We start from the raw sequence: 72,089 nt of genomic DNA, 5'->3' as shown, positions 1-72,089 counted from the left end.
ACTAACAGCAGATCTCTCGGCAGAAACTCTCCAAGCCAGAAGAGAGTGGGGGCCAATATTCAACATTCTTAAAGAAAAGAATTTTCAACCCAGAATTTCATATCCAGCCAAACTAAGTTTCATAAGTGAAGGAGAAATAAAATCCTTTACAGATAAGCAAATGCTTAGAGATTTTGTCACCACTAGGCCTGCCTTACAAGAGACCCTGAAGGAAGCACTCAACATGGAAAGGAACAACCGGTAGCAGCCATTGAAAAAACATGCCAAAATGTAAAGACCATCGAGGCTAGGAAGAAACTGCATCAACTAACGAGCAAAATAACCAGTTAATATCATAATGGAAGGATCAAGTTCACACATAACAATATTAACCTTAAATGTAAATGGACTAAAGGCTCCAATTAAAAGACATAGACTGGCAAACTGGATAAAGAGTCAAGACCCATCAGTCTGCTGTATTCAGGAGACCCATCTCACACACAGAGACATACATAGGCTCAAAATAAAGGGATGGAGGAAGATTTACCAAGCAAATGGAGAACAAAAAAAAGCGGGGGTTGCAATACTAGTCTCTGATAAAACAGACTTTAAACCATCAAAGATCAAAAGAGACAAAGAAGGCCATTACATAATGGTAAAGGGATCAATTCAACAGGAAGAGCTAACTATCCTAAATATATATGCACCCAATACAGGAGCACCCAGATTCATCAAGCAAGTCCTTAGAGACTTACAAAGAGACTTAGACTCCCATACAATAATAATGGGAGACTTCAACACTCCACTGTCAACATTAGACAGATCAACGAGACAGAAAGTTAACAAGGATATCCAGGAATTGAACTCAGCTCTGCAGCAAGCAGACCTAATAGACATCTATAGAACTCTCCACCTCAAATCAACAGAATATACATTCTTCTCAGCACCACATCGTACTTACTCCAAAATTGACCAAATAATTGGAAGTAAAGCACTCCTCAGCAAATGTACAAGCACAGAAATTATAACAAACTGTCTCTCAGACCACAGTGCAATCAAACTAGAACTCAGGACTAAGAAACTCAATCAAAACCGCTCAACTACATGGAAACTGAACAACCTGCTCCTGAATGACTACTGGGTACATAACGAAATGAAGGCAGAAATAAAGATGTTCTTTGAAACCAATGAGAACAAAGATACAACATACCAGAATCTCTGGGACACATTTAAAGCAGTGTGTAGAGGGAAATTTATAGCACTAAATGCCCACAAGGGAAAGCAGGAAAGATCTAAAATTGACACTCTAACATCACAATTAAAAGAACTAGAGAAGCAAGAGCAAACACATTCGAAAGCTAGCAGAAGGCAAGAAATAACTAAGATCAGAGCAGAACTGAAGGAGATAGAGACACAAAAAACCCTCCGAAAAAGCAATGAATCCAGGAGTTGGTTTTTTGAAAAGATCAACAAAATTGACAGACCACTAGCAAGACTAATAAAGAAGAAAAGAGAGAAGAATCAAATTGACGCAATGAAAAATGATAAAGGGGATATCACCACCGACCCCACAGAAATACAAACTACCATCAGAGAATACTATAAACACCTCTACGCAAATAAACTGGAAAATCTAGAAGAAATGGATAATTTCCTGGACAATTACACTCTCCCAAGAGTAAACCAGGAAGAAGTTGAATCCCTGAATAGACCAATAGCAGGCTCTGAAATTGAGGCAATAATTAATAGCCTACCAACCAAAAAAAGTCCAAGACCAGATGGATTCACAGCTGAATTCTACCAGAGGTACAAGGAGGAGCTGGTACCATTCCTTCTGAAACTATTCCAATCAATAGAAAAAGAGGGAATCCTCCCTAACTCATTTTATGAGGCCAACATCATCCTGATACCAAAGCCTGGCAGAGACGCAACAAAAAAAGAGAATTTTAGACCAATATCCCTGATGAACATTGATGCAAAAATCCTCAATAAAATACTGGCAAACCGGATTCAGCAACACATCAAAAAGCTTATCCACCATGATCAAGTGGGCTTCATCCTGGAATGCAAGGCTGGTTCAACATTCGCAAATCAATAAACATAATCCAGCATATAAACAGAAGCAAAGACAAGAACCACATGATTATCTCAATAGATGCAGAAAAGGCTTTTGACAAAATTCAACAGCCCTTCATGCTAAAAACGCTCAATAAATTCGGTATTGATGGAACGTACCTCAAAATAATAAGAGCTATTTAGGACAAACCCACAGCCAATATCATACTGAATGGGCAAAAACTGGAAAAATTCCCTTTGAAAACTGGCACAAGACAGGGATGCCCTCTCTCACCACTCCTATTCAACATAGTGTTGGAAGTTCTGGCTAGGGCAATGAGGCAAGAGAAAGAAATCAAGGGTATTCAGTTAGGAAAAGAAGAAATCAAATTGTCCCTCTTTGCAGATGACATAATTGTATATTTAGAAAACCCCATTGTCTCAGCCCAAAATCTCCTTAAGCTGATAAGCAACATCAGCAAAGTCTCAGGATACAAAATTAATGTGCAAAAATCACAAGCATTCTTATACATCAGTAGCAGACAAACAGAGAGCCAAATCAGGAATGAACTTCCATTCACAATTGCTTCAAAGAGAATAAAATACCTAGGAATCCAACTCACAAGGGATGTAAAGGACCTCTTCAAGGAGGACTACAAACCACTGCTCAGTGAAATAAAAGAGGACACAAACAAATGGAAGAACATACCATGCTCATGGATAGGAAGAATCAATATCGTGAAAATGGCCATACTACCCAAGGTTATTTATAGATTCAATGCCATCCCCATCAAGCTACCAATGAGTTTCTTCACAGAATTGGAAAAAACTGCTTTAAAGTTCATATGGAACCAAAAAAGAGCCCGCATCTCCAAGACAATCCTAAGTCAAAAGAACAAAGCTGGAGGCATCACGCTACCAGACTTCAAACTATACTACAAGGCTACAGTAACCAAAACAGCATGGTACTGGTACCAAAACAGAGATATAGACCAATGGAACAGAACAGAGTCCTCAGAAATAATACCACACATCTACAGCCATCTGATCTTTGACAAACCTGAGAGAAACAAGAAATGGGGAAAGGATTCCCTATTTAATAAATGGTGCTGCGAAAATTGGCTAGCCATAAGTAGAAAGCTGAAACTGGATCCTTTCCTTACTCCTTATACGAAAATTAATTCAAGATGGATTAGAGACTTAAATGTTAGACCTAATGCCATAAAAATCCTAGAGGAAAACCTAGGTAGTACCATTCAGGACATAGGCATGGGCAAAGACTTCATGTCTAAAACACCAAAAGCAACAGCAGCAAAAGCCAAAATTGACAAATGGGATCTAATTAAACTAAAGAGCTTCTGCACAGCAAAAGAAACTACCATCAGAGTGAACAGGCAACCTACAGAATGGGAGAAAATTTTTGCAATATACTCATCTGACAAAGGGCTAATATCCAGAACCTACAAAGAACTCAAACAAATTTACAAGAAAAAAACAAACAACCCCATCAAAAAGTGGGCAAAAGATATGAACAGACATTTCTCAAAAGAAGACATTCATACAGCCAACAGACACATGCAAAAATGCTCATCATCACTGGCCATCAGAGAAATGCAAATCAAAACCACAATGAGATACCATCTCACACCAGTTAGAATGGCAATCATTAAAAAGTCAGGAAACAACAGGTGCTGGAGAGGATGTGGAGAAATAGGAACACTTTTACACTGTTGGTGGGATTGTAAACTAGTTCAACCATTATGGAAAACAGTATGGCGATTCCTCAAGGATCTAGAACTAGATGTACCATATGACCCAGCCATCCCATTACTCGGTATATACCCAAAGGATTATAAATTATGCTGCTATAAAGACACATGCACACCTATGTTTATTGCGGCACTATTCACAATAGCAAAGACTTGGAATCAACCCAAATGTCCATCAGTGACAGATTGGATTAAGAAAATGTGGCACATATACACCATGGAATACTATGCAGCCATAAAAAAGGATGAGTTTGTGTCCTTTGTAGGGACATGGATGCAGCTGGAAACCATCATTGTCAGCAAACTATCACAAGAACAGAAAACCAAACACCGCATGTTCTCACTCATAGGTGGGAACTGAACAATGAGATCACTTGGACTCAGGAAGGGGAACATCACACACCGGGGCCTATCACGGGGAGGGGGGAGGGGGGAGGGATTGCATTGGGAGTTATACCTGATGTAAATGACGAGGTGATGGGTGCAGCACACCAACATGGCACAAGTATACATATGTAACAAACCTGCACATTATGCACATGTACCCTACAACTTAAAGTATAATAATAATAAATAAATTTAATAAAAAAAAAGAAATATCTGAAACAGGGTAATTTATAAAGAAAAGAGGTTTAATTGCTCAATGTTCTGCAGGCTGTACAGGAAGCATGGCTGTGGAGGCTTCAGGAAACTTACAATCATTGGCAGAAGGTGGAGGGGAAACAGGCATGTCTTTCATGACTAGAGCAGGAGGAAGACAGAGAGGAGGGAGGCACTGCACACTTTTATTTTTATTTTTTTTTATTTTTTTCCAACATAGATAAATATTTATTAGGTGAACATGTTAAGCAATGATATTGAAAGGACATGTAGGCATCCTTTTGCTTTATTTCAGGTTTTGGGTGATTTTAGTAATTTTTATTTATTTATTATTATTATTATACTTTAAGTTCTGGGGTACATGTGCATAACGTGCAGATTTTTTACATATGTATACTTGTGCCATGTTGCTGTGCTGCACCCATCAACTCGTCAGCACCCAACAACTCGTCATTTACATCAGGTATAACTCCCAATGCAATCCCTCCCCCCTCCCCCCTCCCCATGATAGGCCCCAGTGTGTGATGTCCCCCTTCCCGAGTCCAAGTGATCTCATTGTTCAGTTCCCACCCATGAGTGAGAACATGCGGTGTTTGGTTTTCTGTTCTTGTGATAGTTTGCTAAGAATGATGGTTTCCAGCTGCATCCATGTCCCTACAAAGGACACAAACTCATCCTTTTTTATGGCTGCATAGTATTCCATGGTGTATATGTGCCACATTTTCTTAATCCAATCTGTCACTGATGGACATTTGGGTTGATTCCAAGTCTTTGCTATTGTGAATAGTGCTGCAATGAGCATATGTGTGCATGTGTCTTTACAGCAGCATGATTTATAATCCTTTGGGTATATACCCAGTAATGGGATGGCTGGGTCATATGGTACATCTAGATCTAGATCCTTGAGGAATCGCCATACTGTTTTCCATAATGGTTGAACTAGTTTACAATCCCACCAACAGTGTAAAAGTGTTCCTATTTCTCCACATCCTCTCCAGCACCTGTTGTTTCCTGACTTTTTAATGATTGCCATTCTAACTGGTGTGAGATGGTATCTCATTGTGGTTTTGATTTGCATTTCTCTGATGGCCAGTGATGATGAGCATTTTTGCATGTGTCTGTTGGCTGTATGAATGTCTTCTTTTGAGAAATGTCTGTTCATATCTTTTGCCCACTTTTTGGTGGGGTTGTTTGTTTTTTTCTTGTAAATTTGTTTGAGTTCTTTGTAGGTTCTGGATATTAGCCCTTTGTCAGATGAGTAGACTGCAAAAATTTTCTCCCATTCTGTAGGTTGCCTGTTCATTCTGATGGTAGTTTCTTTTGCTGTGCAGAAGCTCTTTAGTTTAATTAGATCCCATTTGTCAATTTTGGCTTTTGCTGCCATTGCTTTTGGTGTTTTAGACATGAAGTCTTTGCCCATGCCTATGTCCTGAATGGTACTACCTAGGTTTTCCTCTAGGGTTTTTATGGCATTAGGTCTAACATTTAAGTCTCTAATCCATCTTGAATTAGTCTTCATATAAGGAGTAAGGAAAGGATCCAGTTTCAGCTTTCTACTTATGCCCAGCCAATTTTCGCAGCACCATTTATTAAATAGGGAATCCTTTCCCCATTTCTTGTTTCTCTCAGGTTTGTCAAAGATCAGATGGCTGTAGATGTGTGGTATTATTTCTGAGGACTCTGTTCTGTTCCATTGGTCTATATCTCTGTTTTGGTACCAGTACCATGCTGTTTTGGTTACTGTAGCCTTGTAGTATAGTTTGAAGTCTGGTAGCGTGATGCCTCCAGCTTTGTTCTTTTGACTTAGGATTGTCTTGGAGATGCGGGCTCTTTTTTGGTTCCATATGAACTTTAAAGCAGTTTTTTCCAATTCTGTGAAGAAACTCATTGGTAGCTTGATGGGGATGGCATTGAATCTATAAATAACCTTGGGTAGTATGGCCATTTTCACGATATTGATTCTTCCTATCCATGAGCATGGTATGTTCTTCCATTTGTTTGTGTCCTCTTTTATTTCACTGAGCAGTGGTTTGTAGTCCTCCTTGAAGAGGTCCTTTACATCCCTTGTGAGTTGGATTCCTAGGTATTTTATTCTCTTTGAAGCAATTGTGAATGGAAGTTCATTCCTGATTTGGCTCTCTGTTTGTCTGCTACTGATGTATAAGAATGCTTGTGATTTTTGCACATTAATTTTGTATCCTGAGACTTTGCTGATGTTGCTTATCAGCTTAAGGAGATTTTGGGCTGAGACAATGGGGTTTTCTAAATATACAATTATGTCATCTGCAAAGAGGGACAATTTGACTTCTTCTTTTCCTAACTGAATACCCTTGATTTCTATCTCTTGCCTGATTGCCCTAGCCAGAACTTCCAACACTATGTTGAATAGGAGTGGTGAGAGAGGGCATCCCTGTCTTGTGCCAGTTTTCAAAGGGAATTTTTCCAGTTTTTGCCCATTCAGTATGATATTGGCTGTGGGTTTGTCCTAAATAGCTCTTATTATTTTGAGGTACGTTCCATCAATACCGAATTTATTGAGCGTTTTTAGCATGAAGGGCTGTTGAATTTTGTCAAAAGCCTTTTCTGTATCTATTGAGATAATCATGTAGTTCTTGTCTTTGCTTCTGTTTATATGCTGGATTATGTTTATTGATTTGCGAATGTTGAACCAGCCTTGCATTCCAGGATGAAGCCCACTTGATCATGGTGGATAAGCTTTTTGATGTGCTGCTGAATCCGGTTTGCCAGTATTTTATTGAGGATTTTTGCATCAATGTTCATCAGGGATATTGGTCTAAAATTCTCTTTTTTTGTTGCGTCTCTGCCAGGCTTTGGTATCAGGATGATGTTGGCCTCATAAAATGAGTTAGGGAGGATTCCCTCTTTTTCTATTGATTGGAATAGTTTCAGAAGGAATGGTACCAGCTCCTCCTTGTACCTCTGGTAGAATTCAGCTGTGAATCCATCTGGTCCTGGACTTTTTTTTGGTTGGTAGGCTATTAATTATTGCCTCAATTTCAGAGCCTGCTATTGGTCTATTCAGAGATTCAACTTCTTCCTGGTTTAGTCTTGGAAGAGTATAAGTGTCCAGAAAATTATCCATTTCTTCTAGATTTTCTAGTTTATTTGTGTAGAGGTGTTTATAGTATTCTCTGATGGTAGTTTGTATTTCTGTGGGGTCGGTGGTGATATCCCCTTTATCATTTTTTATTGCGTCGATTTGATTCTTCTCTCTTTTCTTCTGTATTAGTCTTGCTAGTGATCTGTCAATTTTGTTGATCTTTTCAAAAAACCAACTCCTGGATTCATTGCTTTTTCGGAGGGTTTTTTGTGTCTCTATCTCCTTCAGTTCTGCTCTGATCTTAGTTATTTCTTGCCTTCTGCTAGCTTTCGAATGTGTTTGCTCTTGCTTCTCTAGTTCTTTTAATTGTGATGTTAGAGTGTCAATTTTAGATCTTTCCTGCTTTCCCTTGTGGGCATTTAGTGCTATAAATTTCCCTCTACACACTGCTTTAAATGTGTCCCAGAGATTCTGGTATGTTGTATCTTTGTTCTCATTGGTTTCAAAGAACATCTTTATTTCTGCCTTCATTTCGTTATGTACCCAGTAGTCATTCGGGTGCAAGTTGTTCAGTCTCCATGTAGTTGAGCGGTTTTGATTGAGTTTCTTAATCCTGAGTTCTAGTTTGATTGCACTGTGGTCTGAGAGACAGTTTGTTATAATTTCTGTTCTTGTACATTTGCTGAGGAGTGCTTTAGTTCCAATTATTTGGTCAATTTTGGAATAAGTGTGATGTGGTGCTGAGAAGAATGTATATTCTGTTGATTTGGGGTGGAGAGTTCTATAGATGTCTATTAGGTCTGCTTGCTGCAGAGCTGAGTTCAATTCCTGGATATCCTTGTTAACTTTCTGTCTCGTTGATCTGTCTAATGTTGACAGTGGAGTGTTGAAGTCTCCCATTATTATTGTATGGGAGTCTAAGTCTCTTTGTAAGTCTCTAAGGACTTGCTTGATGAATCTGGGTGCTCCTGTATTGGGTGCATATATATTTAGGATAGTTAGCTCTTCCTGTTGAATTGATCCCTTTACCATTATGTAATGGCCTTCTTTGTCTCTTTTGATCTTTGATGGTTTAAAGTCTGTTTTATCAGAGACTAGTATTGCAACCCCTGCTTTCTTTTGTTCTCCATTTGCTTGGTAAATCTTCCTCCATCCCTTTATTTTGAGCCTAGTATGTCTCTGCGTGTGAGATGGGTCTCCTGAATACAGCAGACTGATGGGTCTTGACTCTTTATCCAGTTTGCCAGTCTATGTCTTTTAATTGGAGCATTTAGTCCATTTACATTTAAGGTTAATATTGTTATGTGTGAACTTGATCCTGCCATTATGATATTAACTGGTTATTTTGCTCGTTAGTTGATGCAGTTTCTTCCTAGCCTCGATGGTCTTTACATTTTGGCATGTTTTTTCAATGGCTGCTACCGGTTGTTCCTTTCCATGTTGAGTGCTTCCTTCAGGGTCTCTTGTAAGGCAGGCCTAGTGGTGACAAAATCTCTAAGCATTTGCTTATCTGTAAAGGATTTTATTTCTCCTTCACTTATGAAACTTAGTTTGGCTGGATATGAAATTCTGGGTTGAAAATTCTTTTCTTTAAGAATGTTGAATATTGGCCCCCACTCTCTTCTGGCTTGGAGAGTTTCTGCCGAGAGATCTGCTGTTAGTCTGATGGGCTTCCCTTTGTGGGTAACCCGACCTTTCTCTCTGGCTGCCCTTAAGATTTTTCCTTCATTTCAACTTTGGTGAATCTGGCAATCATGTGTCTTGGAGTTGCTCATCTCGAGGAATATCTTTGTGGTGTTCTCTGTATTTCCTGGATTTGAATGTTGGCCTGCCCTACTAGGTTGGGGAATTTCTCCTGGATGATATCCTGAAGAGTGTTTTCCAACTTGGTTCCATTTTCCCCCTCACTCTCAGGCACCCCAATCAGACATAGATTTGGTCTTTTTACATAATCCCATACTTCTTGCAGGCTTTGTTCATTTCTTTTTCTTCTTTTTTCTTTTGGTGTCTCTTTTCACTTCATTTTTTTCATTTGATCCTCAATCGCTGATACTCTTTCTTTCAGTTGATCGAGTCGGTTACTGAAGCTTGTGCATTTGTCACGTATTTCTCGTGTCATGGTTTTCATCTCTTTCATTTCGTTTATGACCTTCTCTGCGTTAATTACTCTAGCCATCAATTCTTCCACTTTTTTTTCAAGATTTTTAGTTTCTTTGCACTGGGTACGTAATTCCTCCTTTAGCTCTGAGAAATTTGATGGACTGAAGCCTTCTTCTCTCATCTCATCAAAGTCATTATCCGTCAAGCTTTGATCCATTGCTGGCGATGAGCTGCGCTCCTTTGCCGGGGGAGATGCGCTCTTATTTTGTGAATTTCCAGCTTTTCTGCCCTGCTTTTCCCCCATCTTTGTGGTTTTATCTGCCTCTGGTCTTTGATGATGGTGACGTACTGATGGGGTTTTGGTGTAGGTGTCCTTCCTGTTTGATAGTTTTCCTTCTAACAGTCAGGACCCTCAGCTGTAGGTCTGTTGGAGATTGCTTGAGGTCCACTCCAGACCCTGTTTGCCTGGGTGTCAGCAGCAGATGCTGCAGAAGATAGATTATTGCTGAACAGCGAGTGTACCTGTCTGATTCTTGCTTTGGAGGCTTCCTCCAGGGGTGTACTCCACCCTGTGAGGTGTGGGGTGTCAGACTGCCCTAGTGGGGGATGTCCCAGTTAGGCTACTCAGGGGTCAGGGACCCGCTTGAGCAGGGAGTCTGTCCCTTCTCAGATCTCAACCTCCGTGTTGGGAGATCCACTGCTCTCTTCAAAGCTGTCAGACAGAGTCGTTTGCGTCTGCAGAGGTTTCTGCTGCTTTTGTTGTTATCTGTGCCCTGTCCACAGAGGTGGAGTCTACAGAGACAGGCAAGTTTCCTTGAGCTGCTGTGAGCTCCACCCAGTTCGAGCTTCCCAGCGGCTTTGTTTACCTACTTAAGCCTCAGCAATGGCAGGCGCCCCTCCCCCAGCCTCTCTGCTGCCTTGTGATTAGATCGCAGACTGCTGTGCTAGCAATGAGGGACGCTCCGTGGGCATGGGACCCTCCTGGCGAGTTGTGGGATATAATCTCCTGGTGTGTCTGTTTGCTTAAAGTGCAGTATTGGGGTGGGAGTTACCCGATTTTCCAGGTGTTGTGTGTCTCAGTTCCCCTGGCTAGGAAAAGGGATTCCCTTTCCCCTTGCGCTTCCCAGGTGAGGCGATGCCTCGCCCTGCTTCAGCTCTCACTGGTTGGGCTGCAGCAGCTGACCAGCACCGATCATCCGGCACTCCCTAGTGAGATGAACCCAGTACCTCAGTTGAAAATGCAGAAATCACTGGTCTTCTGTGTCGCTGGCGCTGGGAGTTGGAGACTGGAGCTGTTCCTATTCGGCCATCTTGTTCCACCCCTGCACACTTTAAAATAAACAGAAAACATAATAACTCACTCACTATCATGAGAACAGCACCAAATGGGAAATCTGCTCCCATGATCCAGTCACTTCCCACCCAACCCCACCTCCAACATTAGAGATTACAATTTGACATGAGATTTGAGTAGGGACACAGACTCAAACCATATCAGAACATTTGGCAGAATTCTCCAGTGAAACCAGCTAAGCCTGGATATTTATTTTATGGGAGGTTTATAATTATGAATTCAACATTCCTAATTGTTTATAGGAGTATTCAGGTCATTTATTTTATACTGGAGGAGTTGTGCTACTTTGTAGTTTTTGAATAATTTGTGCATTTTATCTATGTTGTCAAGCTTACATATATAGAGTTGTGTTCATAGTGTTTATTATTCTTTTGATGTCTGCAGCATCTATAGTTATCTTTTCACTTCTGATATGGTTGACTATCTCTAATCCAAAAATTCAAAATCCAAAATGCGTTAAAATCTGAAAAATTTTGAGTACTGACTTGACACTCAAAGGAAATGTTTGTTGGAACATTTTGGATTTCGCATTTTCAGATTGAGGATGTTGAACTATAAGTTCTGAACTTACAGTTCAGTTGAACTATAACACTTCTGGTCCTAAGGATTTTGAATCAGGGATACTTAACCAGTGCTGGTATATTGGAACGTCTTCTTTCTTTTTAAGTTTTGCTAGAAGTTAACCAATTCTATTTTCTTTTGCAAAGAACAAGCTTTTACTTTCATTGAAGTTCTGTGCTGTTTTTCTGCGTTCAAACCCACTGATTCTTGCTCTTGCTTTTGTTTCCTTCCTTCTACTTGCTTTGGGTTTATTTTGATTTTATTAAGATGAGAATTTAGTTATTGATTTATGACTTTTTCTTTTTTCTAATGTAAGCATGTAATGCTATAAATTTTAGTCTTGGAACTGCATAATTGCATCCCATAAATTTTGATATGTTGCATTTTAATTTTCATTTTCAATGTAATTTTTATTTCCCTTCTTTTAGTTTTCCTTTGAGAGAATCTTTATTTCTCCTTTATTACTTAGGAATATTTTGGGCAAGTATAGAATTTGGGGTGAACAGTTTTTTTTCTTATGTCACTTGAATAATATTTTCCCTCTCCCTTGGGCCTCCATGCTTTAAGATTTAAAAAAAATCTACTGTAGGTCGGGTGTGGTGGCTCATGCCTATAATCCCAGCACTTTGGGAGGTTGAGGTGGGTGGATCACGTGGTCAGGAGATCGAGACATCCTGGCTAACACAGTGAAACTCTGTCTCTACTAAAAATACAAAAAATTAGCTGGGCGTTGTTGTGGGTGCCTGTAGTCCCAGCTACTCAGGAGGCTGAGGCAGGAGAATGGCATGAACCTGGGAGGTGGAGATCACATTGAGCCAAGATCGTGCCACTGCACTCCAGCCTGGGCGACAGAGCGAGACTCCATCTCAAACAAACAAACAAAACAAAACAAAACAAAAAAAACTACTGTAATTTAAATTATCTTTCCCATGTAGGCAATGTGCTGTCTTTCTCTTGTTGCTTTCAGGATTCTTTCTTTGTCTTCAGGTTTTAGAAGTTTGATTGTGGTGTATCTTTGAGTGAATTTCTTTGAATCTTTCAGGTTTGGAATTCATTTAGCTTCTTGAATCTCTAAATTTATAGGTTATTTTGGCCACATTTGTTAATTTGGTATTGTTTTTTGAAAACATTTTTAGTTCCATGATCCCACTCTTCTTCTAGGACTTTGATGACATGCTAACTCTTTTGTTATAGTCATACATGTAAATGAGGCTCTGCTAATTTTTTCAGTTTCCTCATTGTTGTTCAGATTGAGTAATTTCTATTGCTCTATATTTAAGTTTATTGATTTATTTTCTTTTGTCCTCTACATTCTGCCATTGTGCCTGTTCACTGAACTTTTATTTCAGTTGCTGCATTGTTTAGTTCTAAAATTTCCTTTTGATTCTTCCTTTTACTTCTGTCTTCATTACGATATTTGTATTTCTTTGCCAAAAATTCTATATTTTCCTGTGTTTCAAGCTAGTTTTTAATTGCTAATTGCAGCACTTTTCATAATGATTGTATTAAAATTTTTGAAAGATAATTCTAACAATTGTATCATCTTGGTGTTGGTGTTTTGTTGATTGTCTTCTCATTCACCTCGAGTTGCTTTTGGTTCTTGGTGTAATGAATGACTTTTGATTGAAATATAGACATTTGGGTATTATAAGACTATGAAATTTGTTTAAATAACATTTATTAGCAGGCTTCCTCTGACATCTCTCCAGTGGATGAGGAGATGGGGGCACTGCCATGTAATTACCAATTAGGGATGGAAAACCATGTTCTCCACTTGACCTTTTTTGACACCTAGGCTGGGGGAAGGGCTCTTTTTTATTGCTGGGCAGAAATGGAGTTCAGATTCCCCACATTGTCTCCACAGACATGAAGGGACAGGGGACTTGTTACTGCCCATCAGGGATGCAAACCCTAGCTCCCAACTCAGCCTTTATTTATACCACCTGACAAGGGAGGTGGGGATGCCACATAACAACACAGTAAGGGCAGAAGTCTAGTCTCCCTGCTTAGCCTTGGTTAATGTGAGTGGAAGTGGAGCCACAGTTTTTCTGTGTTTGGCTGGAGTAGGCATTTTATTCCTGAAAGTTTTCTGTCTTGATAGGTTTTCCCTTTCCTGGTTCTTTGGCTAGAAAGAATTGGCTTTTCTTTGGCCTTTGTTTTTTTTCTGTCTGCGCTAATGAGCAGTTCCAGGTTGCTGACTTTACAAATACCTAATTTTGGGATATACGAGACAATAAGAAACTCATTGTCATGTTATTCCTTCAGTCCCATAGTCTCTGGTTGTTCTGCCTTCTTCTCTGTACCTTTCAGAGTCTTCTTATATTTGCTTTATATATAATGCCTAGGCCTTTTAGTTATACTTAGTAGGAATAGGGTAAAGCATGTCTACTCCATCTTCCTGGAAAATAGAAGCCTTATTCTCATAGACTTTTGGGGTTCAAGGAAATTGAAATAAGAGCTAGATCCCCGGGAATAAATCAGGCCAAATCCCATGATTGGGACTTGCTGAGCATTAGGTAGACAGAGTCATTCATTCATTCATTCATCCACAAATGTGTGGGCACTTGCTCTGTTCCAGGAACTGCTTGGAAACTGCAAATATAGAAGTAAACAAAGCAGTTAAAGTTCCTGTGTTGGAGACCCACATTCTACAGAGCAGACTGAAAAACATCCACGATACATAAGCAAAAATATGTTTTATTAGATATGTTATTAAATGCTGATAACAAGATATGAATCAGGGAAAAAGGATATAAAGTGTTAGATGGGGGCTGGGAATTCCCAGCAAAGCAGCCAGGACAGACCTCATTCAGAAGGGAATTTTTGAATAGAGACTTGAGGGAAGTAAAGCAACCAGCATTTCAGGCATGAAGAACGCTGAATGCAAAGGCCCGAGGCAGATGTATGTCTGGCAGGTTCAAGGAAGGATCAGGCAGGAGATGAGAACAGGGAATTCAGTGAGTGAGCCGGAAAGCCATCAGCAACCTGACAGCAGGGGTGAGTCTTAATCTAACTGTCATAAATGGTTATTCTGGCTGCTGCGTTGAGAGCAGACTGAGTAGAGGTAAGGGCAGGAATGAGAAGAGCAATTTGGAGACTTGTTAAATAACACACTATGGCAGGGGCCATGAGTGGTCAGAGTCTGGATATGTTTTGGAGATGGAGCCAATAGGATTTACTGAGGCTGGATGCAGGGTGAGAGAGGAAGCTGGGAGCCATGGGTAACACCAACGGTTGTGGCCTGAGCATGGGGCTGACGGGTGGTGTGTTAGGAATGTGGACCTGCCATGAGTGTGGACATGCCACATCATGATGCTGTTAACCTTCCCACAGGGAGATCCAGCCCACTGTGGACACAGGTCCGAGTTGGGAACTAGTCTGAGAATCAGCATAGGTGACCTTAAAAAAGCATGACCTGTGTGCTGACCCTGGAGGCAGGTGTAGATGGAATGTGGTTTCACACAGGGGCATTTGGGAGGAACCCACACTGGTGAAAGTCCCAGTTCATGAGATTCTGGAACCTTCCCTGATGGATATGGGGTCCTTGAACTCCCTGTTATCATGGGAGGCAGCCTGGCAGCGCTTCTCTCAGGGCTTAGCTTTTCCTGACAGAATCCTTTGCCTTTGTACATGTCCCTTCATACCCTCCAAAGTGTTTCCTCTGCCCACACCCCCTGCTCACCCCCATGCCAGCAAGTTTGTGTGGTCGGGATGCTGGTTGGGACCAGGGCAGCTGTCACAGCATGGCACTGCAGCCCAGAAAGCCTGATCGAAGTTTGCAGGACAGTTTATAAACTCCTCAAGGATTGCTTACGTGCCCAGAGCAAATTCCATCTGCCTGTTTTCTTACACATGTGTTCACCCCCTTGTTGGCTTCCCCAAGTCCAAATAAGAGGATCAATAATTTCGTTTTACAGTGGACTACTTAGTCTGATTCTGTTTGGGAATTTTCATGTTTTGAGAAATGAACCTTCCTGTTAAAGAGATTTAGCATGCACTCAGACCACAGAAAGCCCCACATGGAAAAAACCAAGGCAACATACCATAAGTTTTGTTTCCAAGGCCTCCAGGACCCCAGCATAAGCAGCGGAGTCAAGTAAGCCAGCTTTTCTGCCATCTCAGTTAGACCTGGTGATGTCTTCCAGACAGTATGAGTTTAACATTTCACAAGTTGTGACTCAAATAAAATTTGCACCCACAGCCTCTGCTGGCCCCATGCCTGGCACTCACTTAGTGAAGGACTTTTGATAAATCTTCAGCCTGTGAGCCTTAGCTACAGGGGAGGGAGCAGAGCAGGTGTTCTGAGGGACCCTCCCGCTGAGGAGGGAGGCCCTGATGCCAGGCTTGTGCCAGTGGGTGTGGCCATTCCTTATGCCCCCGTTGAACCCGTGCAGACTGCAGCTGCCCCTGAGCAGCATTTCCTGGCCTGCCCATCTTGACCCTTCTACCATTCTTTTTTTTTCTTTTTTTTTTTTTTTTTGAGACGGAGTCTCGCTCTGTCACCCAGGCTGGAGTTCAGTGGCCGGATCTCAGCTCACTGCAAGCTCTGCCTCCCGGGTTCACGCCATTCTCCTGCCTCAGCCTCCCGAGTAGCTGGGACTACAGGCGCCTGCCACCTCGCCTGGCTAGTTTTTTGTATTTTTTAGTAGAGACGGGGTTTCACCGTGTTAGCCAGGATGGTCTCGATCTCCTGACCTCGTGATCCGCCCATCTCGGCCTCCCAAAGTGCTGGGATTACAGGCTTGAGCCACCGCGCCCGGCCGACCCTTCTACCATTCTATGTCTTCTCTCACTCCCCTGTGAAAGGCTCAAACAAGCAGGTCAATTCATACGCATCCAAGAAAATGCCCCCCAATGCGTGGGGCAGGGTCAGCACTCCTTCAAGGGCAAGGGGAAGGAGCCTTAGCTTTGCTGTATTTCTCCCCACTGATGCTTCACCCAAAGTTCCCCCTTGGACATCATGCTCCAATTACACAGCAGGACAGGGGCTGGAAGCAGAGTTCTAGAATGGGCTCTTCCTGCAGGAGGGGCAGGTTCCTGGCGGGACACCAGCTGCAGGGTCCAGGAGGATGCGGGTGGATGGGAGAGGGTAGAGCTGGAGGTAGCCTCTTGTCTTTCCTGGCCACTGAAGTCAAATTCGTGAAGTGCTTTTTGAATTCAAAAATGGCTTACAAGTGTTCACTGCTTTGAATTTCTGGTAGCCTATGGTAGCCGTGTGTGTGTGTGTGTGTGCACACGCATGTGCTGGGCAGGTGGGTGAGGAGTGAGGGGAAACACCAAACACCTCACAATTGCAGTCCCCTCCTACTTCACCTTTGTATTTCCCACAATCTTCAGAGCAATCAGAAGGGGAAGCATTACTCCAATACTATAGCAGAGGAAACTGAGTCACAACAAACAAAACTTTTAAGCCAAGGGGCCAGTCCTAGGTGCTGACCACTTGAGAGGTCGGCAGGGCTCTTTCTCCTTGGCTGATCTGCCAGTCTTGGGTCGTGACCCTGGGACCTGTGTGGGACAGGCAGAAGACACATGCTTTATTGATTTCTCAACAGGCTTTCTGGTCTATGCAGAGGGTAGAGCCTGCAGAGGTCCCTGACAGTACACAGGAAACCTGGATGGAGAGAAGGGCAGGCTTCTCAGGGAGGTCTCCAAGCCAAGAAGCGAGGCAGGGCGGCCTGGAGGCTGGGGCAGTGTTCCCAGTTCCCAGGCTCAGAGTGCCAGGCCAGGCCATGCTTTTCTCAGGCTGCCCAGTCTAGAAAAATGACTTCGGCAATCTCGTCCTTATCATTCACAGAGTGGGCACAAGGGCTGCTTATCTCATTGGAATGTGGCAAAGAATACTGAATTGAGATAATCACAAGACATGCAGTCAGGTTTATAAAGTGCATGTAGAACAATACAGAAATAAATGCAGAAATGCAAGTCCTTTCTTCAGGAAGTTTGTCATTTTCGTGGACTAAGAAAAAACTTAGTAGACACTGGGACAATGAACCACCCTGTGTTGCCTTCATTTACAAACCTTTCTCCAGAGGTTTGCAGACCAAGGAGTTTCACAAACCTGTCTGGTAACTGCAATATATTTGCAGTTAAATGTCCCAGCAAAGTGCATTGTATTTTTCCCCCTTTATGTAAAAGTTGTGCTCAAATTTTAATTCCCTTTGACCTGTGGGCCATTTGATCCCTTCTGGCTTTAATTACTTCTATCCTTGATTAATCCCTTGGTGTTCTTCGCCTTCTGTGCTGTCACTGGTAGAACATGCTGCAAAGTGCAAATGCCTTTGGTATGTTTACGAATTTAACTGATCCCAAATGTGGAGGAGAAACCTCCTGGAATTTAGATCTGGAATTTTCATTTGATGATTAGAATTTCACAGGTGTTTTCTTTTTTTTTCTGTCTTGAATGAAGGCTTTGGGAACACGTTTTGTCATTTTATTTTTTTGTAATTAGATTTTGTAATCTCTATCTCCTATGTTCCCATCAACAAACATATATCTTGCTTACAAATAACACAAGCCACAAGTATAATCTGCTTTTTCTTCTCCTGAGGTTTTTAGTTAATATCTGTGACTTTCAATCCTGCATTGCTTGAAGCAGCAGCAGGCAGCCTATGGCTTTCCTGTACCCTGAGTCCTGTCTCCCTGCGGATGGTGGAGCCCAGGGAGAATAGGCTAAGGGGGTGAGGACCTGCGAGTGAAATTTAGATTCCATACTCAGTCTGTGTTTGATTCTGGGCAAGCATTTCAAGTATATCAATATTTATCATCTCTCAAACAGAATGAAGCTGTTTATGTTAAAACACTTAAAAAGTGAAAAGCACTGTATTTAAAAGGGGGATTTGTACACATGTTCATATATGTACATGCACGGCTTTGAGAACACAAAAGTAGCATGCAGGTATGGTTTTTATGAGTGATAATGACGGAGATAGGTATTCAAATTCTTTGCATTTACCAAGACACTCTCTGTTTTTCTATGTTCCCCTCCCTTCCTCCCTCTCTCCCTGGCTTCTTCCCCTCCTCCTTTCTCTAGCTGTTGCTCTCACTACACACACACACACACACACACACACACACACACACACACACACACACACACTCATTCTCTCTGTCTCTCTCTCTTTGTTACACACACACCTGTGGAAAATTGGAAAATTGATATCAGAAGTTAAATTATCAATTGTTTTAGAGGTTAAATTTATTACTGTCTACAGGTGCTACGCTTTAGGGAATTTGATTTAATAAAAACATCTGTTTCTGGGCCAGGCGCGGTGGCTCATACCTGTAATCCCAGCACTTTGGGAAGCCGAGGGGGGCGGATCACGAGGTCAGAAGATCTAAACCATCCTGGCTAACACAGTGAAACCCCGTCTCTACTAAAAATACAAAAAATTAGCCAGGTGTGGTGGTGGGTACCTGCGGTCCCAGCTACTCTGGAGGCTGAGGCAAGAGAATGGCATGAAGCCAGGAGGCGGAGCTTGCAGTGAGCCGAGATCGTGCTACTGCACTCCAGCCTGGGCAACAGGGCAAGACTCTGTCTCAAAAAAACAAATAAATAAATAAATAATCTGTTTCATTTACATACTTAAGAGTGAATTCATGTGAAAATGATGTATCAATGTCATATCTCTTAGTGACTAAGAATTGCACTACATCCATTAATTTTTTCATAATTTTATTCCTTAAATAATGTTACTATTGTTTATTACAGATTATTTCTGTAAGCAAACTTTCAAATCCATATCCTTTCATATCCACTTGTCAAAATACAAAATAGGTGGCTCTTTTTTGGCCTGTTATGTTTTTGGTGGTTGTTGATATGTGTGATTTACAATCAACAAAATGGAGAGGTCTAAATTTTTCAGTGTATATGAATCCCAGCAGTTTTCTTTCTTTCTTTTTTTTTTTTTTAATAGATTCCATAGAGTTTTCTATGTACATAATTGTTTTCTATAAAAAAAGATAGTTTCACTTACTTTAAAAAAATCTTTGGTCCTTCCTTTCTTTTTCTTGCCTTATTGCCCTTGCTAGAACTTCCAGTAGAATAACATAGAATAGAAGAGGGGAGAGTGGAAAGACTTATCTTGCTTCAGATCTTAGGGAGAAAGTGTTCTATTTTTCATTACAAAATCTGATGTTAGGTGTAGGTTTTTTGTAGATGCCCTTTATGTGATTAAAAGAGTTCCTTTTTATTTCTAGTTTGCCAAAAGAGTTCATTATGAATGGACACTAGCTGCATATCTATTTTGAATTATTGCCTCTTGTTTTTTGATCATGGGATGGCCTCAGCTCGCAATGCACCAGGTGTCCATTTCATTCATGTAGATTTGCCTTTGATTAGGCCCTAGTCCTTCTCCTTCATTGGTATCAGCAGAGTCTAAGAAAAACCCTAAGGGTTTTTTTTTTTTTTTTTTCATGACATGAAGATAACTATCAACTCTGTGAAACTAGATATCAGACATTTTTTTTTTGTATTATACTTTAAGTTCTAGGGTACATGTGCATAACGTGCCGGTTTGTTACATATGTATACATGAGCCATGTTGGTGTGCTGCACCCATTAACTTGTCATTTACATTAGGTATATCTTCTAATGCTATCTCTCCCCCCACTCCCTCCCCACAATAGGACCTGCTGTCTGATGTTCCCCACCCTGTGTCCAAGTGATCTCATTGTTCAATTCCCACCTATGAGTGAGAACATGTGGTATTTGGTTTTCTGTTCTTGCAATAGTTTGCTGAGAATGATGGTTTCCAGCTGCATCCATGTCCCAACAAAGGACGCGAACTCATCCTTTTTTATGACGGCATAGTATTCCATGGTGTATATGTGCCACATTTTCTTAATCCAGTCTGTCACTGACGGACATTTGGGTTGATTCCAAGTCTTTGCTATTGTGAATAGTGCCACAATAAACATATGTATGCATGTGTCTTTATAGCAGCATGATTTATAATCATTTGGGTATATCCCCAGTAATGGGATGGCTGGGTCATATGGTATTTCTAGTTCTACATCCTTGAGGAATCGCCATACTGTCTTCCACAATGGTTGAACTAGTTTACAGTCCCACCAACAGTGTAAAAGTGTTCCTATTTCTCCACATCCTCTCCAGCACCTGTTGTTTCCTGATTTTTTAGTGATTGCCATTCTAACTGGTGTGAGATGGTATCTCATTGTGGTTTTGATTTGCATTTCTCTGATGACCAGTGATGATGAGCATTTTTTCATGTGTCTGTTGGCTGTATGAATGTTTTCTTTTGAGAAGTGTCTGTTCATATCCTTTGCCCACTTTTTGATGGGGTTGTTTGTTTTTCTCTTGTAAATTTGATTGAGTTCTTTATAGGTTCTGGATATTAGCCCTTTGTCAGATGAGTATATTGCAAAAATTTTCTCCCATTCTGTAGGTTGCCTGTTCATTCTGATGGTAGTTTCTTTTGCTGTGCAGAAGCTCTTTAGTTTAATTAGATCTCATTTGTCAATTTTGGCTTTTGTTGCCGTTGCTTTTGGTGTTTTAGACATGAAGTGCTTGCCCATGCCTATGTCCTGAATGGTATTACCTCCATTTTCTTCTAGGGTTTTTATGGTTTTAGGTCTAACACTTAAGTCTCTAATCCATCTTGAATTAATTTTCATATAAGAAGTAAGAAAAGGATCCAGTTTCAGCTTTCTACTCATGGCTAGCCAATTTTCCCAGCACCATTTATGAAATAGGGAATCCTTTCCCCATTTCTTGTTTTTGTCGGTTTTGTCAAAGATCAGATGACTGTAGATGTGTGGTATTATTTCTGAGGGCTCTATTCTGTTGCATTGGTCTATATCTCTGTTTTGGTACCAGTACCATACTGTTTTGGTTACTGTAGCCTTGTAGTTTGAAGTCAGGTAGCGTGATGCCTCCAGCTTTGTTCTTTTGACTTAGGATTGTCTTGACAATGCAGATTCTTTTTTGGTTCCATATGAATTTTAAAGAAGTTTTTCCCAATTCTGTGAAGAAAGTCATTGGTAGCTTAATGGGGATGGCATTGAATCTATAAATTACTTTGGGCAGTATGGCCATTTTCACAGTATTGATTCTTCTTATCCATGAGCATGGTATGTTCTTCCATTTGTTTGTGTCCTCTTTTATTTCACTGAGCAGTGGTTTGTAGTTCTCCTTGAAGAGGTCCTTTACATCCCTTGTAAGTTGGATTCCTAGGCATTTTATTCTCTTTGAAGCTATTGTGAATGGGAGTTCATTCATAATTTGGCTCTCTGTCTGTTACTGGTGTATAAGAATGCTTGTGATTTTTGCACATTGATTTTGTATCCTGAGACTTTGGTGAAGTTGCTTATCAGCTTAAGGAGATTTTGGGCTGAGGCAATGGGGTTTTCTAAATATACAATCATGTCATCTGCAAACAGGGACAATTTGACTTCTTCTTTTCCTAACTGAATACCCTTGATTTCTTTCTCTTGCCTGATTGCCCTAGCCAGAACTTCCAACACTATGTTGAATAGGAGTGGTGAGAGAGGGCATCCCTGTCTTGTACCAGTTTTCAAAGGGAATGTTTCCAGTTTTTGCCCATTCAGTATGATATTGTCTGTGGGTTTGTCATAAATAGCTCTTATTATTTTGAGATACATTCCATCAACACCGAATTTATTGAGCGTTTTTAGCATGAAGGGCTGTTGAATTTTGTCAAAAGCCTTTTCTGCATCTATTGAGATAATCATGTGGTTTTTGTCTTTGGTTCTGTTTATATGCTGGATTAGGTTTATTGATTTGCGAATGTTGAACCATCCTTGCATCCCAGGGATGAAGCCCACTTGATCATGGTGGATAAGCTTTTTGATGTGCTGCTGGATTCAGTTTGCCAGTATTTTATTGAGGATTTTTGCATCAATGTTCATCAGGGATATTGGTCTAAAATTCTCTCTTTTCCTGTATCTCTGTCAGGCTTTGATATCAGGATGATGTTGGCCTGGTAAAATGAGTTACGGAGGATTCCCTCTTTTTCTATTGATTGGAATAGTTTCAGAGGGAATGGTACCAACTCCTCCTTGTACCTCAGGTAGAATTTGGCTGTGAATCTGTTTGTTCCTGGACTTTTTTTGGTTGGTAGGCTATTAATTATTGCCTCAATTTCAGAGGCTACTATTGGTCTATTCAGGGATTCAACTTCTTCCTGGTTTAGTCTTGGGAGAGTGTAAGTGTCCAGGAAAGTATCCATTTCTTCTAGGTTTTCTAGTTTATTTACATAGAGGTGTTTATAGTATTCTCTGATGGTAGTTTGTATTTCTGTGGGGTCGGTGGTGATATCCCCTTTATCATTTTTTACTGCGTCTATTTGATTTTTCTCTCTTTTCTTCTTTATTAGTCTTGCTAGCGGTCTATCAATTTTGTTGATCTTTTCAAAAAACCAGGGCCTGGATTCACTGATTTTTTGGAGGGTTTTTTGTGTCTCTATCTTCTTCAGTTCTGCTCTGATCTTAGTCATTTCTTGCCTTCTGCTAGCTTTTGAATGTGTTTGCCCTTGCTTCTCTAGTTCTTTTAATTGTGATGGTAGAGTGTCAATTTTAGATCTTTCCTGCTTTCTCTTGTGGGCCTTTAGTGCTATAAATTTCCCTCTACACACTGCTTTAAACATGTCCCAGAGATTCTGGTATGTTGTGTCTTTGTACTCATTGGTTTCAAAGAACATCTTTATTTCTGCCTTCATTTTGTTATGTACCCAGTAGTCATTCAGGAGCAGGTTGTTCAGTTTCCATGTAGTTGAGTGGATTTGATTGAGTTTCTTACTCCTGAGTTCTAGTTTAATTGGACTGTGGTCTGAGAGACAGTTTGTTATAATTTCTGTTGTTTGACATTTGCTGAGGAGTGCTTTACTTCCAACCATGTGGTCAATTTTGGAATAAGTGCAATGTGGTGCTGAGAAGAATGTTTATTCTGTTGATTTGGGGTGGAGAATTCTGTGGATGTCTATTAGGTACACTTGGTGCAGAGTTGAGTTCAATTCCTGGATATCCTTGTTAACTTTCTGTATTGTTGATCTATCTAATGTTGACAGTGGAGTGTTAAAGTCTCCCATTATTATTATATGGGAGTCTAAGTCTCTTTGTAAGTCTCTAAGGACTTGCTTTATGAATCTGGGTGCTCCTGTATTGGGTGCATATATATTTAGGATAGTTAGCTCTTCCTGATGAGTTGATCCCTTTACCATTATGTAATGGCCTTCTTTGTCTCCTTTGATCTTTGATGGTTTAAAGTCTGTTTTATCAGAGACTAGGATTGCAACCACTGCTTTTTTTTTGTTTTCCATTTTCTTGGTAGATCTTTCTCCATCCCTTTATTTTGAGCCTGTGTGTGTCTCTGCATGTGAGATGGGTCTCCTGAATACAGCAGACTGATGGGTCTTGACTCGTTATCCAATTTGCCAGTCTGTGTCTTTTAATTGGACCATTTAGTCCATTTACATTTACGGTTAATATTGTTATGTGTAAACTTGATCCTGTCATTAGCTGGTTATTTTGCTCGCTAGTTGATGCAGTTTCTTCCTAGCATCAATAGACTTTACATTTTGACATGCTTTTGCAATGGCTGGTATCTGTTGTTCCTTTCCATGTTTAGTGCTTCCTTCAGGATCTCTTGTAGGGCAGGTCTGATGGTGACAAAATCTCTAAGCATTTTCTTGTCTGTAAAGGATTTTATTTCTCCTTCACTTATGAAACTTCGTTTGACTGGATATGAAGTTCTTGGTTGAAAATTCTTTTCTTTAAAATGCTGAATATTGGCCCCCACTCTTTTCTTGCTTGGAGAGTTTCTGCCGAGAGAACTGCTGTTAGTCTGATGGGCTTCCCTTTGAGGGTAACCCGACCTTTCTCTCTGGCTGCCCCTTAACATTTTTTCCTTCATTTCAACTTTGGTGAATCTGGCAATTACGTGTCTTGGAGTTGCTCTTCTCGAGGAGTATCTTTGTGGCGTTCTCTGTATTTCCTGCATTTGAATGTTGGCCTGCCTTATTAGGTTGGGGAAGTTCTCCTGGATGATATCCTGCAGAGTGTTTTCCAACTTGGTTCCATTTTCCCCCTCACTTTCGGGCACACCAATCAGACATAGATTTGGTCTTTTCACATAATCTCATACTTCTTGGTGGCTTTGTTCATTTCTTTTTACTAGTTTTTCTCCATACTTCTCTTCTCGCTTCATTTCATTCATTTGATATTCAATCGCTGATACTCTTTCTTCCAGTTGATCGAGTAGGTTACTGAAGCTTGTGCATTTGTCATGTAGTTCTAGTGTTATGGTTTTCATCTCTATCAGTTCGTTTAAGGTCTTCTCTGCATTGATTATTCTAGTTATTCATTCTTCCATTCTTTTTTCAAGGTTTTTAGTTTCTTTGCGCTGATTATGTAGTTCCTCCTTTAGCTCTGAGAAGTTTGATAGACTGAAGCCTTCTTCTCTCAATTCGTCAAAGTCATTCTTCTTCCAGCTTTGTTCTGGTGCTGGCGATGAGCTGCGTTCCTTTGGAGGGGGAGATGTGTTCTGATTTTTTGAATTTCCAGCGTTTCTGCACTGCTCTTTCCCCATCTTTGTGGTTTTATCTTCCTTTGGTCTTTGATGATGGTGATGTACTGATGGGGTTTTTGTGTGGGTGTCTTTTCTGTTTGTTAGTTTTCCTTCTAACACTCAGGACCCTCAGCTGTAGGTCTGTTGGAGTTTGCTTGAGGTCCACTCCAGACCCTGTTTGCCTGGGTATCAGCAGCGGAGGCTGCAGAAGACAGAAAATTGCTGAACAGCGAGTGTTGCTGTCTGATTCTTGCTCTGGAAGCTTCATCTCAGGGGTGTACCCCGCCGTGTGAGGTATGAGGTGTCAGTCTGCACATAGTGGGGGATGTGTCCCAGTTAGGCTACTCAGGGGTCAGGGACCCACTTGAATAGGCAGTCTGTCCATTCTCAGATCTCAACCTCTGTACTGGAAGATCCACTGCTCTCTTCAATGGTATCAGACAGGGGCATTTACCTCTGCTGAGGTTTCTGCTGTTTTTTGTTTAGCCATGCCCTGTCCCCAGAGGAGGATTCTGCAGAGGCAGGCTGGCCTCCTTGAGCTGTGGTGGGCTCCACCCAATTTGAGCTTCCCAGTGGCTTTGTTTATCCACTTAAGCCTCAGCAATGGTGGGTGCCCCTCCCCAAGCCTCGCTGCCTTGCAGTTAGATCTCAGACTGCTGTGCTAGCAATGAGGGAGGCTCCGTGGGTGTGGGACCCTCTGGGCCAGGTGTGGAATATAATCTCCTAGTGTGCCATTTGCTGAGACCCTTGGTGAAACGCAGTATTAAGGTGGGAGTTACCCGATTTTCCAGGTGTTGTGTGTCTCAGTTTCCCTTGGCTAGAAAATGGGATTCCCTTCCCCCTTGCCCTTCCCAGGTGAGGCGATGCCTAGCCCTGCTTCAGCTCTCGCTGGTCGGGCTGCAGCAGCCAACCAGCACCAATTGTCCAGCACTCCCCAGTGAGATGAACCTGGTACCTCAGTTGAAAATGAAGAAATCACCCATCTTCTGTGTCACTCACGCTGGGAGCTGGAGGCTGGAGCAGTTCCTATTTGGCCATCTTAAGCGCACCCCCTGTCAGACTTTATAATGTTTATTGTACAACTTTGTATGATCTAAAAGTTCTTTCACACATCCAATTTTAAATCATTATTTCACAAGGCTATCATTGGGATTTCATCAAATATCATCCCATAATGTTTTAGGATGATAATGAACCAAACCACATTACCTGAACCAAAAGGTAGTAATTGAGTTTAAAATAAAGGAAACTAGTTCATCATACCTATTGTCCAGGAGTGTAGGCTGGGTCTTTGGGATAACCATTCTTTTTTTCTGAGTGTTAAGAAGCAGTTGACATATTAGAATCTTACTATAGAATCCATTTTAGGGTCCTACATTTTTACTTTTTGAATGTATATGTAAACAAAAGAACTTAAATGAAAACCCTCTGATTTTAAATTTGTAAAAAAGACCAGCAGGAACTTATGATGTATTTTTTTTTTCTAAAAAGAAGTTACATTTTCTAACTATTCACTGAAAACATTAAGAGGCAATGACTGTCCCATCATAATTAGCACTTTGGGAACCCAATTTGTTAATTTTAAATTCTATTTCCCACTAAAAAAAAATTCAGGGCTTCTTGCAGAAATGGTTGATTCCAGGTTTGAAACAGAAAATGTTAAAGATAAGCTTTTATGTGCCTTTAACCTGAAGGACTCCTGGCCTGAGATGGAATGATTTGACACCCAAAGTAATAATGCTGCAATGGATTGAAATAGAATACATGGATTTAACATTTTTATGAGTTCTAATTATAGTAAACAAACAAACAAAAAAAAGCAAAACCATTATTGGTCATGTTTCAATACTGCTATATAATCAATTCATTATTTTGAAAATTTATAATTAAAAGAAAAAATTAAACATTTATCCTGAATTTCCTATATAAACTATGGCCAAATAATTGCTTCTTTATAGAAGACACTGGCATTAGCCAGTAGAAGAAATGAGATCCACAGAAAATCACATATTTGTAACCCTTCATAAGATAATGGGTTTAGGCAATGGTCTAATGGCTGTAGAAATCTCTAAGTGAAATTTTAGTGGAGAGTCATCTGATAGATGGATAAGGCTACCAACACCTGAACCCACTGAGCAGCTCTAAGATCACAGAAAGTAAGGCAATCGGACATTCAGTGTTTCCTGATGTGATACAATAAGATGTGCATGTGAAATATTATTTCAAAAAACATGAACCTGTACCTGATTAAGTGTCTAGAGCTAGCTACCATTTACAGGAAATCAGAAGGTAGAATAGTGTGTTAAATGTCACCAAAGGATGTCAAATCTAGAGTGTGGGAAAATTTACAGGACAATTGACCTTCTTTCTTTAATAAATAAATGGCAAAAGAAAGAGGCAAAGTAAAAAGTAAAAAAGGGCAGATGGGATTTAATAGACATATTCATCAAATGCAGTGTATGGCCTTGTTTGGATTCCAACTGATGCAAGTCATTTAGAGACAATTGGAGAAATTTGAACACTGAGTATATATTTGATGATATGAAGGAATTTTTATTTTCCTAAATAGGATGAAGACATTACTGTTATTTATTGTGTCCTTATCTATTCGACATTAAAAGAGGAAGCAGTTTCTGATAAAATATGGTATCTGGGATTCGTTTTAAAATGTTCCAGTGCGTAATGGGGGTGGTAAAAAGAATGTGTGGGAGGTGCATAGGGTGGCCATGTAATTTATCATCCAAACTGGAACACTGGAGAATTATGTGGTGCCAAAACATTACAAGCATGAACAAGCATCCCAAGGCTCTCGCCCTGTGTGCATGTCTGCTTGGAGCCATGGATGAGCTGCTCTAGTCTAGACACTTACATTCACATTTCTTAAGGGGCAGCCAGGAGTGATACAGTTTGGCTTTGTGTCCCCACCCAAATCTCACCATGAATTGTAACAATCCCCACATGTCAAGTGAGGGGCCAGGTGGAGATAATTGAATCATGGGGGTGGTTTCCCCCATACTGTTCTTGTGATAGTGAATAAGTCTCACAAGATCTGATGATTTTATAAATGGAGTTCCCCTGAACAAGCTCTCCTGCCTACTGCCATGTAAGACATGCCTTTCTCCTCCTTTGCCTTCTGCCATGATTGTGAGGCCTTCCCAGCCATGTGGAACTATGAGTCCATTAAACCTCTTTTTCTGTAGAAACTACCCAGTCTTGGATATGTCTTTATTAGCAGAGTGAGAACTGACTAATATGAGGAGACAGCACTCCTGCAGCACAGCACTGGGCCTCATCAGTCACAAGGGGCCCAAGCACAGCCAAGATGGCACCTGAGTAAAGAAGATGCTGCCTGTGGTTCACAGACTACTCTAAGCTTGGCCTCTCTTTCTTCCTGTGTGCTTAGCTGAAATAGAAAAACTCCCTGTCTTGGTGATTCCCTCCTTGGTGAAGGAGGCCACACCACCATCAGCAATGACTTCTTGTTCTCTCTAAGCCCTTGGGAATATAGTCTTGGCCACTGGCCCTTTGTTGACAAACAAGGCAGTGAGGATCACTGCTTCCTGGTCCTGATGAAGAGGCAGAAGTAGCAGGGCAGCAGTGAGATGTCTCCAAGGCTGACCTATGAAATGAAGTTTTCTACAAAGTACCCCAGCACCGTCTCGTTCATTCATTTTGTATTTATTCCATGAATTTGTATTGAGCCTTTGTTATATGCCAGGTTCTGGGCTAGGCTGTGGAAAAACTGAGATAAGAGACACAGTCCTTGTTCTCAAAGAGTTTGTCATCTAGTGGGGCAGATGGGCAAATATTTCTCTCAGAAATGCAAGCTCAAAGATATATACTTCAGTAGTTCATCCAAAGAACACAGCTGATTAGGAAAAAGGTTGAGCATTGTTTTAGACACAGGAGAAACAGTCTTGGTAGAGAGGGTTGCTGTCCTTACCTGGGAAAGATTAATGTCAGGCTTGAGTGGCCAGAAAGAGAGTCACAGGCCTATGGATGTTGGGTACAGTCTTGAAGGAGAAAGTCTATAGGAAGGAGTGCAGGCCAGGCATCCTGAGCAGAGAGAACAGCCGGGGCCAATAGGCAGAAGCAGAGACATGCCAAATGTCAGAGAAGGAAAGGCCAAATTCTCACCCCTGGGTGGACTCCAGACTTTCAGCCAACAACCAAATGTGTTAATTGATTGCTTTATGAGCTAATTATCTCATGGTCATCAGCTTCTTTCATTGAGATGAGTACAGGCCCAGCTTCCATATCTGCCAAAACTTATATCCCACTCTCGTACCTCCCGTAGCCTGGGAAAGGAGTCAGGATCAGGAAGACATGCATGGGAAGACTGGGCTTTCTATCTCTTTGGGCCAAATTGTTTGGCCAGCATTGTCTTCAAGGGTTTGCTCCAGGCTGTGGCTGGACATCACAGCAATCTAATCATTTTTCCAAGAAATGGATTCTTACTAATGAAAAGTAGGAATTACAGCCAATAGCATACTCTTAGATACCAGAATCCATCCAAAATTGTCAAGGGACTCCCTAGCTGGGTTTCTGATTCTAAAAGCATTGCTTAAAGCATATCTACTAAAGCTAGGAGTGGGCCTCAGATTTGATGAGTAACTCTGTAGGTCAGTAGGGATGACAGGTACTAAATAAAAAGCCCCCCCAGGATCCATCACTTCGGCCATATTTCTCCTTCTATAACCTGTTTTTCTGTCATTTGTTTCCTAAGTCCCCACCCATTCAATGACAGTCATAGGCTATCTGACAACCTGGAAATGGTAGAGCAAGTGGCATAAAGGGGACATTTTAGTCTATGGCAATAACATAAAGAGGATATATGTATGATTATCTTGCATGTATCTTAAGACACAAGTAAATGTTTTTGAAAGTGTAGTAAAATACTACAAGCATGACCTTAGAGCAAAGTTTTGCCTATTGTCACCTGAGAGTCATAATGAAAAAGGATGACCAAATGAAATCAACATATCTTTTTAGATTCATCAGAGAATTGAGCTCACAGAGCAAAATGATGTTCCCCAAATTGAAGAAACAGGCAAATGCAGAGAATCACAGCTTGCTGGGATCACAAGCTGCTGAAGCAGGAAACAAGGATTCCATATAACAAGGGATTACAATTAAAAGAGCCACAACACTAACACTCATTTAAGAAAGAAGCTCAGATGAAACAGAGGAAACAAAAAGAAGGACACCAGAAGAAATTGAAGCCTCAGACACCTACAGCTAAAACAAGGAGTAAACACAGACACAATAATTCCTAACCAGATAAAGATTAAGCATCACACTAAAAACCTACTAACCTCAACTTCTATTCTGCAAAATGCAACAAACATTTCTCAGTGAAAAATTACAAAGCACGAAAGGTGGTTCTAAGATGGCCAAATAGGAAAAGCTCCGGTCTGCAGCTACCAGCATGATCAATGAAGAAGATGGGTGGTTTCTGCATTTCCAACTGAGGTACTTGGTTCATCTCATTGGGACTGGTTGGCAAGTGGGTGCAGCTCACAAAGGGCAAGCCGAAGCAGGGCATGGCATCACCTCACCTGGGAAGCTCAAGGGCTCAAGGAATTTCCTTTTTCTAGCCAAGGGAAGCTGTGACAGACTGTACTGGGAAAATCAGGACACTGCCACCTAAACACTGCACTTTTCCAATGGTCTTAGCAAATGGCACACGAGGAGATTATATCCTGCATCTGGCTTAGCGGGTCCCATGCCCACAGAGCCTTGCTCACTGCTAGTCTGAGATCAAACTGCGAGGCAGCAAGCCTGACTGGGGGAGGGGTGTCTGCCATTGCTGAGGCTTGAGTAGGTAAACAAAGCGGCCAGGAAGCTCAAACTGGGTGGAGCCCACTGCAACTCAATGAGGCCCGCCTGCCTCTGTAGACTCCACCTGAGGGGCAAGGCATACCAGAACAAAAGGCAGCAGAAACTTCTGCAGACTTAAACCTCCCTGTCTGACAACTCTGAAGAGAGCAGTGGTTCTCCTAGCATGATGTTTGAGCTCTGAGAATGGACAGACTGCCTCCTCAAGTGGGTCCCTGACCCCTGTGTAGCCTAACTTGGAGAAACCTCCCAGTAGGGGTTGACTGACACCTCATACATCTGGGTGCCCCTCTGAGATGAAGCCTCCAGGGGAAGGATCAGGCAGCAATATTTACTGTTCTGTAATATTTGCTGTTCAGCAGCCTCTGCTGGTGATACTGAGGCAAACAGGGTCTGGGGTGGACCTCCAGCAAACTTCCAACAGACCTGCAGCCGAGGGACCTGACTGTTAGAAGGAAAACTAAGAAACAGAAAGGAATAGCATCAACATCAACAAAAAGGACATCCACACCAAAACCCCATCTGTAGGTCACCATCATCAAAAACCAAAGGTAGATAAAACCACAAAGATGGGGAGAACTAGAGAAGAAAAGTTGAAAATATTAAAAACTGGAGCGCCCTTTCTCCTCCAAAGGATCACAGCTCCTCGTCAGCAACAGAACAAAGCAGGACGGAGAATGACTTTGACGAGCTGACAGAAGTAGGCTTCAGAAAGTCAATCATAACAGACTTCTCTGAGCTAAAGGAGGATGTTCGAACCTGTTGTAAGGAAGCTAAAAACCTTGAAAAAGGATTAGATGAATGGCTAACTAGAATAAACAATGTAGAGAAGATCTTAAATGACCTGGTGGAGCTGAAAACCATGGCATGAGAACTACATGACGCATGCACAAGCTTCAGTAGCTGAATTGATCAACTGGAAGAAAGTGTATCAGTGACTGATGACCAAATTAATGAAATGAAGTGAGAAGAGAAGTTTAGAGAAAAAATAGTAAAAATAAATGAACAAAGCCTCCAAAAATTATGGGACTATGTGAAAAGACCAAATCTACGTTTGATTGGTGTACCGGAAAGCGATGGGGAGAATGGAACGAAGTTGGAAAACACTCTTCAGGATATTATCCAGGAGAACTTCCCCAACCCAGCAAGGCAGGCCTGCATTCAAATTCAGGAAATACAGAGAACACCACAAAGATACTCCTTAAGAAGAACAACCCCAAGACACATAATTGTCAGATTCACCAAAGTTGGAATGAAGGAAAAAGTGTTAAGGGCAGCCAGAGAGAAAGGTTGGGTTAGTCACAAAGGGAAGCCAATATTCAGCATTTTAAAGAAAAGAATTTTCAACCCAGATTTCATATCCAGCCAAACTAAGCTTCATAAGTGAAGGAGAAATAAAATCCTTTACAGAAAAGCAAATGCTGAGAGATTTTGTCACCACCAGACCTGCCTTACAAGAACTCCTGAAGGAAGCACTAAACATGGAAAGGAAAAACTGGCACCAGCCACTGCAAAAACATGCCAAATTGTAAAGACAATCGATACTAGGAAGAAACTGCATCAAATAACAAGCAAAATCACCAGTTAACATCATAATGACAGGATCAAATTCACACTTAACAATATTAACCTTAAATGTAAATGTACTAAATGGTCCAATTAAAAGACACAGACTGGCAAATTGGATAGAGTCAAGACCCATCAGTTTGCTGTATTCAGGAGACCCATCTCACATGCAGAGACACACATAGGCTCAAAATAAAGGGATGGAGAAAGATCTACCAAGAAAATGGAAAACAAAAAAAAAGCAGGGATTGCAATTCTAGTCTCTGATAAAACAGACTTTAAACCAACAAAGATCAGAAGAGACAAAGAAGACCATTACATAGTGGTAAAGGGATCAATTCAACAAGAAGAGCCAACTCTCCTAAATATATATGCACCCAATACAGGAGAACTCAGATTCATAAAGCAAGTCCTTAGAGACCTACAAAGAGACTTAAACTCCCACACAATAATAATGTGAGACTTTAACACCCCACTGTCAACATTAGACAGATCCATGAGACAGAAAGCTAACAAGGATATCCAGGAATTGAACTCAACTCTGCACCAAGCAGACCTAATAGACACAAAGGGAAGCCCATCAGACTAACAGCAGATCTCTCGGCAGAAACTCTAAAAGCCAGAAGAGAGTGGGGGTCAATATTCAGCATTCTTAAAGAAAAGAATTTGCAATCCAGAATTTCATATCCAGCCAAACTAAGCTTCATAAGTGAAAGAGAAATATCTACCGAACTCTCCACCCCAAATCAACAGAATAAACATTCTTCTCAGCACCACATTGCACTTATTCCAAAATTGACCACATAGTTGGAAGTAAAGCACTCCTCAGCAAATGTACAAGAACAGAAATTATAACAAAATGTCTCTCAGAATACAAAGAAATCAAACTAGAACTCAGGAATAAGAAACTCACTCAAAACCACTCAACTACATGGAAACTGAACAACCTGCTCCTGAATGACTACTGGGTACATAACAAAATGAAGGCAGAAATAAAGATGTTCTTTGAAACCAATGAGTACAAAGACACAACATACCAGAATCTCTGGGACATGTTTAAAGCAGTGTGTAGAGGGAAATTTATAGCACTAAAGGCCCACAAGAGAAAGCAGGAAAGATCTAAAATTGACACTCTACCATCACAATTAAAAGAACTAGAGAAGCAAGAGCAAACACATTCAAAAGCTAGCAGAAGGCAAGAAATAACTAAGATCAGAGCAGAACTGAAGAAGATAGAGACACAAAAAACCCTCCAAAAAATCAATGAATCCAGGCCCTGGTTTTTTGAAAAGATCAACAAAATTGATAGACCGCTAGCAAGACTAATAAAGAAGAAGAGAGAAGAATCAAATAGATGCAGTAAAAAATGATAAAGGGGATATCATCATCGACCCACAGAAATACAAACTACCATCAGAGAATACTATAAACACCTCTATGCACATAAATTAGAAAACCTAGAAGAAATGGATAAATTCCTGGACACATAGTCTCCCAAGACTAAACCAGGAAGAAGTTGAACCCCTGAATAGACCAATAACAGGCTCTGAAATTGAAGCAATAATTAATAGCTTACCAACCAAAAGAAGTCCAGGACCAGATGGATTCACAGCCGAATTCTACCAGAGGTACAAAGATGAGCTGGTACAATCCCTTCTGAAACTATTCCAATCAATAGAAAAAGAGGGAATCCTCCCTAACTCATTTTACCAGGCCAACATCATCCTGATACCAAAGCCTGACAGAGATACAACCAAAAAAGAGAATTTTAGACCAATATCCCTGATGAATATTGATGCAAAAATACTCAGTAAAATACTGGCAAACCGAATCCAGCAGCACATCAAAAAGCTTATCCACCATGATCAAGTGGGCTTCATCCCTGGAATGCAAGGCTGGTTCAAGGTACACAAATCAATAAACGTAATCCAGCATATAAACAGAACCAAAGACAAAAACCGCATGATTATTTCAATAGATGCAGAAAAGGCCTTTGACAAAATTCAACAACGTTTTACGCTAAAAACTCTCAATAAATTTGGTATTTATGGACTGTATCTCAAAATAATAAGAGCTGTTTATGACAAACCCACAGCCAGTATCATATTGAATAGACAAAAACTGGAAGCATTCCCTTTGAAAACTGGCACAAGACAGGGATGCCCTCTCTCACCACTCCTATTCAGCATACTGTTGGAAGTTGTGGCCAGGTCAATCAGGCAGGAGAAAGAAATAAAGCGCATTCAATTAGGAAAAGAGGAAGTCAAATTGTCCCTGTTTGCAGATGACATGATTGTATATTTAGAAAATCCCATCGTCTCAGCCCAAAATCTCCTTAAGCTGATAAGCAACTTTACCAAAATCTCAGGATACAAAATGAATGTGGAAAAATCACAAGTATTCCTATACACCAATAACAGATGGAGAACCAAATCATGAGTGAAATCCATTTACAATTGTTTCAAAGAGAGTAAAATACCTAGGAATTCAAGGAATAAAATACCTTCAAGAATAAAATAGCTTCACAAGGGATGTGAAGGACCTCTTCAAGGAGAATTACAAACCACTGCTCAGTGAAATAAAGGAGGACAGAAACAAATGGAAGAACATACCATGCTCATGGATAGGAAGAATCAATATTGTGAAAATGGCCATACTGCCCAAAGTAATTTATAGATTCAATGCCATCCCCATCAAGCTACCAATGACTTTCTTCACAGAATTGGAAAAAACTACTTTAAAGTTCATATGGAACCAGAAAAGAGCCTGCATTGCCAAGACAATCCTAAGCCAAAAGAACAAAGCTGGAAGCATCACACTACCTGACTTCAAACTATACTACAAGGCTACAGTAACCAAAACAGCATGGTACTGGTACCAAAACAGAGATATAGACCAATGGAACAGAACAGAGCCCTCAGATATAATACCATACATCTACAACCACCTGATCTTTGACAAACCTGACAAAAACAAGAAATGGGGAAAGGATTCCCTATATAATAAATGGTGCTGTGAAAACTGGCTAGCCATATGTAGAAAGCTGAAACTGGATTCTTTCCTTACATCTTATACAAAAATTAATTCAATATGGATTAAAGACTTAAGTGTTAGACCTAAAATCATAAAAACCCTAGAAGAAAACCAAGGCAATACCATTCAGGACATAGGCATGGGCAAGGACTTCATGTCTAAATCATGAAAAGCAACAGCAACAAAAGCCAAAATTGACAAATGGGATCTAATTAAACTAAAGAGCTTCTACACAACAAAAGAAACTACCATAAGACTGAACAGGTAACCTACAGAATGGGAGAACATTTTTGCAATCTACTCATCTGACAAAAGACTAATATCAGAATCTACAAAGAACTTAAACAAATTTACAAGAGAAAATCAAACAACCCCATCAAAAAGTGGGCAAAGGATATGAACAGACACTTCTCAAAAGAAAACATTTATGCAGCCAACAGACACATGAAAAAAGGCTCATCATCACCGGTCATCAGAGAAATGCAAATCAAAACCACAATGAGATACCATCTCATACCAGTTAGAATGGCAATCATTAAAATGTCAGGAAACAACAAGTGCTGGAGAGGAAGTGGAGAAATAGGAACACTTTTACACTGTTGGTGGGACAGTAAACTAGTTCAACCATTGTGGAAGACAGTGTGGCGATTCCTCAAGGATCTAGAACTAGAAATACCATTTGACCCAGCCATCCCATTGCTGAGTATGTACCCAAATGATTATAAATCATGCTGCTATAAAGACACATGCATACATATGTTTATTGTGGCACTATTCACAATAGCAAAGACTTGGAACCAACCCAAATGTCCATCAATGATAGACTGGATTAAGAAAATGTGGCACATATACACCATGGAATACTATGCAGTCATAAAAAAGGATGAGTTCATGTCCTTTATAGGTACATGAATGAAGGTGGAAACTACCATTCTGAGTAAACTATCACAAGGACAGAAAACCAAACACTGCATGTTCTCTCATAGGTGGGAAGTGAACAATGAGAACACTTGGACACAAGGTGGGGAACATCACACACCAGGGCCCGTCAGTGGTGGGGATGGGAGAAGGATAGCATTAGGAGAAATACCTAATGTAAATGATGAGTTAATGGGTGCAGCAAACCGACATGGCACATGTATACATATATAACAAAACTGCACATTGTGCACATGTACCCTAGAACTTAAAGTATAATAAATAAATAAATAAAAATAAATAAATAAATAAATAAATAAATAAAAATAAATAAATAAAAGAAAAATTATAAAGCATGCTAAAAGGCCAGAAAGAGCATTGTATCCAGAGGCAAAGCAAGGAATGGAGCCAGTCTCAAGTATGATGCAGATTTTGGAATTATCAGAAAAGATATTTAAATTAATAATGATTAATATGCTAAGGGCTCTAATGAAAAATGTGACTGATATGCAAGAACGAATGGGTGATCTAAATGGAAAAATGGAAGCTCTAAGAAAGAAACCACTGGAAATTTTGGAAATCAAAAACAGCATTGCAAAGAAAATTGCCTTTGATGGGCTCGCCAGTAGACCGGACCCCGGGAGGAAAGAATCACTGAGCATGAAAATGTGTCAATAAAATCTTCCCAAACTGAAATGCGAGAGAAAGGAAATAAGAATAAAATGAAAAAAGAAACAAGATATCCAAGAACTTCGTACGAGTACAGAAGGTGTAATATATGCACAATGAGAATTCCAGAATTTGTGAAAGGACCAGAAGAAATATTTGAAGTAATAATGGTTGAAAATTTTCCAAATTAATGACATGTGCCAAGCCACAACTTAGGAAACTCAGGGAACACCAAGCAGGATAAATACAAAAAAAAAATAGACACTTAGGGACACCGTATTCAATCTGCAGGAAACTAAAGATAAAGAGATAATCTTGAAAGAAGCCAAAAGAACAAAATACCTTACTTATAGAGGAACAAAGTTAAGAATTATATTGTCCGGTATAATACACCTCTTCACAGGTAGTGGGTACCTTATAACAGAGTACTCCCAATTACTTCCTCCCATGCAAAGAAGAAGAGGTGAAGTGGAATATTTAAAATACTGAAATAAAAAAAACCCCATCAACCTAAAATTCTGTGTACTGCAAAATTATTCTTCAAAAGTAATGGAGAAATAAAGATATTTTCAGGCAAACAAAAATTGAATTTGTCTCCAGTAGACTTGCATTGCATGAAATGTTAAAACAAGCTCTTCAGAGAAAAAAGAAATGTCAGAAATTTTGATCTACTGAAAGAAATAAAACATTAGAAAAGGAATAAATAAGGTAAAATTTTAAGGATTTTGTTTTTTATTCTTAATTGTTCTAATTAAGAATGAGGTGTCAGTCAGCCCCTACTGGGAGGTGCCTCCCAGTTAGACCACTCGGGGGTCAGGGACCCACTTGAGGAGGCAGTCTGTCTGTTCTCAGATCTCACTCCGTGCTGAGAGAACCACTGCTCTCTTCAAAGCTGTCAGACAGGGACATTTAAGTCTGTAGAAGTTTCTGCTGCCTTTTGCTCAGCTATGCCCTGCCCCCAGAGGTGGGGTGTACAGAGTCAGGCAGGCCTCCTTGACCTGCTGTGGGCTCCACCCAGTTCGAGTTTCCTGGACACTTCGTTTACCTACTCAAGCCTCAGCAATGGCAGGCATCCCTCCCCAAGCCTCACTGCCACTTTGCAGTTCAATCTCAGACTGCTGTGCTAGCTGTGAGCATGGCTCCATGGGCATGGGACCCTCCAAGCCAGGCACGGGATATAATCTCCTGGTGTGCCATTTGCTAAGACCATTGGAAAAGCTCAGTATTAGGGTGGGAGTGACCCGATTTTCCAGGTGCTGTCTGTCACAGTTTCCCTTGGCTAGGGAAGGGAATTCCCTGACCCCTTGTGCTTCCTGGGTGAGGTGATGCCTCACCCTGCTTTGGCTCATATTCCATGGGCAACACCCACTGTCCTGTACCCACTTTCTGACAAGCCCCAGTGAGATGAACCCGACACCTCAGTTGGAAATGCAGAAATCACCCGTCTTCTGCGTCGCTCATGCTGGGAGCTGTAGACGGGAGCTGTTCCTATTCGGCCATCTTTCATTTCTCAAGAAGTATAGTGTTACTTGAAAGTGGACTTAGATTACTGCAAATTCAAGAGGAACCATTGAAAAAAAGGGTGGGAAGGAAGTATAATTGATGTGTTACCAGAGGAGATAGACTGAAACCATATAAAATGCTCAGTTAACACTGAGAGAAGGCAGAAGTGAGAGAAAAATGAAAATGAAAAAGGGCAACAAATATAAAGCAATAACAAATATGATAAATGCTAGTCCAATAAGTACATAAGGAAAAGGAAGTGAGAATGTTTTGGCCTATACGTCTTAATTTTTTAAGTGACATAATGTCTTAGGAAATACTAGAAAACAATGTAATGAAGTATGTTCTTTTTAATAGTACTTGTGGAAAAGTATGTAACTGGCTATGTAACCCTGTCCTAACATTGTGATTAATAGCTTAGTCTTGACACAGAGAGAGGCTTCAGGAAACAACTACAATTCTGTGTTTCCACTCTCTTATTCAATATTCTTATCAAAGAATAAAATTAAAACCTTGAAGGATACATGTAGAGCTAAATATTTAAAAAATATATTGAGGGATTTTGAAATGACTGTATCAGGATTACACTTAACAGGAACAAATATAAAGTCCCCGTGTTGAGCATTTCCAAGACTACCTCCAGCTTCGGTGATTTCCTAGGAGGACGCAGAGGCCTCTGCATGTAGTCATATTCATGGCTACAATTTATTACAGCAAAAGGGTATGAAGTAAAATCAGTAAAGAGAAAAGGCATATGGGGTGAAATCTGGAGGAAACCAGGCACATGCTTTCAGGAGTGTTATCCCAGAGGAATCACACAGGATGTGCTTAATTCCTCGAGCCCTGAGATATGACAACACATGTTCACCATCTACCAGACATCTACCAAAGAAGCTCATTAGAGGCTCGTTGCCTGGGGTTTTGATTGTGGGCTTGTCATATAGGTACCCCTCTGTCTAACACATACCAAAATTCCACACACCAGGAAGGAAAGCACATATTCAGCATTAGCCATATTGTTTGAACAAACAGTTTAAGCACAGTAAGCCATTCTAATCAGGGAATAATGGAAATTCTGAAATCCAAGACCCCAGGAGCCTGTCAAGGCCAGCCTTGCAAAAAAGGCTTCGTAAGGAATGCAGTCTCAGGCCTACTCTGTTAACCCTTTTCTGCATAGCCCATATTATGGTGAGCACCAGCTTCATTGCACAAGCAAAAGATATGAATGAAGTAATTGGCAGCACTTCACAGGAAACAGATCTGATGGTCTCCATTGACATCAACCATGGATCAGGGAGTATGATGGAAAGAACTTAGTTTTGCAGTCATAGATATTTGAGCTCAAATGTCAATTTGACCACTGACTTAATTTGACTTTCTAAGTTACTTAAACTGAGTTTCAGCTTCCTTGTCTGTAAAATGGGATAGCAATAATCATAATAATGACAATAATAATAATAAATGTTGGAATTATTGTGGGGATTATAGATACATTTTATAAAGAATCTGACAATCAGTAAATGGTAGCTACTACTGTTTTAAGCTTAACATTAACCAAAATTGTAATGTGACTGGTAAAAACAACCTTCCTTTTGGGGTTACTATGGGAGTGAGAAGCAGATTGTCATCAGTACCTTAAAACTATTTCCAACATTTGAGCCATAAAATAATTTAATGTTATAATAAATACAGGGAGGAAGCCTTGGTGGCAGGTGAAATGCAAAAGACCATAAGAGTCCATTGGAGGTGAAAAGAATATCCTTGGTGGGGGTAGAGATTTTATCAGGAATCTTCAGAAGGCACTGGGAAAGTAGAACGTGAAATATAAAATACATGTTGAAATTGAACTCAAATGTTTGATTACCCTTTTGGGAAGTTGAGGTTATAATTTTATTTTATAAGGCTCTGATGGGCTGAGTCAGGACAATTCCTTAGAAATTACAGGAAAACTCAGATTTGTTGAGATAAGGGATATTTTTCTGACAAGCAGCTCTGTCTAATATTGGAATAGAAGACAACTGGAGGTGCTGAGATCTCCATTCTGGAATGTGTTCAAAGGGAAACTGGATAAAACATCTGGTAAGAACACTGTAGAAGAGTTCCTTGTATTAAGGGGATTGCTCTTCTGGAGGAATCTTTTTAGATATGTTGTAGAGAAAATCAGTAATTAATTTTTTCCAGCTCAGCATCCCTTTCTACAGTTTTTGTCAATAGTATCCCAATTTCCCAACCCTCATGTCCAACTTATGAAGTTTAGTGTCATGACCCTGCCCCTACCTGTGGAAGCCATTGTGACTCAGACTTGGCTACCCAGAACAATGCCTCTTCTTGCTACATGACTGGCCCGGAGTGGACACATGGACCCAGATAGGTCAGGAGGAGCCCTCACTAGGGCTTAGGCTAGAGCCACAGGGGAGGAAACATTGCAAACTTACTGGGATTGCTAAGAAGGTGGCCTACAAATTCATCCTTCTGGGTCCCATTTGCCACCTGATGGAAAAGTCTACTGATAATTCAGCCAGCACAGAGGAAACAAAAGCTAGAGTCAGAGACAGGAAATGAGAGAGACAGCCCTGATAACATCTTTTGAGGCCCTGCATCCATCCATTTTTCCCAGTTTTATGAGCCAATAAAACCCCATTTCTTACTTAAAGTGGTTTGAATCAGGTTTTGTTAAATGCAACCAAATGACTCTTAATAATACATTTTTTTCTCTTGTCAAATAAGCTATTTTAAGAAATGAAGTATATATGTAAGCCTGTTGTCACTCTAAAGAGTATGGATGTCACTTATAATAGGGCTAACTAAAGTTGTCATTCAAAGAGATAAGCCAGAAAACCCTGCACATTTGCTAAAGCTGGATTGCACATTTACCTAGAAGTCTTTCAAGAGCTGATCAAAACAGATAAAGAGCATTTGTTACAAGATCAGCAAAAGAGGATCAGTTGTAGTGTTCATGAATACAAACAGTGCTTAGGGATGGTATTTGTTCCAGGGCACTAATGTCAGACAGAAGTTTCTCTTTGGGTCGTGGTGAGGAGACCACCTCCTTGCCAACCTCCTACAGCAAGAATAATTAACAAATGCTGCCAGTTGCCCTCTACAGCCCACCTCTACGTAAACTACAGGAGCCACAGAAAAGCAAGAGAAATTAAAGCCCATCTATACAACATCAAAGCAACTCTGTACTTTTCAATGTCTAATCAGAACGGTAAAAGCTCTGATAATCTGGCATCAGTAAAGGGAAGAGTTATCCAGATTTAGAAGAATGAATGAGTTCTTCATCCTGATGCAGCATTTGCTGAGTGGCAGGGCCTCCAAATCTGGAAGTGCAGGTGGACCTCTTCCTCAATTTCTCAGGTGAGGGGCCAGCTCTGCTCAGTGTGCTAGATGTTCTAGCACAGGGCTGCATCCCAGAGTGAAGGCCTGCCTTTTTCTCGCTTGCTAGAAATGCAGTCTGCCCCTTCTAGCCAAAACAATCTTGAAAATGAACGAAGTTGGAGGTCTCATACTTCCTGATTTCAAAACTTATCACAAAACTACAGTAATCAAAGTGGTGTGGTACGTCAAACTAGTGTAGATCAATGGACTAGAATAGAAAGCCCAGAAATAAACCCTCATGTATGTGGTTAAATAATTTTTGAAAAGGGAGCCAAGATTATTCAATGAAAGAAAGGACAGTTTTTCCAACAAATGATGTTTAGCATTACCTAAACATAATGCTAAAACTACAAAACTCTTAGAAGAAATAGCAAATGCATCATGATGTTGAATTTGGCAATGATTTCCTGGATATGACATCAAAAACACAGGCAAATAGAAAGTAAAAATAGATAAATTGAACTACATCAAAATTAAAAACTTCTGTTCACCAAAGGACATAATCAACAGAGTAAAAAAGTAATCTAAAGAATGAGAGAAAATGTTTGTAAATCATACATCTCATAAGAAGTTAATATCCAGAACATATAAGGAATTCCTACAACTCAATGATGAAGGAGACAACCAATCCGATTAAGAAATGTTCAAAGAACTTGAATAGACATTATTGAAAGAAGATACAAAATGGTCAACACGCCTATGAAAAGATGCTCAACATCACTGATCATTATGGAAATGCAAAACAAAACTACAATGAGATGTCACCTCACACCCTGGCTACTATAAAACAACAAGCAACAACAACAAATACAGAAAATAAGAAGTGTTGGTGAGGATGCAAGAAATTGGAACCTTTGTGCACTCTTGGTGGGAATGTAAAATGGTGCAGCTGCTGTGGAAACAGTATGGTGTTTTATCAAATAATTAAAAACAGAAATACCATAGGATCCAGCAATACAACATCTGAATATACAGCCAAATGATTTCAAAGCAGGATCTCAAAAGATTTGAAAGCATGGTTTTAAAGAGATATTTGTACATTTGTGTCCATAAAGCATCATCCACAATGGCAAAAGGGTGGAAGCAATTGTTAGATGAACAGAAAAACAAAATGTGGTATATACACAGAATAGAATATTATTTATTCTTAAAAAGGAAGGGAATTCTGACATATGCTATGATATGGATGAACCTTGAGGACATCGTGCTAAGTTAAATAAGACAATCACAAAAAGACAAATACTGTATGAGTCCACTTATAATAAGATACCTAGAGTGGTCACATTCATAAAAAGTAAAATGGTGGTTGCCAGGGACTGGGTAGAGGGAAAGTGGGGAGTTCTTTAATGGATACAGGGTTTTAGTTTTGCAAGATGAAAATGATTTGGAGATTCGTTGCACAACAATGTGATTATTCTTAACACTAAGAACTGTACACTTAAAAGTGGTTAAGATGATAAATGTTACGTTATGAGTATTTTACCACAATTTAAAAAAACATATAGTCTGCTCTCCAAGCCATGCTTTTGTGGAGACCATCCAGAGGGTCTCCTTTGTCCAATTTGCACAAAGGTATCTCATCATAGCATTTGGGACACATTTTGAGAAACAGTTTAAAGCGATAATATGGAAAAACTTGGAGCAAAATTGGTGTGTGTCCCAAAGGATATTAGATCCAAATGTTCAAAAACACAAATGGTGGATTGGGTTGTCTTGAAGAAAATTACAGTGCCTGAAAAGATTTGTTCCTGAAAAAAAGACCATTCACTCCTTACTCAGCAGTGGAACAAAGAATCACATTTGAGCAGGATTAAGAAAACAGCTTGGATATGCTTGAAACACAGGACAAATAGGGGCTGGGGCTTCAGAGTTCTGAACCATGAAGTGTGGCTGCAGTGATGTTGGAAACATTCTGAGTAAGTATTTACAGTCACTCACCGTAGCCATAAAACCTTCTGATAACTCATCCAGAAAATGATTAATTTTAAGCAATGCCATTTCCTAATGAAACTTCCAAGATAAATTAGTTGCAAAAATGTACATTCTGGTAACTAAATGAGTTGACCGGCAGAACACAAGTGTTAGATCTAAGTCAATTAAATGTTGGCAGGTGGCTAATTTGGAGTTTAGAGAAGTCGATCTTAATTTATTCTTTTGGGTTGAAACTGGATACAAGGTCCACTGGTCTTTTGGGCTCACTTCAAATTTATGACTATTAATGAGAAAATAGTTCCAGTTTATCTAAAATGGGTTTAGGTAAAATGTTAAAGTGAAAGTGGTATGTAGAGGACATATTTCTCTTTTATCACTATCTAAAATTAATATTTCTATAGAACACATTTTTTTTCAGGGACACTGGAGAACAGTGTTATGTATAAGCATCAGTGATTAGGGACTTGCAATTAAATGAATCAAAGGAAAGACATTATTGAGGGTGTTGATTCTCCTTATTTTTCCATATACTTAAAACAATTCCAACCAAATGTGTCTCATGACTACTTCTTAAAAACCTAACAGAAAATAAAAACACAAATGCTACCAGCTAAGAAATTGTTATATAAGAGTAATAAGGAAGAATTTTATTAATAGATGTAAAATACATTGTATTGATCAGAAATACACACATGTGTATTGACAGAATTTATTCTAGTAAGAAATTGAGTGAAAGGTGAAGATGGCTTGATCACTTAGAAGCCACAATTGACTGGATAACCATTTGGAAAAAAAAATGAATGCAGACCCCTGTCTCATGCCAGATTTAATTCATAGTTAATTAAAATTCTAAATACAAAGCCTGAAAACATTATGTGCTAAAACAACATAAATGAATCTTTATCTAATCATGAGGGAGTGGCATTTCCAAACATGTCCCCAGAAGCAGAACCCTTGAAGGGAGGATTTTGAAAGCTTTTCACAGTAAAATATACAGATCAGTACACATTCTTCTCAGATACCCCAGGAATAGTCATAAAACAGACTATAATTAGGACACAAAGGACATCTCCACAAATCCCCAAGGCAGAGAACTTTGATCCATATCCCTTGATTGCAACACAATTACATATATTTAGAAGAGCATTTAAAAAAAATCTACTCCCATCTCTCATTCTCTTCCAAAGCAAACAAAAAACTCCACATAGAAATTTAAAATTAAAACAACTTTATATCACATTCGTGGTTTAAATCAAAAGTAAAAATTGAAATTGAGGATCAGCAATTACAGCACTAAACAGCTAAACCTGAGGGCTGGAGCCAGAGCATCTGCGGGGATATTTTACAACTTTCAAAGTTTTTAGTAAGACATGATAAAAACTGAAAGCCAGAATACATTTTTTGTTTTGTTTTGTTTTTACCCTGCATTTCATCAATGAAATCCCAAAGAGTAGAAATCTGCCAGAGAAGAGGATAGAATGGACTTGGGTAGGGCAGGCCATAAGCTGATGGGTTTCAGCAAGTTTCCCAGTAATAGAAAGGAGCAAGGAACGTCCAAGGATATGAGAAAGAGGGGAGCCACAAACTGCAATCTGAACACAAGAGCAGCTGCAGCAGAGAAGGGCACCCCTTGACCTAACATCTCACTGGGAGCCCAAGGCTCTCAGCACCCTGACCATTTACAGAGACCAGATCAGTAGCCTGCCCCCTACCCCACCCAGCAAACACAATTTTAATTTGTCCTTCTGTTCCAGTCACAGAGTGAACAGCTCTCTAGCATTTTTCCACTAGTTGACAAAACCAAAAGCCAAATCATAAGGATTTTCTTGAAGAAAATGTTAACAAGAAGCCTGATCCATTAGCATATGGGTGTTGGGATCGCAAATCAAAGCCATCTTCACTTTGGGGCCTCTCTGTACACACCTCACCGCCTATCTTTAGGAGTCATCTCAGGGAATGAAGGAGTGGGAAGCTATCTAAAAGGTTTGCCCCCACCTTCCCCCATAAGGACTGTTAAAATGACAAGATTAGAATAAACTTTCAATTAATTTGAATGCTTGAAGACATAGATTATCATTTTCCCCACTGGTCAGCAGTTGAGGGTCATGGAGTCCAGTTCAGCTAACAACAAAATCAGGCACTTATAGTGTGAGTTTGAATGTGGAAGCCTGCTATAACTCAACCCATGCAAATGTCTTCCTTTCCCTCCATTGCCCACAGGTTCCTAAGCACCCATCTACCCAGGCTGGTGTCCCTACAAATTTATCATTTCCAATCTCTAGAGAAGACTCAAAATCTGTCTGGCTTATCTTCTTTTTCTTCTCTTCAGCTATATTAGAAACTGTTCCTCTTCTTCCAGTGAACCCATGATGACTTTCTTTGAATCCATGGTCACCATTCCTGAACCTATGGTCACTACCCTTGAACCCATGGTCATTGCCATGGACCCATGTTCACTATCTTTGAACCCATGGTCACTGCCCTTGAACTCATGGTCACTACTCTTGAATCCATGGTCACTGCCTTTGAAGCCATGATCACCATACTTGAACTCATGGTTACCACCCCTGGACTCATAATCACTATTCTTGAGCCCACAGTCATCAGTCTAGAACCACGGTTACTGCTCTTGAACTCATGGCCTCTGCCCTTTAACCCATGATCATCAACCTCCCTGTCCTACAATAACATCCCTCTAGTATTCTCATCCTTCAAAATCATGACTCATATGGGGATAACAGTTTCTGCCCAGTCTCCTTTTAAAGAGTCTTTTTCCACATTCAGACCTGTGCAATGTTTACAGGGGTCAGGAGCTGCTCTGAGACTCTGCTGCCCACCATATATCTAAGTACTAGACTAGGAAAGACAGGTAGGGACAGCAAGTAGGGAAGGGCCAACAGCCAGCCTTGTCTCCTGCCAGTGGAAACAGTTCACCTGCTATGTAAGTGGAGCTCTGAGACTGTCCCCAAGCCTGCTTCCTTTTAAACAGATTGCTTTTGAATAACACTAGGGAATAGGAAAATTGGAAGATATGTTTCCCATTTGGCCTGAAAGTCCAAGTATAGACCAGAGCCCCAGAAATCTGTCATCAGAGATACATGCAAGCTGCAACCTGCATGGCACATCTGCCCCCTTGTATTTCCTTCACAGGTCAGAAGATTGGCCAGGGTGCTGCTTGATTCTCTCTCTGGTGCAATATATGATCAAGATTTGGGAGGAGCCCAATGTGTGGTCACCCTGTATACGAGGACAGACTGACTGCTGATGAAATACCTGCCAGGGAATGGAATCTGGAGATTCATTCATTTCATTTGTTCCTTCATCTGTCAGTTTCTTTATTCTAGAGCAGTTATCTCTTAATAAGCATGTAGAATAAATAGCTTTTAATTTTCTTTGTTAGAAAGACAGAAGTTGATTTATGGCAAGAGAATGTGATTGAGAGCAGAAGAGTGAAGGAAAAGTCTTTCGAGGAGGCACTTTCCAGGAGGAAAGCCCTATCTGCGGTGCAAGTGAAGGGCATCAAGTGCAGGTAGCATATGAAGCCGCAGCAGGAAATTGTTAAAGAGCCACCCTTGTGTGGATTCATTTCTCTCATGCTTTGAATTTGAAAGAGTAAATCCATTAGAAGCAAGAGCTTGGGCTGCCTGATGGAAATTATCCCTGAGAAGACTGAAGAGATCACCAAAAGCCAGTATTCAGGGCTATCTTTAGGGCAATGAATGAACACATCAGACCTACACCAGTGTGGGAGCAGTTCTGGGAGCACATGAGATGTGTCTAGTGAGCCTGAGAAAGTTGGATTTTTAATTTGCTTTCATTTAAATTACTTTGCATTTAAATTCAGACGGCTGCAGGTAGCTCATAGCCACCAAATTGACCAGGGCAGATCTAAAGGACTTCATGAATATTAAAATGATTTGAAGCTTATTATAATAGAAGAGAGGAATTTTTTTTAAAGTGTGTATTTGTTGATATACAACCCTATAATCTCGTTCATAGGCAACAAACAAACAAACAAACAAAATAAAAGCACAACAAACAAATCAGACTTACTGACAAGTCAAGTGCTGTTGGTGTTATCTCACTACCACTAGAAGCTGTTTCACCCCAGGGTCACAGGCTCCAGCTGAAGTTTTAAAATGCTACGGGAGAGCCAAAGTGTGCCCAGGGGTTGAAAGAGAAAGGGCAGAGTACAGATATCGGGAGAAAAGTTCAGGAGACAAAAGAAACTTGGTGGCACTAACAGAAAAAAGAACAGTCAGGGATTTTGAAGTGAGATGTGTTCCCTTTTCTTCATATCCAATGTTCTCTACTAATCATTAAGGAGGTCGAGGAGCAGGGACACAGCAAAACTAGGAGTGACAACCCTCTGAGTATTGAACATCTGCTGGGAAAGGCGCGGTTCCAGGCTATTCTCCAGTGCCATAGGACCAAAAGAGAAGAGATGAGGTCATCGGTGCCCTGGGCTGCAGACACAGGAGACTCACGATGGTGATGGGAAGACAGGGGAGTAGGCCGAGGGGCCTTTGGAGTGGCCTCCCTGCAACACCAGAGGCTTCCATTTGTTCCATTCCATTGTTGCTTAGTGAGGACATTGGCCTTTATATAGTTCTTGGTGCTAGGGAGGCAGCAACAACAAAAGACACCTGATATCTGCCCTCAAGGAACTAAAAGTCTACCAGGAAAGCCAGGAGTTAAATACATCATCATGTAAGATTAATTAAGCATACTTAATTAATCTCAGAGGCTGTGAAAGTATATGGTTGGCAAAGCTGACCCAATCATGATGGGCAGAGCCCAGTGCAAGCCTCCCGTAAGAAAGCATTTCAGTGAATACCCAAAATGTCGGTAGGTGTTCCCCAGAAGAAAGAAGAGCAGACTCAGAAGGGAAATCCTGTATAGGAAGCCTTGGAGATCTGAGAGACCCGTGTGGAGAGAGGCAGGGGCTAACACAGAACCTGCAGGCAGAGGGGTCATACAGGGCTGGAGCAGCCTAAAGGCCTGTGGAGCTACCTGGGTGGAGCACACCCATTTTTCAGCTATCATGTCACACACAAAAAGGGACAATGGAAAGGTCAGCAAGGATTTGGGCAAAGCACATTGTAGGATAGTGGTGGTGCCATCAGTCCTGGCCAACTTTGTTTGACACCAAAAGCAAACGAATGCCACAGAGCCTGCTTTATCTGGAGTTTCATGAAAGAGCCCACTTTCTCTGGAGGTCGTATGGAAGAGCTCACTTTATCTGAGGTCCTATGGGAGAGCTCACTTTATCTGAGGTCCTATGGAAGAGCTCACTTTATCTGAGGTCCTATGGAAGAGCTCACTTTATCTGAGGGCCTATGGGAGAGCTCACTTTATCTGAGGTCCTATGGGAGAGCTCATTTTATCTAGGGTCCTGTGGGAGAGCCCGCTTTTGTGGAAGTCCTATGGGAGAACCAGCTTTATCTGGGGTCCTATGGCAGAGTCCGATTTATCAGGAGTCCTAGGGGGTTGCCCACCCCGTGGTTTCCACCCAAGGTCATTGCACACCCGATGGCAGTGGGGTTCTTTAAGGCCACATGGGTAACAAAGGAACGTGAGTTTGGGGCAAAGACTTTGCTACAAGTAATCAACACAGACCCTGGTTTCCACATTCAAAACACCTGCAAATGAACAGGGGAAGCATTCGACTCTTGCCTTTACCTGAGGTGGGGAAGCCAAGGACATTTCTCCTAGCATTTCCAAAATCTCCAGCTTCCTGCACATTCAACTGAGTTCTTCACAGTTGAGGCTTAATACTGGAGGCTTCCATACTCAGGGCTGCACATCCACTCTGCGATGTGAATAAATCAGAAACATTACAGTCTGCTTGGATCTGCAGAGCTGGTGAGGAGAAAGAGCCTCGTACGCATCTCATCCTGGGTTAAGCCTGGGTTTGTTGCTGGGTGCTCAGTTCAATCTGCATTTCAGATAAACAAGAAAACACTTTGCAGCTTAAGTCTGTCCCAGGATATGGAAATATTTCCCTAGACAGTTATACTAGCAAAATGATTTGTTGTTTTCATAATATGCAAATTTAACTGGACATTTTAATTTTATCTGGCAACTCTGTGTTTGGGTGATGGGTGACATCTTACTGTAGTGCATGGGGGTGTAAAAGGCTTCTGGGAAAGATTTGGAAAAGGAACTGGTACAGCTGGGGGTAATCCCTACAGGAAGACCGTGGGGTTCCGTAGTTCTGTGGCTCCGAAATAAAGCACCAAAAAATGGCAGCTTCGTGGAAGCGTGGGATAGGGAGCCAGCCTAACCGTGAACCTTAGTTCTGTCGCTGTGTGATCTTGTGCAAGTACTTTGATTTCTCTGAGACTCAGTCTTCTCCTTTCCAATGAGAGCTCGTAACATTTGTTTATGAGATTTAAATAAAGATTAAAGTATGCAAAGCATATGAAACCTTGTAAATACATAAATTGAAAAAATTATAATAAAGAATGGTCAGAATTCTCCTGCGCAAAATGATGAGCACGACTGAAGAAGTAGGTTTATGACGAAACTGAAGGCCAGATGAAGTCAGTCATGCAGCTGTGGGGAGAGCTGGAGAAGGTGTTCTAGGTGCTTCCTGACCTGGCCCAGTGGACTTGGAAGTTGTCTCTAGCCTGTTGCTGTGGATTCTCACTGTCAGGCTGACCTGTGTCTCTCAGGAAATTGTACAATTTAACCTTGCACGACACAGGTTTGAACTGTGCAGGTCCACTTACATGAGGACTTTTTTTTTCAATAAATATATTGGAAAACTTTTGGAGAATTGCTACAATTTAAAAAAATGCAGCTGAATTGCGTAGCTTAAAAATATTGAAGAAAACAAGAAAAAGGTAGGTATGTCATGAATGCACAAAATATATGTAGATACCAGTCAATTTTATCATTTACTACCATTAATTATGGAAATCTTATAAAAAGTTAAAATTTGTCAAAACTCATGCACGCAAATGCTTATAGTTCATACATGGTGCCATTTTTAGTCCAGAGAAATGTAAACAAATGTAAAGATGCAATACTAAATCATAACTGCATAAAAGTAACTGTAGGACACACTGTACTACCATAATAACTTCATAGCCATCTTCTGTTGCTATTACAGTGAGTTCAAGGGTTGTCAGTGTCTGCTTATAATGCCCTGTGACACTAATCATCTCAGTATGGGCAGGACATCCCTCCAGTAAACTGCATATTGCAGAAAAAAGTGATTTCTAGATGTTCTCATGTGTTTTCATCATGTTTAGTGCAATATTGGAAACCAATAACACCATAGGACCCATGCGAAGTGTCACTAGTGATGCTGGAAGTGCTCCCAAGAAGCAGAGAAAAATCATGACAGTACAGGAAAAAGGCCAATATGTATACCATAGACTGAGGTCTGAAGCCATGATTGCTCATTGTCTCAGGCAGATAATTCCTCTTGTAAACAGATGACATAAACTTATGGTATTGATAAATATGGTCCGCTACTGTAAATGTATTTTTTCTTCCTTATGATTTTCTTAATAAACTTTTCTTTTCTCTAGGTTATGTATTGAAGAATACAGTCTATAATACATATAAAATATGTGTTAATTGACTATACTATCAGCAAGGCTTCAAGTCAAGGTAGATTTTTAGTAGTTAAGTTTTGGGGGAGTCAAAAGTTATAACATGGATTTTCAACCGTATGATGAGTTGGTGCCCCTCAGTTCCATGTTGTTCTAGGTTCAAATGTAAACACTTCTTGAGTAAAATAAAGAAATTTGAGTGAGATGTACTAAAAGGGATTCAACTGGCTTGGGTTTAAAAGTGTTTTAAAGAGTTAAAGCCATCAATCTATTATTTGCTTTGATTTAACACACAACTGGAACCAAAATTACTATGTGCATCTGGTGATGCCACACACAGATGATCTGAATTGGTAGAACTAGCATGAGGTTTACCAAGGATATCGTAGCAAATGAATTTTCTGCAGTGCCTTCTTGGTGTGCACCGTTGTACCGGGAGGGGCACAAAGAAATAGAGAGAGGAAACACGTTCTCACAGTCAGGCACTGTGAGTGGTCCTTCTGCATCTTTGGGTGTTTTATAAATACAAATGTCCACAAACTCTTTGACAGTCTTCAAAAAGTAGACCCTAATTATCTTCTTGTTAAATGAAAGCAGGATTCAGTGACTCATTTTTAACAAATACATGTGGGCAGAGGTGATGGTGTGTGACTTTTAAAACTAGGTCATACAAGCCATTGCATCTTCTTTTCTCTCTTACTCTCTCATCACTGATCCAGGGGGAGGTGGATGCCATGTTGTGAGGACACTCAAGCAGCTCTACAGAGACGCCCCTAGGATGAGAAACTGAGGCCTCCTGCCAACAGCCATAGAGTGCACCATCCAGTCCCAGTCAAACCTTCAGATGACTGCAGCCCAGGCCAACACCTTGATTGCAGCTTCATAAGAGACTCTGATAGTGGCACCACCCAGGTAAGCTGTTTCTGGATTCCTTACTCTCAGATCTATGGAAGATAGCAAATGCTTGTTGTTTTAAGACATTTTGTGATAATTTGTTGTGCAGCAATGAAAAATTAATACAAACAATAATAACTAACATGCATTGAGTGCTAATATGTGCCAAGAACTCTTCTAAACATTTCATACATATTAACTATTATTATTTTTTATTTACAGATGAGGAGACTGAAGTACAGGAGAGGTTACATAACTTATCCAAGGTGCGTACATACTAAGTGATCCATACATAGCTAGACTCTCTTTCTATATGCAGTGTCTCTCACACATACGTATTTTACTGCAGTACTATCTCTTCCCCTAACTAGATTAGAAGTTCCATAATGTAGGGGAAGATATTCTGTTCCTATCATTGGAACCCAGCAGAATGCTTAAAAGACAGTATGCCTAAAAAAAATATTTAAATAAATGAAATAGATGGATGATAAAGAAGTAAATTAAAAATTATTACATACCAACTCATTGTCCATGAAGTTTGAGCTTTTGGGTCTAACACAGACCCATATATGGGAACCTCAAGACTGGATGATAATAGTGTCCTTTCTTTTGGAATCTGAAAAATTGGACTTCATATTGTTGCCAATTTTAGATGCTCAAATCTAGCCCAGAAAGCCAATGTTTTACTAATTTGTGTCTAAATCCAACGAAAATTGGAAATAACCTAAATACCCAACAATGAAGTTTAATGAATTATGATACTTCAGTGCAATGTAATTTTATGCAACTACTAAATTATAAAACTATGTTGAATCAAGAAAATGTTTCAAACAATATTTAACTAAAATTAGCAGAAACAAAGTAAGATTTTGGCAAATTAATATTATATGTATTATTTAGTTACTAAAACTAATAAAGCATATTATTTGTACTTCATGGAGCAATTCCAAAGAGATATTTCTAAGTTCTAATGTTAGTAACATAAGGACAATTTTGTGCAAAATAACATTATTTTTAATTTTTGAGGCAAAGTTTCTCTCTTTTTGCCCAGGCTGGAGTGCAATGGCACAATTTTTCCTCATTGCAGCCTCTGTCTCCCGAGTTCAGGTGATTCTCCTGCCTCAGCCTCCTGAGTAGCTGGGATTATAGGCGCCTGCTACCATGCCCATCTAATTTTGTATTTTTAGTAGAGATGGGGTTTCACCATGTTGGCGAGGCTGATCTCGAACTCCTGACCTCAAGTGATCTGCCCGCCTCAGACGCCCAAAGTGTTGGGATTATAGGTGTGAGCCACCGTGCCCAGCCCAAAATAACATTTTTTATTAAAAAACGGAAAAATATATTTCCAAGAATGACTCCTACCTTAAATGATAATAAACACTGAAGAGTCATTTTATGAGAAGCTTTGGTCTCATGTATAATACTTGAAGCAAACCTGGCATGTCAGTGAACATTGTATGTCATGCAAGTAGCATGACATGTCAGTGAGCATATGACCCAGTACAAAGCAAACAACTTAAGATTAGCATGTCCAAACCAGAGGACCCAGCATGAAGAAGCCTGGGACACAGCAGAGAGGAACTTTGAATATAGTCTGGTCAAACTTGTCACTTTATGGATGTGGGGGCCAACGCACAGAGAGGCAAAGGGTTGTACTTCCTACCAAACTGCTTTGAGGTGCAAGAGCTGAGACAGATGCTCAGGTGTCCAGAGTCTTAATTGAATGACAGAGAATGCAGCATATTCTATCTCATATATGTTGTATCCCATGATGGTCATATACTGTTATTACACTTGTTTTCCAGAGGGTGAAATTGAGGTGGAGAGAGTGACTTAATGTGCTGGTACAGAGTGTGGCATCTCATGTGTGACTACCTAGGCTCAAACCTTTCTCATACGTTTAACAAGTGTGTGACTTGGAAAAGCTGCTTAGTCTAAGACTCAGAGTCATCCATAAAGTGGGGACAAAATTAACCCTAACTCATAGAATCTGTTTTGAGGATCAAATGAGATAGCTCATCTAGAGTTCCTGGCAGAGCACCTGCACCTGATGATAATTTAATCAACATTAACTGTTATTTATTGTTTATGTGTCAGTCACAGAGACTCACAGTTTGGGATTCCAAACTGATTCTACAACTTCAAGCCTGACATTCTTTTGGAAATAACTCAGCTGTCATCTAGTGCTAATACTGCTATAAATAAGGGATGTGACCTTGAGTGGCTCATTTCCTTTCTCTGAGAGTCTCCCTAACCTTTGGGATGGAATGTGGGTTCTTGGGGCTGAGCTTGATGACCTCTGAGATTGCTTCTAGCTCTAGGATGCAACTGATTCATTTGTTCATTCATTCACTTGTGCGTTCCTTCCTGAGTGTCACCATGTAAAATGAGTGGACGTGGGAACATCTGAGTGCAGAGATGAACCTGCCCTAAAGGAAGATTAGATAAGATGTGTGCACAATACAACGCATACTCTGGTAGAAATTGAAATGTGCTGTCAGAGGAGAGAGAGAGAGATGCAGATCTTTAGGGCTTCAGAAGGGAATCTTCTACTTTGAGTGTGTGGAGGTGGAGGAGATTAAGTGGAAAAGGGAGCTTTCAGTGAAGAGTCAGTGGATGTGGTCATGTGGCATTTCAGACGGAAGAATGTATGCATTCAAAGAAATGGAAACAGCCGCATGGGCCATGCAGCAGAGGAGCCAGTGGTCCAGATGAGCAGGAGGAACACTGGAAAACAAGCCTGGAGAAAGAGGCAGACCCACACCTGGAGGACTTCAAATGCAGGGGAGGTAGAATGATGTAAACTAGCACAGAGAAGGGATGGGCAGTCTGGAACAGAGAGGCCTGGGCTGCGGTAGATCTGTGAGAACAAGGATGAAGAGGATAAGGAAAGAAGGAGCCAGGAAGACTCTTCCCTTCTAACTGTGGGATCTGGGGACTGCGGATGTGGCTAACGTTGTTTGATAGCCCCAAGGAAGAGCAGGCTGGAGAGGAGAAACTGACAGAGCCCTGCTGGGAAACTGCTAAGTGTGGGTGTGCATAGGACATCAGGCCAGGCAACGGCCAGGAGAAAAACAGACCCCAGGAGCCAAATCTCTGCAGGGAGGCCAGGGCTAACTGCACATCTGCTCAGTAATTTCTTCCTCAAAGCTTAGGTTTTAAATGAGCACAATTTTAGATTTACAAAAATATTGTGATGATGGTACTGAGAGTTCCCATATACTTCCCACCCATTTTTCCTACTGTTAACATCTTATAGAAATATGACGTTTGCACAATTAATAAATTGTGAACAAAATTGATTCATTATTGTAAACTAAAGTCCACGCTTTGTTCATATTTCCTTTGTTTTTATCTAATGTCCTTTATGTGTTCAGGATCCCATTTCGGATGAACACTGTGTTACATTTAGTCACAGGATCTCCTTAGGCTCTCCTTGACTGTGATGGCTTCTCAGGCTTTCCTTGTTTTTAAGGATATTGACAATATTGAGTAGTGCTGGTCAGGTATATTGCAGGCTAATCCTCTATGGGAGTCTGTCTGAAGTTTCTCCCATGATTAGACTGATGAGGTGATAGGCTTTGGGGAGAAGCCCAACAGGGGTAAGGACTATCTTAATGACATTGTGTCTGGGATCCATGCTATCAACATGACTTGTCACTGTTGATGTTGACATTGACCACCTTGTTGAGGAGATACTTGGTGGGTTTCTGTGACATAAAGTTAGTCATTTTTCTCTTTTATACAGTAGTTTTTTGGAACAAAGTCATTGCCACACTTCCACACTACCACAGCCCACACTTAAGGAGTGGGATTTATGACCTACCTCCTTGAGAGCTATCTACATAAATTATTTGAAATTCTTCTCTACAGTAGATTTGCTTCCTTTCCCCCATTTATTTACTTATTCAGTCATGTATTTGTATCAATGTGTACTCATGCATAATTATTGTGCACTTTGGGTTGTAATTCAACACAACTCTATTTCATTGCTCCAGCTGTGGCCATGCAGAGCTCTTTTGTTTGGCTCCTGTGCCCTTTGCTGCACTCCCTTGCAGTAGTTTTGTTTGAGCACCTTACTCTCTGGCACTACAAGATGCTGTAGGCTCCTCTTGGGTAATTGCTTTTCTGTCTTAGAATCAACCATTTTCCTATGAAATCATGAATCCTTTTACTGGAGAATGGTTTTAGAAACCAAGATGTGGGTATGAGTTGTGCTCGTTGAAACTGAGATGTCCTTTCTTCTAGTGCTCTTAGCTGACAGAACAATGAAATATACATATGTATATAATAACATGTTTATACACACATGAATATTTATAAATATTCTCATGTCATGTTTTTGGGATGGGGTCTCACTCTGTTACTCAGGCTGAAGTGCAGTGGTGTGATCATAGCTCACTGCAGCCTCAACCTCCTGGTATCAAGCAGTCCTCCCACCTCAGCCTCCTGAGTAGTTGAGACTACAAGCACTCCACCGAGCTTGGCTAATTTTTTATTTTTAGTAGAAACAAGGTTGTGCTATGTTGTCCAGATTGGTCTTAAACTTCTGGCCTCAAGAGATCCTTCTGCTTTGGCCTCCCAAAGTGCTGAGATTATAGGTGTGAGCCACCATGCTTTTCTGTATTTTTGTATCTGCATCTTTATTAAGTTAAACATTAATTCATATTGATTTTTCCAACTATCATATACTACCATGCCTGAGTCATTTGCACTCTTCCTTTGCTTATCTGCAAGGTCCACTCCAGCAGTGAGAGGCACGGCTCATCTCATCTATATCCAGCAACATTATCCTTCAAAATTAAGGAGAAATAAAAACTTTCTCAAACAAAAAGTAAAGCAACTCATTACTGGCAAACTTGTCCTCCAACAAGTTCCTCAGGTGGAAGGAAAATTATATAGGTGAGAAACTCAAATCTACATAAAGAAAGGAAGAGAGTTGGAGAAGAAATAAATGAAGGTAAAAGAAAAACTTTTATTGTCGTATTTTAATTGGCCTAAAAGATATCTGTTTAAAGTGAAAATAGTAACAATTATTGGATGACTGTGGCATACAAACAGTGAAATAAATGGGTGACAGTTGTCGCCTCACATCAAGGCCTGGATCTCCTTGACTGTGCCTGGAACACCCTTGTTCTCCACAGCTGCCTCTGCTATCATCCTCACAGCCTCTAATATGCTCTGAGAGAACAAGGTGCAGGGCCTATTCCCTGCTGGAGCTCTTCCGTGTAAGCACATGTGTTTTTCTGGGGACCATTTGCCGAATTCACCTCAGAAATGAGCCCAGGTGCCCTCCTCTGACTGCCACTGAGTGACTTGGGGTACAGCCCTCCAAGCTCTCACGTATGGCAGTTGCTGAAGGTGTGTTGATTCCCCATTTAACTCAGTTAAAGGGGTGGGGATGACTGGCCCCAAGGATGTTCTCCTGGAGGAGATGGGGAAGAAGGGCCTGGCCTGCCACCCTGCACCATCCACCAGCACAATGCATTCTTAGTAGATGGAGGAGGGGCCACAGGGAACTCCAAGGATCTATGAGCGGTAACAATGCTTACCAAAAATTCCACACTCATGTGAATTTTGCCATCTGGGGCTCTTACCTCTTACACAACCCTGAAGGCCAGAGTGAAATGTCCCTGGAACTTGAAAACACATGTCTCTTCTGAGACTCAGAAGAAATAAATGGAAGAAATGTTTTCTCATTTTTAGCAATTGTTACAAGAATTCTTTATTCAGAAGGGACTTGACGTTTTTGGGGAAATAGTTTAATAAGCTTATGAGGGGATAGAAAAGAGCTTCCAGGACCTGGGCTTTGGGCCCGTGCCTAGTTTTCATGAGGAAGAGAAAACCTCCTCTGCCTAGTAAATTGGAGAGGAGGAATGTGATGTTCCTGCAGAGACAAGTCCAGGAGGGAAGTGGAGAGAGCGAGAGCGAGAAGAATCAAACCGCATGGGAAGACATGATTAAGAACAATGGGGCGCTGGAGTGAGAGCAAATTGAAAAAGGCCAAAGAGCAATGTCTGATTGTTTTTTTTTAATCACGATGGGGTTGGATGATGTAACACCTCTCTGTTATTGCCCTGACAAAATTGTTCCTGCTTTTGGACATGTGGATTGGGGCTGGGAAATTATGAAGCCAAGAGGGAACTCCAGGCAGCAGGCTGTGCCTGTGTGGTTGATGAGATGAGCTCTCTGCAGGAGTCACTAGGAAGAGCAAGTTGGTTTTACTTTTGTTCCTCGCTCAAGGCAGGAGGAGCGAAGCCTAGAAGTCCCCTAAGTCTTGACTGGAAAGGAGCTGTGACAATAATCAATGTACCTGAGTTAACGAAAGCGTGAAAACCTCACAGTTCCAGCATGCCTCTGTGTTTAGAAGAGCTGGCTAAATTTTCTCTGACTTCAAGAAAAAGCACAATTGACTAATGTGTCCATTCTGGAAGTCTGTATTCATGGTCCTGTAAATAGAATAGAACCACCCAGAAAAGGCCTTGGAGAGAAGAGAGCCAGAGAAAGACAAGATTTCAGAATGAATGGTTCCCTTCGAAGAGCTTTCTACAGCAAATGAAGGTTAAATATTTTTCCTCACCTTTCCTTTAGAGCAGTGATTTTTGAAGTGTGGACTTTTAACAGCCGCAGCAGCAGCAGCATCACCTGGAACCTGCTGGCAATGCAAATTATTGGGCTCCATTCCAGACCCACTGAATCAGAAAGTCTGGGTGTGGGGTCCAGAGATCTATCATAGAACAAGTCCTTTCAGTGCAAGCTAAAGTTTGAGAACAACTCCTCAAAAGCAGTGGATCTTAAATTGAATTCAGGGGTTTGTGAAACCAATGGGGGAAAAAAATACATACCATTATTTTTACCAACATTTAACTGAAAGTTGGCATTTCCTTCTGTTTTGAACATAGTCCAAAAAGCACAGTAGGATCGAGAGCACTGGGGCTTTTTCACCAACAGAAACCTTTTGACAGCAGCTTTATTCAGATATAATTTGTATATCATACAATTCATCCATTTAAAATGTAGAATTCAATAGTTTTTAATACAATTACAAAATTATGCCCTAAGCACCTGTAATAGTTAATTTTGTGTGTCAACTTGACTAGGCTAAGGAATGCCCAGATAGCTGGTAAAAACCTTATTTCTGGATGCATGTAGGGGTGTTTCCAGAAGATATTAGCCTTTGAATTGGTGGACTAATTGGTGAATTGGTGGACATGATGTCAACATCATCGGTAGTCATCATTTGAATCTGTTGGGGCTCAAATAGAACAAAAGCAGAGAGAAAGCGAAAGGTCAAATTTTCTTTATGAGCTGAGACATCCATCTTCTCCAGTCGTCAGATATCTAAGCTCTGGTTCTGGGCCTTCAGACTCCTGGACTTACAACAGTGGCCTTCCATCCCCCTGCTCCCCACCCTGCTTCTCAGGCCTTCAAATTAGCATGGAATTAAACATCAGCTTTTCTGAGTCTCCAGGTTACACTGCAGGTTCTGGGATTTCTCAGCCTCCATAATGTTATGAGTCAATTCCCACAATAAATATCTCTATATCTCTGTCTCTCTTTATATATATGTATAAATATTTATTATATTCAGATATATATGGAAAAAAACATATACCATTATTTTTACTAACATTTAACTGAAAGTTAGCATTTTCTTGTGTTGTGAACATAGCCCAGAAAGCACAATAGGATTGACAACACTGGGGCATCAATCAATCAACCAATCAATCATCTAGCTATCAATCAATAATCTCTATCTATCTATCTATCTATCTATCTATCTATCTATCTATCATCTATACATCTATCTCTATCCATCTATCTCTATCATCTATCTCTCCTATTGGTTTTGTTTCTCTGGAGAATGCTAACACAGGACCACAATCAAACTTGAAAATTGTCCTCACCACAAAAGGAAACTTCATGTCCATTGCCATGCTCCATCATTCCCCTCCCCTACTTTAAGCAGCCACTTATCTACTTTCCATCTTTTTTGATTTGAGGATTCTGAACATGTCATATAAATAAATAGAATTATATAATACATAGTATTTTGTAATTGACTTTTCCACTTAGCATAATGTTTTAAAGTTCATCCATGTTTTTGCATGTATCAGTATGTCATTCCTTTTTGTTGTCAAGTAATATTTCACTATATGGATATCTAACATTTTATGTGTCTATTCATTAATTGATAGACATTTGGATTGTTTCTACTTTTTGGCTATTATGAATAATGTTGCCATTAAAAATGTTTGTATAACACAAGTTTTTGTGTAATCACGTTTTTATTTCTCTTCATTAGACCCCTAGCAGTGAAATTACTGGGTCCTCTGGTAACTCTGTGTTTAACGATTTGAGGAGTTGCCAGACTGTTTTGAAAAGTAGCTGCACTGTATTACATTTCCACCAGCAATGTATGAAGACTCAAAATTCTGCACATCTTCATCAACACATTGTTTTCAGACTTTCTAAAATTACAACCATCCTAATATGTGTAGTAGTATCTCATTGTGGTTTTGATTTGCATTTTCTTAATCACTAATGATGTTGAGCATCCTGTCATAAGCTTATTGGCTGTTTACATATCTTCTTTAAAGAAATTTATATTAAGATTCTTTGACCATGTTTAATTGGTTTTGTTTATTACTGAGTTGTAAGAATTCTTTGTTTATTCCAGATACAAGCAACCTATTATATACATAATTTGCACTTATTTTCTCTCATTCTGTGGGTTGCATTTTTACTTTTTAATATTACTCTTTGAAGTACAAAAGTTTCTAGGTTTTTTAGAGTTCAATTTACTTATTTTTATTTTGTTGCTTGTGCTTTGGTGTCTTACATAAGAAATCATTTCCTAATCCAAGGTCACAAAGCTTTATGTCTATGTTTTCTTCTAACATTTTATAGAATTAAGCCTTACATTTAGGTCTTTCATCCATTTTGAGTTAATTTTTGAATATGTTGCAAGGCAGGGATTCAACTTTATTATTTTGTATGTGGATATCTTGTTGTCCCAGCACCATATGAAGAGACTTTTTTTTCCCCAATAAATTGTCTTAGCATGCTTGTTGAAAATCAGTTGTACATAAAGGTGAGAGTTTATTTCTGGTCTCTCAGTTCTGTTCTAGTGATTTTTATGTCTATCCATATGTTAGTACCACATTGTCTTTATTATTATAGCTTTGTAATAAGTTTTGAAGATGGGAAGCGCAAGTCCTCCAACCTTCTTCTTCTTTGTAAAAACTATTTTGGCTATCCTGAGTTCCAGGCATTTTGATATGGATTTTCTTAGAAGCTTGTCAAGTTCTGCAAAATAGGCAACTGGAATTTAAATGGGGATTGCATTGAATCTGTAGATTATTATTATTATTATTATTGCATTTGCAAGATTTAATCGAGTGAAATAGAGTGGAAACAGAGCTTTCATACAAAGGGAGGGGACCCAAAGAGGGTGGCCGTTGCCGGCTCGAATGCCTGGGTTTATATCCTGATCATTGTCCCTCCTGCTGTGCTCTCAGGCAACAGATTATTGACTATTTCTTTACCTCCTGTTTTTGCCTAATTAGCATTTTAGTGATCTCTCTTTACTATCTGATTGATTAAGTTGCAAGTCCCGTGTTTAAAGGTGGAAGCGGTCACCTTCTCAGCTAGGCTTAGGGATTCTTAATCGGCCTAGGAAATCCAGCTAGTCTTGTCTCTCAGTCCCTCCTCTCAACAGGAAAACCCAAGTGCTGTTGGGGAGGTTGGCCGATGACTGCTCTAACTGCTTCCTGTTGAATTGGGGCATAGTAGGGGTTGTGCAGTTAAGATTTCCTCAGGAGGGGCGCCTTTGATGTCATTAACATCAGAGCTTGGGCTAGCAGACTGGTCCAGGGGTCCGCAGTAGATCTTACTCATGGACTGCATCTGGGGCTCCATTTGAAGAACATTTGTAGTTTTACAGCTTCGATTCTGGAAGAGACAAACTTAACAAGGAGGTTAAAGGTACAGGGTCCAAAGGGGAGTAGCATTTATAACTGCTAGAGATCCTAAGAAGGGGAGAATCCAGGGCATCCATTGACTAAGGCCCCAGGGTCCAGTGTTTTGAAGCTCCTCTGCTGAATCTGTAGATTATTTTTGGTAGTATAGTTATCTTAACCATATTAAATCTTGCAATCCACAAACATAGGATGTCTTCCCATTTATTTAGAGCTTTCAAAATTTATTTCAATAATGCTTGTTATTTTCAGAGTATAAGTTTGCACTTCTTTTGTTTATTTGATTCCTGTATATTCCTGTAAGGTCTATACATCCCACTTGAAGTTGTAAAACAATGATTAAAAGTAGGTTTCTAAACATTAAATATGTTTACTGTAATCCTTAGAGCAATCACTAAAACAAACAGAGAAACAAAACTGACACAACGAGATATAGGCAAAATACAACAGATAAATAAAAATAGAATATTCAAAAAATGTTCAAATATCCCAAAAGAAAGCTGGAAAGAGAAACAAAGAAATGGAAAGCAGAGGTAATACATAGAAATCAAATATAAAATGGTAAACCTAAATCCACACATATCAATAATTACATTCAATGTAAAGTGTCTAAGCACTCAATTAAGACACAGGTATTTTCAGAATGAATAAACAAACACATGACCCAATTATATGCTGTCTACAATAATAATGATACAGGCATATTAAAAGTAAAAGAGTGGAAAAATATAGACCATGCAAGCTTTAATCTAATGCTGGAATAACTATATTAATATCAAAATAGGCTTCAGAGCAAAGAAAATTACCAGGGACAAAGAGGGATATTCCATAACCAAAAGAGTCAATTTACCAAGAAGACATAACATTCAAAGTGTATAAAAACTAAAAACAAATCTTAAAAAAGGCAAAAACTGTCAGAAATAAAGTCTTAATAAACAAACTCGCAAGCATAGTTTGAGACTTCAACTCTCTCAGTAATTGATAGAACTAATGGAAAGGGAATTGACAAGGATACAGAAGATCTGAACCGAACCTTTAACCAAATGAATTTAATGGACATTTATAAAATTTTCCACCCAAAAAAAGCAGGATATACATTTCAGGGGAAGGTAGGAAATATTTTGAACTGAGGAAAAATGAAAATGCAACATATTATATCTACAGAGTGTGGGTAAGTGCTGAGAGGAAAATTTATAGAATTAAAGGCTAATGTTGGAAAAAAAGAAAAATTTCAAATAAATAATCTAAGATTCTATCTCCAGACTCTAGGAAAAGAAGTGTAAAATAATCCCAAAGCAAGCAGAAGCAAGAAAATAATAAAGATAAGACCAGAAATAAAATTTAAAATAGAAAACTAATAGAGAAAAATTGATAAAAACAAAAGCTAGTTCTTTGAAAAGATAAACTTCTAAAAAGATTGATGAAGATGAAAGGAGAAGAGACACAACTTACTAGAATAAGAAGGAAAGAAGGCATATTGCTACAAACACTGCAGACATTCAAAGAATAATGAGAGAATATTATGAACAACTTTATGTTCATAAATTTGACGACTTAAAAGAAATGGACCAATTCCAGCTGGGCATGGTGGCTCACACCTGTAATTCCAGTGCTTTGGGAGGCCAAGGCTGAGGTGGATGGATAGTTTGAGCTCAGGAGTTCAAGACCAGTCTGGGCAAGATGGTAAAACCCCATCTCTACAAAAAAATATAAAAAATTTGCCCATGGAGTGGTGGCGTGCAACTGTAGTCCAAGCTACACGGGGGCTGAGGTGGGAGGATCGCTTGAGAGTGGGAGTTAGAGGTTGCAGTGAGCCAAGGATCACACCATTGTACTCCAGGCTGGGCAACACAGCAAGACACTGTCTCAAAAAATAAATAAAATAAAAGAAATGGACCAATTCCTTGAATACCAAAAATTATCAAAACTCACTCAAAATTAAATAGACAATCGGTACAAAACAAGTTGACTTTGTAGTTGAACACATCCAAATTCATTTTATAAATGGTGGCAACCATCTCTAAAATGACCCAAAGGTTATTCCCTGGGGAACGAGACAAGGACAAGAAATATGTCTCTCTCTCTCTCTCTCTCTCTCTCTCTATATATATATATATATATATATATATTTTCATCTAATATATATATAAATATAAATATATATATTTCATCTGAAGCCTTTTTTGGGGGTCAGAGTAATTTGATTTTTAATTATGTACATGCATTACTTTAATTATAGTTTGATTAAATGTAAGTATCCTGGTTGCAGGCTTAAGAAACATCCAGCATAGATATCAGCTGTCTTTCCCCATGAACTCTACCCCTGGGAGCCCAGTAACCTGGCTGTCATTTTCTCTTTTCTCCCCTTAAAATCTCTTTATCTCCCAGCAACTGCAGAGCTTTCTAGGAGTACTTTCCACTGCAGGTCATTTGACTTGTCTCTTCTCAGCTCTCTCTCTCCCTTTTTTTTTTTTTTTTTTTTTTTTTTTTTTTGCTAATTTCCCCTAAAGGAGGTCCTTGGTCCACGAAATTCATGTGAGTTCAGAGTTTTTTTTCCACAATCAGCCTCAGGAGAACAATCAATGAGGTCTTAGAAAAGAATGCACATCGAGGAAATCCCCTTTGAGCTGACTGCATGAATTCCAGTTCCGTTTGTGGTTTCATGCTTGCCAAGCACCAAGAGTGTATCGGGACTCATAGAGAATGCAGTTGGGGCACACATGGGAGGTCATGACACCATGAATTGCGAAACTGCACTGGCCAGCAGTGTGACTGACCTTGGGAAAATGTCCATTTTGGGTAGGTGAGAGGGGCTGGGCCATGCTATGCAACCCAGTTGGGAGGATTATGAAAGTCTGGGGGCAGCATGGAGTTAAAGGTTCTCAGACATGAGAAAATCCCATGGCCATTGCTCAACCTGGATGGAGCCCAGGATAAAGGAGTCAGAACCACTTAGAATGGACCTAAGGTCCATTCTCATCTCAGGAAGGAGATCTGGTTGGCAGAAGCGGTCCCTGTCAAGAACAAGATGTTTTTGAAAATACTCTGAGCCACTTGTTCATGCCAGATGTCTCTACATGGATCTCAGTCTTATCCCAGTGCAGGGGCTTACCAGCCCTTTCAGAACCCTTGGTACTGGTGGCTGTTTTTTGACACATTGATATGTGCAGTGACAGCAGCAAAGATTGGGGGTGGTCTGACTGATTTCACATCTGGGGCCTGATTTCTCCCATGTTTGGTCAGTGGCTGGGCATCATCCAAGGCACCTCATGCCTTGCTCAGGCATTGCTCTGTGGGAACAGAACATCTGCTACTCATCACAAGCAGCCCAATGGAGAAGCTGTGAAGTTAGCCGATAGAACCTCTCTTGAGGGGTCTGCTGTGAGCCCCTGAGCACCCAGAAGGCACAGCACAGACAGCAGCACAGGCAGGACAAAGTTTGTCTCCAAAGGGCCCTGCCCAGGCCCTGCAGTGCATACAAGGGCGATCAGATTTGATAAGACAGTAGACAAGCTCTGGTTGAGCAACAAAGACCAGAAGAATCAACCACTTTCTTCCCCTGAAGCACAGACATTGGAGTAGTCTCTACTCCAAAGGCCCTCATTTAGGGGAAACTAGGAATAAAAGAGCTAAGATAAGACAGATCAGATGACCTGTAATTGAAAGGACTGAGACAGCTCCACAAACAATTATAACGGCAATGTATATGCCACACTCACTTTGAGAAACGCACTGTTCTGAGGGCTGTATGCGCCCTGACCTATGACCTTGGTCACTCTTACAACAATCCTGGGTTGTTAGTGTCACCATCTGGTAGATAAGGAGACTAAGGTGCACAGGGGCTCAACTTACCACCAATAACTGGCAGATCCAGGATTCAAATCTGGACAGACTGGTCCCAGAGTCCCTGCATGCAACCCTGGTCTAACCTTCCTCTTTCCTTCCATGAAGCAGCGCCCGTCCGGATGTGCCAAGGTCCCTCTCAGCTAATGCCATGGTTTCCTTGTGTGGAATTATCAATTTTCAACTCAAGCAGTGTTGTGATCTTTGAAGCACAATTTTTAAAATTATGTATTTCTGATAATGTTCAGGCATATAAATAAAACTTTAATATCAAATGGCATTTGATAACACCGTTATCTCATCCTTGAGACTTAGACTGATGCACATTTTTAAGTCTTGCCTATTTGTGTCCTTTCATCAGCGGACTGAGTTGGGAGTAGGGACATGAAGAAGAACCCTGAAACCTGAGTGTTCTTAAGAAAAGCTCCAATCCTGTATGAGGTTTAAGTTCCAAAAGATAAGAACACCTGAGCTGAAATGCAGGGCAAAGGTGTGATCAGGAGTGTGTCAAATGCCAAGACAACAGAAACACACATGCACAGTGCTGAAGTAATGGGGAGGAAGAATAGACTGACGATAGACGAGTAAACCCAGAAATCAAGACGGGGGTAAGGAGGGAGCCACAGATGAGATGCATGGTTTCCAATGTTCAGTTGGCTCCAGGTTGAGCTCAGAGTGGGCTGCCCTGTGGGACAGCCTTCTTAACGTATTATGGTGGGCTACACTTGGCCACAGCAAACAGGAACAAAATTAAAACAATGTCTTCTTCTCTTCCATTATGATCTATAGCTTTTCCCCACACTCAGTTGATGCTCCTCAGGGTCTGAGCCTTTCTTTCTCTCTTCCCCTCACTCCTTCTCCTCCAGTGCACAACATAATTTTTGGCTCACTGCACTATCATCTTTGGTCAATGCATAACCCTCTTTTATTCACGTGTTCATGTATGTAATTAACTATATATTTTTGATAATGTAATACCTATGAGATACTATCCAGCACAAAAACTGGGACCTCATCAGTAGCCCACAACTGTATCCCACCCCATCCTTTCACTCTTCTCATTCTGACTTTGCTGGGCTCTAAGCACTTTGTCTTTGTGAGTCCTTTCCTTTATTAAAAATTATATTTATATACATAATTGTCATCATATTACTTTTTCTTTATGATTCTAAATGTAACTAAAATTAAAACATTTTTGTGGGACCTTAACATTATTATGGACCCTATGCATTATTGTGCTTATTGTGTTTCATGGATAAGTTGACCCTGAACCCACCTAGTTTAACTATCTTTCTATACCTGGTGTTTATAATACCCTGCTTTCCTTTTAATAAGACTTTATTTATTTATATTAATATAGGTGTGTGTGTGCATGTGTGTGTAAATAGTTAAGGTACAAAGAGAATATGGGACATCCAACAAGTGAAAAGTTTGGAAATCATCTCCTCTATTCTTACAGCAAGGAAAAGCTGTTTCTTACACCTATCAGGGAATGGAGGTCATAGGGCAAACTGCCATCCTGAAATGTGCTGGAAGGACCAGCAAATCCAGAGGGTCATAGCCAAGGTCTACTCACCCAGACCTGAGGCTCCTGGGGCTGTACACTGGTGGGAGCACTGCAATGGTAATTTTGACGGATTGCTGGAAACAATGTGGACTAGCCGTGAGTGGGAAATTCCTGGGAGCACAGTCTTGGGGAAGGGGTGGTCTTCACACTTTTACTGGTTTTATCTTCCATAATCTAACCAGATTCTCATGGTAAAGGACCAAGAATTATCCCCTCCTGGCTCTGGTAGAGGTAAGAAATGATTACTTGTTTAGAAGTATGCCCAGAGAGTTCTCTGATACAAAGCCTTCTCCAGGGTAAAAGACTTACCAGAGCCTTCTCTCATTGGGGGAAAGGACATTTCTCCAACTCTACAGCCCCTCCTAGCTTTCCTGTATCTCTTAAGAGTAGGAGGGAAGCTTTTAAAAAACGCTTGTGAAGGCCACAGGGACTCAGGCACATAACAGACTGAGATTTAATCCTGTAATTACAGAAAGCATCCCCTCCCCTAACACACATACTTTACAACCACACCAACAAGGCTCTAGTGTAACAACAGCTGAAGAAACTGCAAGGTTCACACTCTGTCAAAGGTGTTCTTTGGGAAGCCTAAATCAACAGGAAGGACAAAAATAAGGAAGGACACTACAGGAATGAGAAACCTCTGGAACAGGAAGCTACAGCAAACATTAAGGGAATAAAATACCTTAACTTGGTTCCTCCTTCTTGGACCTTCTCTTTTAAAACGTGAACTGCCCATTAAAAAAAAGTATGGTGTCTCATCCTACTCGATCTATGTAAATCCCCTAGAGCACAGAAACTCCATGGGCTAAAGCCAAACACCACTGGTATTTTCTCAACTTGGAAAAGAAACAAAACTCTGGTAATGAATAGAATTTTCTTAATTTGGCATAGCTAGTCCATGAATTTTTCTAAAAGCTTTGTTATCTGATGGTGCTTGCTTGCCTGCATTCTGCTGTAACTTAGTATGTGATTTCAGCCAGGTAAGCATATCATGGGTGGCCACATTAGCCAAAATGCACTTCTTAGTATTTATTCAGTCATCTGAACTAGTTTAAAAACAACTTTTGGTGGATGTACATGAGTGAATAAGAATATTTATTTTGTTAGGTTCTTAGCTCTCTTTTCCCTTAAGGCAAAAATACGTATTCTGGTCCTTGGGCAAATTAGTACAACAATGGGATTTAGATGAACTGACACTACTTCCTCGTGAGCTTCTCAGAAGGCACTTGGGAAAGCACGTGAACAAATTCCTTTACTCGGAATTGTGAGTGGCGAGGCTGCTTGGACCATGATTTCCAGTGTCCAAGACCTGCCCAAGAGGATTCCTTCCCAGCCTGTTGTTGGACACAAGTGGGATCTTCTTCCTGAGGGAACCGCCTGCTTTACCCACTGTCTCCTGCATCATTTTATTCTGAGTGTCTCCAGTTATTTCAACTATCTTGGGAAGGACTCCGGGAAAATAAAAGCTGTGTGTATCACTTAGAAGTTTCTCACAACAGGAACTGTGTTCTACCCTGCATTGATGGCTAATTGATTTAAAATGGTGCAAATGCTGCTGTAGTCTTAGTAAATCCTTGTCAATATAACTTGTTTTTGGGTTTTCACCAATATGTGAATGACACATGCATTGAGACAGCGACTGGATTTGATTACCAAGGATTGTGAATAAAATATTCTTTCAAGATGCCATTTGTAGCATTTGCTTCCCAAACCCCTAGTTCTCAGGCTAAGAAACACATATTTTGCTGAAAGACATTCAAAGGGCCAGTACAGAGCTCCATTAACTAGCTGGATGAATAGCAAAGATTCAGCATTCACTGTGCATGAATTACGTCTGGAAAGGTTCTTATCCCTACCCTCATGAAGATCACAATCTGGTGGAAAAGCTGAGGCACGTTCAAGGAAAAAATCCAGGGGATGCATGAAACTGACATACAAACAAGCAGTTCATGGATGAGGAAACCCACCAGGCACTATTAACACAGGCTGGATTAATTCAGGACAGGCCATGTGATATAGGAGGGCAGGTGTGAAGCAGAAATCTAGTGACCCTCTAAGAGAGAAAGGACTAATATTTGTTTGCAGGTAAAATGAACCACTTGCAATTACAAGTGAAACTTTTGGTTGTGTATAAGAGACAGCCCTTGCCACTTTGTTCAGTAAGTCACTTGATAGTTTCATTAATTCAGTTAATCATTTTGGAACACTTGGGGCTATGTACTCTGTATATGCTCATTTGCTATCTATCATAGCAACTAGGTATGTGTCTTCTCAGCCCTGTGTTAGACTGCAAGCAGCCAGAAGGCAGGGCTTGGATCCTGCTCATGATGTAGACCTGAAGGGGGTCTTCTGATGAGTGGAGAGCCATTGGTCTTAAAATGACTTGCAAAGGGACACCCATAATCTCGAGAGTCACCATTTTGAATTCTAATTCTGAGTAAGGTGGCTAATGAATCTTTTTGGTTCACTGACTGAATTGATTCACAAACATGAAGTAATTGTTACTGTGTATGTTTAGAACAACATCCTCTTGTTTTTTTGGCCACTAAATACTTGCAACATTGGTTAGTAGAAAGCATACATTAAAAACTGAAGCCTGAGTAAATAGATTATTCCAGTGGTTTGCACACATTTTTCGTAGTGACTAATCTTCTTAAAATAAAATTTTAGGGGAAATCCCATTATAATCATAAGAGATAATATATTCTGCACACTATATGCCAGGGGTACTGTAATAACTCTTTTCACAAATGAACTGATTTCATCTTTGCAACAATTCAATGAAGTAGAATACTGTTGTCATTTGCAACTGAGAGTTGAGGAAACTGAAGCAAAGAGAAGTGATCTGGCTTGCCCTAGGACACACAGAACCAGCCTGTAATGAGCCATGATGCTAACATACACAGTCTGGCTCAGAGCCTGTGGATAAAGTCCCAAGGCTATCTGTGGAGAATTCCCTCTTGCCTGGGGAGGCCAGTCTGTTTGTTCTATTCAGTTTACAATTGCAGAAGGCCAACCCACATTATGTGCATTATGGAGGGGCAATTGCTTTACTAAAAATTTACTGACTTCAATGTTAATATCTTCCAAAAACACTCTACAAGTTGACACATAGAATTAACCACCACACCAGGTCATGGTGATAAAGGAGTCCCAGAGATGGTTCAAATGCTGTTCAATAGAAAGCATTTCATGGTATGCAACAATCCAGAAGCACCTCCGTGGGACACAATTTGACAACCATGCGCTGCTCCACAAAGCAGGTGTTATTACTTCTTTCCATACTCCCACTCCCACTAGTCCGACTCTCTCCTTTGAATGTCTTTTTTCCTTCTAAAATATGTGACTTTCCATTCTAGACTACTAAGGTCACTTAAATCCATGGTCTCCAAACTTTCTGATTCCTCATCAATAGCAATAAAAAGTTTTGGAGTGTGCTCTCCTAATATTTGAAAATTTATAAATTAGACCCCAAAACGAAACATCATAAGGCATACATAAAATAGAAAAATGAGGACACCTAAATGTCACATTTTGATGGCTTTATCTCAAGGTCAGTACACACTTGGCTAGAGGGTTATTCCTAGAGTATCTTAATGTATTTCAAATCCACCTCTTGATGATCTTAAGTGACCTTTTGGCTAACTTTATGTCACCTATGATTATATCTTTATACTCTTCCTAATATGGCTGATAATGAGGTCTTCTGATGAGTATGAGAAATGTCAGCTCTGATAAGCAACTTCAGCAAAGTCTCAGGATACAAAATCAATGTGCAAACATCACAAACATTTCTATACACCAACAATAGACAAGAAGAGAGCCAAATCATGAATGAACTTTCATTCACAATTGCTACAAAGAGAATGAAGTACCTGGGAATATAGCTAACAAGGGATGTGAAGGACCTCTTCAAGGAGAACTACAAACCACTGCTCAAGGAAATAAGAGAGGACACAAACTAATGGTAAAACATTCCATCCCCATGGATAGGAAGACTTGATATCGTGAAAATGGCCATACTGCCCAAAGTAATTTATAGATTCAATGCTATCCTCATCAAACTGCCATTGACATTCTTCACAGAATTAGAAAAAACTACTTTAAATTTCATATGGAACCAAAAAAGAGCCCATATTGTCAAGATAATCCTAAGCAAAAAGAACAAAGCTGGAGGCATCATGCTACCTGCCTTCAAACGATACTGCAAGGCTACAGTAACCAAAACAACATGGTACTGGTACCAAAACAGACATACAGACCAACGGAACAGAACGGAGACCTCAGAAATAACACCACACATCTACAACCATCTGATCTTTGACAAACCTGACAAAAACAAGAAATGGAGAAAGGATCTCCTATTCAGTAAGTG

This window comes from Macaca thibetana, chromosome 9, assembly GCF_024542745.1.
Source record: "Macaca thibetana thibetana isolate TM-01 chromosome 9, ASM2454274v1, whole genome shotgun sequence".
NCBI lineage: Eukaryota > Metazoa > Chordata > Mammalia > Primates > Cercopithecidae > Macaca > Macaca thibetana.
The sequence above is the reverse complement of the archived record's forward strand: the minus strand, read 5'-3'. Positions refer to the sequence as shown.